The sequence below is a fragment of the Ursus americanus genome, chromosome 3 (assembly GCF_024610735.1).
Source record: "Ursus americanus isolate L20-20 chromosome 3, mUrsAme1.1.p, whole genome shotgun sequence".
In the NCBI taxonomy this organism is placed as follows: domain Eukaryota; kingdom Metazoa; phylum Chordata; class Mammalia; order Carnivora; family Ursidae; genus Ursus; species Ursus americanus.
In genome coordinates this window covers 32,661,718-32,733,806 of record NC_142129.1, presented here as the reverse complement: position 1 = coordinate 32,733,806, position 72,089 = coordinate 32,661,718, and the positions used below count along the sequence as shown (strand labels likewise).

Below are 72,089 nucleotides of genomic sequence, written 5' to 3'. Positions count from 1 at the left end.
ATTTGCAGCCATGCCCTCTTTGAAATCAGCAAATACGTGATCTACAAGTTCCTGACCTTGTTCCTGGCTATCCCCATGGCCTTCGCTGCAGGAATTCTCTTTGCCACCCTCAGCTGTCTGCACATCTGGTGAGAAGGGGCATACCGGGGTGGACCGACTTTCTGAAAAGTAGGAATGTTCTTTGCCACCTGCCCCCTGCACTCCCCTCTCCCAAGGCCTGTTTGCAAGAAAAACATGCATCAGCTCGCTGCAGTAGCAAGAACTGGGAGGCCTTGAAGGGCAGTGTGCTTTCTTTAGAATCATAGGTTGGGCTAAGAGTTTAAACAAGTAATGTTCCTCTGTCCTCCGGAGTGATTTTCCTTCTGATGTTAATAAGGCCCAGCTGACTGTGGAGGTGGAGACCTGGAGGCCGTGCTTCCTGCCACAGGCTGTTCTCTTATAGAGCTGAGTTACGACTTGTGCCAGTGGTTCTGGGCAAGCCTCTTCTTTCATCACCTTTTATTCAGTCACCACATGTGCTTGGACTAAAACAAAAGTGAACTCTGAGAAGAATGCCAGTGACACTATAATTGAACAAGGGTATCAGGCCTGGTTAAGCGGTGCTATGGAGGGGCTACTCTAATCCTGCCACTAGCAAATGGCAAGGATGAGGCCAGAGGAGATGCGGTGTGTGTGCAATTAAGGTGAGGGGCCCCCAACAGAGTGAATGAAAACTCAAGCTGCAGGATAATGCAATGAGAAGGCCTCCAAATTACTTTTTACCTATGAGACAACATGGGGAGTGGCATCAACTTAAAGGGAAAATAAATATAGAGACCTACTGGGCATTAATAGGATGTTTTGAGTAACTTTATTCACACTCAAAATGCATCATAAAACTTTGGAGAACATTTTAAGCATTAATAAATTTTTAAAGGAAAATGTTATTGTTTTAAAAGATATCCACTTTGTCCTGAGAGAAAGAACATTCTGATCATCCCCCAGTATTGCAACAGCTGTCAAGATTGTGCTTTAGGGCAGTCCTGGCAAAATGTATAATCCTAAATGCCTCCATGTCTTTCTTAGTCACTTTATATGGCATTGCCACACCCTAACACATGTTGTGTTCATTGTTAGAAGTTACAAAATTATTCTCAATTCCCCTTTACTTTGTAAATCAATTTCCTTTAGTTACTTAGCTAGCTAGTTACCTCAACCAGATAAATTTATTGAGTGCTTAGTTTGTGCTGGGCACTGGGCCAAGGATGAGTAAGATGTAGGATCTGCCTTCAGTTTACTCAGCATATCAGGGCAGCGGCTAGGATGTAGATGTAGATGCTGAGGGAGCAGGTGCTGAGGAAAACTCTGTTAAAACTGTTGAGGAAGAGGGAGGCACTGGGAAGGCTTCATAGGGAAAAAGGAGTCTAAAAAGTCTTTTAAAGGATAAATAAAAATTCTGGGTGCCTGGGTGGCTCAATTGGTTAAGCGGCCAACTCTTGATTTCAGCTCAGGTCATGATCTCAGGGTCAAGAGACTGAACCTTGCGCCAGGCTTGGCGCTCAACATGGAGTCTGCTGGAGGATTCTTTCTCTCCCTCTCCCTTTGTCCCTCCCCTTATTTGCAGGCTGTCTCTCTCTCTAAAATAAATAAATAAATCTTTTTAAAAAAGGAAAAAAAGCATAAATAAAAATTCACCAAATAAGTAAAGGACAAAGAACACCAACTTAATTTGATCACTAAAGATGGAAAACAACTAAAATATACTGAAAGTGCCAAAAGACTGCCAGAGGAATGAAAATCTTTGCCTTTATACATAAGCAAATGCACAAAGACCAGATGTATAGTTAGCTCATATTCTGACATTAGCACATGGATTTTTTAAAAGAGGCCTAAGCCAACACATAAAATTTTGGATTCCTAATTAACCCAAACCAGTCATCTAACCTCTTTCAAAACTGTGGAAAACTGAGTGACCACATAACATATTGTGAAATGTTGGCTATTAAGCTGTTTGGAAATAAAGAGTGTCATAGTTATAATCAACAAAGCTGGGCTTTCCTAAAGCGCTCGCTGAGGAATTGAAAACAAAATGGTTTTCATTTACTAAATGGTGGAAAGATATTACCAAATGATGCTTCTCTTCACCTGGCTGACCTGAAAACAGAAGGTGGTTTTTTTGTGTGTGCAGCACTTCTAATGGTGAATCATCAAACCATTTCTTTTTCAGACACATAAAATGTATTATTTAACCTCAGCTTGTTTTTCAAATTACATTCATGTGGGTCATTAATATTTAACAATCATCCATTCATCATCAGGCAACTGAGATTGCAAGTAGAGGAGTTACTTCAAACAACAAAATGCTTAAAAGTTAGTTTATATCTTGATAAAATAGATTTATCATTAATAGATTACATTCCCATGACATGATAAGACCAGATCAAGGAGAGACCTTATGGAAAAAAAAAAAAAAAACCCTATTTGAATAAGCCTTTCTTCTGCATTGTTTCACTTCCCCTTCTTCCTTTTTTTTCCTTTTCCAGGGGGGTAGGGGTTGTTATTACCAAGAGGCTGGGAACCAAAGCTATGAAAGTACGCAGTAATAGATACTCAAACCACATCACATCATCACAATGGATCTGATTTTAGATTCTTAAACAAACAAATAACAACAACAAAAAACCCCAGAACTCAAATCTGGTGATGTTGGATCCTAGGTCAGAAATACAGGTCATGAGGGACCAGTGGGTTGTTTTGATACAATACCGCATTCAGACTTAGATAACCACCTTTGGCAACAGCAGATTATTGGTCACAAGGCGATCATATCAAAGAAATGAGGCTGGAGCTCCCTTACCCTGTGTTTGCTGGGATGCAATTCAAATAGATAGCCCAACTTATAGAAATATAGTAGCAGCAATTTCGCTTCTAGAAGAGATTTTTAATACAGCAAATTGCGATGACAATGCAATCTACATGACACTATAGTAATACAAAGCTAAGTAAAAGTTTCTGTCCCAAGGGCTTTGTCCAATGAAGGAATGTATAATCAAAGAAATTATAAGATTTCTTTAAGAAGTGTTTGGATCGGGTGCCTGGGTGGCTAAGTAGGTTAAGCGTCTGCCTTTGGCTCAGGTCATGATCCAGGAGTCCCTGAATTGAGTCTCCCATCAGGCTCCCTGCTCAGCGGGGAATCTGCTTCTCCCTCTGCCCTTCACTCTCCTTGTGCGCTCTCTCTCTCTCTCCCCCGCCCCAGATAAATAAATAAAACCTTAAAAAAAAAAAAAGGAGTGTTTGGATCATGAGATCCTCTGACCCACAGTGAGAGAACAACTTAAAATAAAATTAAAATGAGTTTACCGCGTCCTATCACCTGAAGTCTCAAATGTAAGCAGCCATACTTTGCTGAACTGGAAAGTCCACTTTTGTCCTGTGCTTCATTCCTTTTAGGACATAGAGATCTAAGAAGTTATGGGATAGAAAATGTCTCAGCCTAAGGAAGAGTGGAAAGCATATTGTATTCTCACTGAAGTAGAATTGGTTAGGAAGCTTTCTGATTTTTTTATTTTATTTTATTTTTTTTAGGAGGCTTTCTGATTTAAACTGTAGTCTTACCATACATCAATTTGAGATGGTTTTGTTTTCACTATATATTCTGACTTCAAATTGTTCTACTTATCATCATCATATACACATTATAATGACAGCATCATATAGACATTTTAAGGGTGCGTAGTAAGTGTTAATCCTGATAGTCAATCTGTAAGAGCTCCTGTTCAACTGTCCTTTGTAGTTATATGCCCAAGGCCACACATCGATGAGAAACATAATGGGATAAGAAGTCAAAAGTTGTCATCATTCGGGTTTCTATTCAACTGTTTAGCTTTGAAACACCTAGTAATTCATTTTCTTTAAAAATGTAAGTCTTTAGTGCTTAGAACAAAATATGAGATAAAAATAAATGTGTATGCAATCCATATGAATAATTCAGTATTCTAAAAATATCTTAATCCATCAGACAGTTGCCTGATCTTCCTTCACTGTTGGCTAAACACAATAGACCTTTATTTAAGTCACATTTTAATAGCAAACCAAGAAAATCAACCTTACTTCCTTGTGCCCATCCAGATAATAATAAAAATTCCATTGAGGCTACCAGCAATTCCTGAGAATTCAAAGATACTTTTGTGCTCAAATAGCACTACTACAACAGAGAGCATTATTCAGAGGATTATAAAGAAAATCAGCTTGAGGAATGTGAACAATTACACTTATCTTAAGAAAAGACATATGGAAAAAATAATTTCAGGATAGTCTAGGTTTTTTTATTTTGTTTTGTTTTGTTTTGTATTGTTTTATCTAAGAGTTCTGACATAATTGCAGGGTTCTTTCAACTCTACCACACAGCTCTTTTCAGTGTATGTAATTATGAAAAAATCAGTAATATTAAGTATGACAATGCTAAAGTCACTTCAGCCCAACCTTTAATAAAGGTCAAGAATATCTTCACTTAAAGAGCTTCCACTCTGTAGGAAAGACAGAAGCATAGCCATCTACTTATGATACCTTTTGGTAAATTTGAGGATGAAGAAATCTTGTTTTAGTACTTAAGAAGGACAAAAAAGGAGTATCTAACCCAGCCCGGCCCAAGGGGTAGGGAAGTAGAATGAGGCAACAGGAAAGGCGACCAGCAAGTAGAACTTGAGGGAACTATGAAGAATTAAGCAGGTTAACGTTTAGGGGCAGAGATCAGGTAGGTACATTTACTGTTTTATTTATTTTTTGTTTTACTGTTTCAGATAGCATGCCACCTACAGAAAGAATTCTGGTGTTATCATCTACATGCCTGTTTATTTTTTTAAGCAACATATCTCTGTGCATCTTATCACTATGTGGGTCACTGTTTATTTATTTGTTTCAAATGTTCAAATTTAGGTGAATTAGGCCTTTATTATATCTTTTCACGCATGGGCAAGAGTCAGTGGCCTTATTCGGCAACACCAATAATCCTCACACAAATCTCTTCTTCCATTCCAGGATTATAATGCCTTTTGTAAAGACCTGCCTAATGGTCCTGCCTTCGGTGCAGACAATATGGAAGAGTGTAACAGATGTTGTCATTGCCCCATTGTGTACAAGTGTAGGACGCAGCTTCTCTTCTGTCAGCTTACAACTGAGTCATGACTGAAACTTGGACCCTAGGTCTGGAGATTTGGATACTGTAATACTTCTTTGTTGTTATAATGTAAAAGCACTACTGTTCTGTTCTAAGTGTTCCCAGCTGTTCTAATTAAGAAAATTTTTAAGATGGGCAACCACATTTAGAAATGTTTATTGGCAGATCTTTTCAAAAAATGCTTTTCTAATTAATAGCCAAGGGTTTCATTATCTAACTTTAGAGCCAGAATTATACAGTAGGTTGGCAACACTTAATTTTAAAGGCAGATAGTTTTTACTTTAGTACAAAAGTATACATTTTATAATAATGAATTTATAAAGATCAAGGGACATTTCTCAAACACTATAATAGGTTTGTGCACAACTGCTTGTAAAAATATGGAATTTCTTATTTTTTTTACTCTGAAAGTAATACTTTTAAAATTACCTTTGCAGATAAAGTCATGGGAATACTTACAGAAAAAATATACAAAGATTCTAGAAATTATAGTAACAAAAGCATACAGTGGTGATAGGAGCTACCAAATATAATAGGACAAATAAATGTGAAAATATATTCATGAACGTGTGTACCTTTAAATAAGATATTGTTAACCTATAGGTCTATTTAATAAGATGTTTCATTTTACTGTATATTTTGTACTTAATGTAAATGTTGCTCTAATCAGATTGCTTTTAAGTACATTTATTATATATATTATCTTGTTGAACTAATATATAGAATGAGTAAATATCTCTTTCATGGGGAACTTTATTGGTGAGATTGCACTGTCTTGATTATGTAAGCATATATATCTTTTTGGGGAATAGAATTTAAAAAGCTATATACTAGGCTTTTCTTTCTAACTTTTCCAAGCAAAATCCTGAAATGTTTTATGACTGAACTTTTCCTGGTTGTAACCTTAAAAATAATCCAAATCTAATTGGTATTTCATCTGGGAGATGCTTTCTCTCTTGTAGTTAGAAATTAAACAACCTGTATTCTGCGTTCCTGTTAATGTCTCACTTTACCTTCAAGTAATACTGGTGCTATTTGATTACATTTTACATAAAGGCTATTTCTGACACTTAAGTACTACTTCAACTACAGTGATTCATGGAGAGAGACTTATAGGAAAGTTGTCAAGCAACATACATATGTAAAAGACTAACAGATATAGACTTTCAAGATGTTGCCTGATATGGGATTTATTACACAGTATAAAATTATTCTTATCATTTTTTAATTGTAGAGTCCTATTTCAATGTTATGAATCACTGTTATTTTAAAAATCTCATTATTCCAAAATGATAGGCATGTACAAAAGATGTCTATGAAGTAACTGGCTACTATAATTTACATATCTTAAAGGAGTGTAAATGCTCAAATTATTATCAGAACCTGAATTAACATTCCTTTGAATATCTTCATAGATGACAAGTCTTCATTCAATGAAGATTAATTTTACTTTTCCACATTGCCATACTGAAATATAAAGGATGATTTAACTGGAATACTATTGGGGGCCAAAGTAAACAAATTATAAAAACTATCCTTTTGAGGATAGCTACAAAAGAGACTTCAAAACTGCCTCTAGGCTATTGTAGCATCCTTAGAAAAGATTCTCATGATCATTACCTTAATGATCTACATTATTTGACTACATCGATTTTATTATGTTAGTTAAAATGATGAGTCTCGTGACTTTATAGTTATATTATAAACTATACAACTATATAGTTGTATTTAAAGTGTTTTAAAAAATATTTGGATATGTTGATTGGCCAAAAGTATCTGATTCATAAAATATGAATTTAAATAAATCATAAGCTTAAATAAATATCTTTTCAAATAGCTATCAATAAGTTTTAAAGCCAAAATATATAACAAACTCATTAACTTTTAACAAGTGAGACATATGATTTTCTTATTTCTGAATAGCATTGATTATTCATCAAAATGAATTTTTATTGAGATTTGCCATTAACTATTTTATTTCAAAGACTGAAATTTTGTACCAAGTGGATCTGGTTTCATGTGCAAATATGTTGGCTCTTTTATTTGGGTGTGGGGCAAATAGATGATGAGTATCTGTAATAAACTTTCTAAAAACCCGTAAAATGTGTTCATTGTTTTTATTACATTAGATATGAAACTGATCAATAAAGAACCTTTTAAACCTTGTTAAAAACCCATAATAGAAAAAAATACATGAGTTACTGCTTATTCAGGAATGTATTTGTGAAAAATTATGGGATTGGTAATTTACTTATTTGTTTTCCCAGCACATAAACAGGTTCCCTATAAATTTTCTATCATTTTATGAATAGTATACACAATGAATTGTTCACAAACCCAACATACTTCATCTTCCTCATGAAATGAATGTCTCTCGCTAATCCTAAATAAACTGATATTTCTGTTTTCAATTTTTTAAATAAGAAAGTAAAACAATATAAATCACATGTACTTGGATACTGGTACCACGAAGCCAGACTAGAGTCCAAAATTATTTTTGGAAAGTGAGTATGTGAAGAGTAGTTGCTGATATTGGCATGGATTTTCTCATCCGTTAATCTGGAAAAATGACGAGCCTCTAATAATAAAGCAGGTGTTTGGCTTTCTAAAATGCTTTTTTTAGTTTTGAAGAAATTAAAAATCTCCTCTTTTCAATAGTCATCCACATCCCATTAATTTATTTAGATGCCTTTCTTGGGATGCTGTTGGAGTATAGTTAAAAGGGCCCTACCTTCCAGATTAGGCATCTGGATTCCAGTCTCAGCACTGCCATTACTGAGGTGTATCACCTGCAAGGGGTTTAATCTCAGGGTCTCAGTTTTCTTATCCCTAATGAAAGTATTGAACTAAAGAATCTCAGGAGTTTCCGATTTCATTGCTTTCTGTGACTTCAGTAGGATGAAGACTTGCCTATGTATATGCAAACCAAGCTAGCTGTTCAGACTAGGAATTTTTTTAAAATCACAAATTTTCTATCAATTAGAGGGCTGGGGGCACCTGAGTAGCACAGCGGTTAGGCGTCTGCCTTCGGCTCAGGGCGTGATCCCGGCGTTATGGGATGGAGCCCCACATCAGGCTCCTCCGCTGTGAGCCTGCTTCTTCCTCTCCTACTCCCCCTGCTTGTGTTCCCTCTCTCGCTGGCTGTCTCTATCTCTGTCTAATAAATAAATAAAATCTTAAAAAAAAAAAATTAGAGGGCTGATGTGCTATAAAAATAATAACAAATACATTTACTTTGCAATCCTCAGTTGATTGTAAAAATGAGTATGTGGCTTTGATTCTCCATGACACGGATTCCTAGACCTTTAAAAATTCTGATTCTTTATTGTTGTTATATTTTCTCTGAAAATAATGGACTATTCTATTTTTTAATTAATAAAAATATATTTTATTTGAAGATGTTTCTACCAAAATCACTGCCATAAAAGTGTAATCATTGCCACCTTCATCTTTTGCCTAACTAGTTGCCACAGCCTCTTAATGGACCTCACTTCCAGCCTTCAGTGATCTTCTCCAATCCATCTTTCTTTTCAAAAAATAAAGTGATCTTATCAAAACTCCCATGACATGCTCCTGCATAAAACGATCAATTGTATGTGATTGCCCTTAGACCAAAATCCAAACTCTTAAGCTACAGATACAAGGCCTTCACTCTCAACCCATTGCTGTTTTAAGCCACTGCCTACTGTAGCCCTTACCGAAGTGCCATGTAATCTTGTGTGCCCGACCCTCTCCTCTGTCCCCATGCCAACGTTACTCCTCTCCTCATGGCCTATCCCACCCCCGCTTCTAAAACTCCTCCACATCAAGTGCCTCTTCTGTGTCTTCAGATAAAATCTTGTGCAAACCCCTATTATCACTTCCCACATGGTAAAGCTAACCCTGTTAAACACCTCTAGACTGTTAGATAGGTCTTTGAGAACCAAAAACATGACTTCATCTTTGTTTCCTGAGATTCTGAAATGGTGCCCATCAGTCAGTGAGCTAAATCAATATTTTCTGAATGAATGACTATGTGAATAAATAATTAAAGAAAACTAGGAATGATTGCAGAGCTGGGATGGGAATCACATTTCAACTTCATAATTTTCTTTATTTTCAAGAGAGGTTTGAAATGTACTGATTCTAATAAGATTTCCTTTCTTGCCATTTTCTCACTCATGAATCATCAAGTTGGGAAAACAAAAATGTATGTAAAATATATTAGGTGTATTTCATCCTTTGGGGTAATGCTTGTCTTTACTCTCAATTCTCTTATCTGAAATGTATTTTCACATCTCAGGGGTAGGAAATACTAGCACTTAAAAGCTCATCTGGAAACATACTTTCTGGTATTTTTAAAATATTGCTATTTCTTTTACTATCCTATTTCCCATTTTGAAATGTATAATACTAAAAGATTATTTTATGGAGTGTTATATTTAACACAGTCCCCATACATTGTCTCATTTGAATCCCAGGACAAATTAAATAGCATAGTAGAGAAATCATATAAATAATGGCTCAGTTTCTTTAGCCTGCAACTTTGTCATTTTAGAATGTTTATTTAAGATAAGAAGAGCTTAAAGAATGTTAAAAAGGCTACAAGTTAAGAAACTTTCAAAAAAAAATGTAGGTAGTACTGCGGTGAAAAATTCCCACCACTAATGCAATTTATCATAAACCAGGATTTGGTATGTTTCTTTCCTTCAAGGTATTATCTATGTGTATGGAAGGACAAGGGAAAGAATTAAAGGAGGAAAAAGCAGAGGATAAAGATATACTAGATATTCGGGGAATGATTTTTAGGAATAAAAACAATTCAGGCTTCTGTAATTTAATCATCCCAGTTTCCTGTTCACCCCCAAACAGCAAAATGAGCAAAAGAAGGGACCCTTTTTTAAGGCATTTTTGTACCTGCTCCTCAGTCTTTTTCTTTGGACTATATCTGAACTACCACCAATGGAACCTTACACTTTGATGCTTGCTTAAGTAAAAGATGCCCTTGGGTGAGGTAACATTTCAATCTATGAGCAGTCATTCATTACTTTATGTGAATGAAGGAGATGAGAAGGGATACTGGAAACTACATAAGGGACCTGAGAGTGAAGGCTTTGACCTGAGCTCCACATGAGAGTACCAAAGAGGAAGTAGGGACAGAAAAACGGAAAAGAGGGGGCTCCAAAGACACAATCCTCACCATCACAACTTTGCTTTTGGACATTCCTGCCCCCAAACCTCTAGTGAAGGGGACAATGGAAAATGAACAGGGATAAATGGAGTTGAAGTCATCTAAAGACTTTTCTTTTTTCCATAAAGAAATGTTACTTATGTCTTATTGAAGGAAAAGAGCCCTGGATGGGGGCTTGAGGGCTCTGCTACCACCATGTGCCCTAAAGACAATGCTGAAAAGCAAAAGTTAAAGTAAAAATGAAATTACAACTTCTGACCATCTGTCTCTCTCCCACCTTGCCCTTCTGTGCTGTTGACTGTTGCCCTGTGTCTGTAGCAAAGAAGACCATGAAGCAGCCAGAGAAATCAGAGGACACCACTTCAACAATTATCCAAAAATAGGACAGAGACACCTATCCGCCTGCACTTGGACATGTTAGGTCACTCAGCTTGGCTGCACGGCTGGAGAAGTGGTTTTTGCCATTATAGGAAAAGGTAGGGGTGGAAAATGATGAGAGAAAGGAAGAGACATGACTCAGAGTGGGAAACAGCACGTAAGCAAGGGCAAATATTTCTCCCAGGCATAAATGCATCAGGAAGAGATTGGAGCCAAAGGTCATCTTTGGAGCATTCTTTTCTTTCCCTGCCTCCCAGCAGCTTGTCATCAAGCACCTGCCAGTAACAAAAGGGGAGGGAAGGGCGGTAAGCAGGACCTGCCTGCTTCTCTAGCTGAATGGCATATCAGTTCCAGACAACTGCTGGCTCAGCTAACCGGGACAGTGAAACAAGAAGTCGTTTCGAAAGTTGCAGGGGTAAATACACATTTCTCAGTGAGGCAAGTAGCAGGGATTAACGTGCTTCTTTTACTGAGGGGGAAACTGGTTGGAATCCTTCATGCTTGATATCCGTAGGAGAATTCTGACCTCTGGTACAAACACTAACATGGATATTTGGTGAGCATTTATTACCTGCGAGGCATTTATTTAATCTACACGATAGCCCTGTGATATGGGTTTTATCAACATACCCATTTTTCAGAAGAGTAAATTGATGCCCTGTAGTTGAGGGATTTTCCCAAGATCACAATGGGAGTCAGGATTTGAGCCAAGAGAATCTGACACTAGAGTCTAGGCTCTTAATCACTACAGAGATGATTTGCTATTTCTAGCATGTGAGCATAGCTGTTCTAATGATTTGTTCTCCCTTCCAGCCAAATTCTTCTTTTTCATTCATCATTCAGTCATGTCACCTTTCCTGCCCTGAGAAGCACTCCCCCTTTTTTTTCCTTTCTCTGATCAATGGAGTTAGTTCCAAGTCCTCAGTGGTAAGAGCTCCCCTCAAGCTGGTAACTGAGTACCCTCCTCCCTCTGTCCTCTTCTTATCCCTGAGCCCTTCCCCAGCCTTATAATCTACACTCCTGAGCACACCCTTTCCTTCCCTTTATGATCTGTGCTCTAGGCCCTACACTCTAGCTAAGATCAGAAAAATATTTTTCAAATACCATTATTCCTATCTGTTGTAAATTTCATTAAATTTCACTATCTTTAACAAAGACATTCTTAATATGTATCAAAAGCACAATGATGATACTTCTCAGTACTTGACAGCTTGACACATAAAATATTTATAACTATAGTAATAATTTCTATTTAGACTAAACATATATTTTTCTAAACAGAGGCCACATTTTATACCTTTTCTCACTTGGTTGGAAATTTCTTGTCAGTTTGTACATCTTTTAATATGCTATCCAGTCTTATTAGCAGTTATTTAATCTTGGAAATTCCAGGGAAAACCATATATAAATTTTTTTCCTCTTATAGGGTAATTTGCTCATGATAAATTTTTTTTTTAAGATTTTATTTATTTATTTGAGAGAGAGAGAGATAGCAAGAGGGAGAGCACAAGCAGGGGGGCAGAGGGAGAAGCAGGCTCCCCAATAAGCAGGGAGCCCATCTGGGGCTCAATCCCAGGACCCTGGGATCATGACCTGAGCTGAAGGCAGATGCTTAACCAACTGAGCCACCCAGATGCCCCGCTCATGATAAATTTTCAAAAGCAGAAAAACTGGATTGAAGTATACAATCAAATTAATGGTGTGGTTGTTTATTGTCATGCTGCTTTTCAATAGGTTTGTACAATTTAAAATTGCAATAGCAGTGTGTGATAGCATTTGTATGTATAAATGTATATTAGTAAAGAGTTATACATATATTTGTAATTTTTACTAAGGCATTAGGTGTTATTATAAAATAATATTACAGTATTCTATTGACACATACAAAAATGTAATAAACATTTTTCTGTGGTGATAACAAGTATGGTGATCCCCATACTCATTTCTCCTCCTGATTCTTCATTCACGTCTAAAATGGTAATGCTGTCTGTGCTTTGCAATAATAATAATAACGCTAGACCCTATCATAGGGCATGGACTTCATACTTCCTAGTGTTGGCAAAGGTTAGCACAGATCCATCCATTTTTCTCTTCCTTTCCTCTTTCTCCTCCTCCCCTTTCCCATACAGTCCAATGAATTGAACACTTTAGATGGCTTTGAAGGATGAAGGTTTACAAAGTTTTCCTGTGAGACAAAGAAGAACTAAATGGACCACAAAATACGATCTTGATGTCTTTAGAACTTTGTCTTAAATTATCTAACAAACTTTAATATTCTTTCTGATTAAAACTTTGTAAGCTACAATGCACCCAAGTAAAGAAATCACCATATGGACGTGTCTGCAATGGCAAATATTTTTTACATACATACTTTCTCACAAAGTGACAGCCATCAACTAATCAGTATTAAAATAGGGACCAATATTGAAAATGAGAAGTCATGGCACTGGAATATATAAAACGAAGCATAAGATAAACCAAACCTTCCTCTCCAGTTTAGATATGACCTACCTGAGGCTGTCACAGGAATAGCCCACATTATCTGGGGTTCAATAATATAAACAAAATGAAAATCTCCACAGAGTATTTAGCATACTCAATCAATTTCATGGGCTCCTTGTTCAAGGGCCATGCAGGGGGTGGAAGGGGGATGAAAGGGACATAATCAAAGCACTGGAAATAAAACACCAAAAAATCATTTGTTATCATGTGGAAGAAACAGGTGAGCAATCAACTGAATTATTTATATACATCTTATTTAGATGAGAGAAAGAATCCTATCATAATTAAAAATTTGAAATAGACCCCTGAAAAAGAGCCAGTTATTGGTATTATTTCTTCTAAAGGTGATTGAAGGGCCACATGAAACATGAAAGATTTTATACAAAGAAGCGATTTTATTAAAACTATTTTTTTTCTGAGAGAAAGAAAGCCTAAGTGGAATTCTCTTACATAAAAATTATATTAGAGTAGATACACACAATAAGATTGTGATTATAAATATATTCAAACAAAGGGAAATGACAAAAATGAGATTATAAAATATATTTCCTGGAAGAACTTTGGGAATGATGAGCATTAATCTATCTGGGGCAGATTAAATGCAGGCAGGTTCTATGCTGCATATTGAACTAGGGATTCATTTAAAGATTTTCATGGTTTAATTGATGCTTAGAGTTGAAGAAATATTCAGAATTATAAAGGAAAATTTCCCCAGCCTTAAAATCTGCAGTGAAGTCTGCCCTGCATGAAAAACTTCACGGTGCAAGATGGGTTTGGGCTACTTTAAGCAGTCCCTAAGAAACTGCTGTCTTCTTATAAAGTTAACAGGCCAGTGGTGCCTCAGATCTTGCTACAGGCCAATACTTTTTTGGGTGTGGCTAATGGGATAGTTTAATATAGCTCAGGACCTTTCATACCAGAAAAAAAAAAAATCATCTTGGCTGCTACCCAGTTTGTAATTCTTGATTTCACATTCCAAGAAGCCTTCAGTTTATAGAAATGAAAAGAACTGCCAGTTCCCTGCAAGCAACTTGGCCAACTTAGCCTGTAGGATTCCCCCTTAAATGATGGTTCCTTCACTTTGTTTACAAATATTTCTTTAATAGTATGTTTGTTACTTCCTTTTGTGGAGTTGGGATTCCCTGTTAAGTCATCCAGGCTTCAGTTCTACTGCTCTTCCCATCATGTAAAGACTCTTTTTGCATGTAATTGTGTGGGGGGCAGGGATGGGGGGGTGCTTCATTTATAGTTCTTACATTGGAAAATAGTATTTGCTGGCATAACTCCTGCCTTTTAAAATGCTTTCAGAGAAGGTGCATTTTCAAGTTTCCCCTAGATCACAGCTTCTCAAAGCGTAATGTGCATATGAATAACCTGGAGATCTTGTTAAAGTGCAGATCTGGATTCAGTAAATCAGGAACTGGGCCTGAAATTCTGAATTCTAACAAGCTCTCAGGTGATGCTGATGCTGTATCTCCCTGGACTGCACTTTGAGTAATAAGGCCCTAGGAAAGCTTGAGTAAGAAATGGAGAGAGATGACAATGAAGCAGCTACCGACAGAGAAAAGAAGAAACTGACAGAGATATTTGTTTGGTCCTATGAAAGGATTCTGCGATCTGTCTCATAACCATAACCCCCCACCTGCTTTTAAAACACATTCACATTTCCTCCGAAGTAAGCTGAATTGATTGAAGACAAAACCAGCAGTGCAGAATTAAGCCCATCCTCTAGTATGTACTAGAGCTGATGTTGCAATCATAGGTTTTCTCTGAAATTAGTGGAAAAACTCATCATATGATTGTAAGAAAGCAGAATTCTCTATAAAGACCAAACCACTTAATAAATGGTCAATATAAACTTATATATACTTTTTGAAGAGTGAAATGCTTTATGATTAAGCATCATTGCCTCAAAGGGAGTGGTTGTAGAGATAAATTTCCCCCAGGTGAAAGCAACTCCTGGTAAATAGTTTATTTATTAGGAAAAGGGCCAAAAGGAAAGAGAGTTTCCTTTGTTATATAATGGAGCTCTGACTTAAAGCCAGGCGGATTGGTTACAAAACAAAAGGCTTTTGTGGAGGGCTCCTCCCAAATATTTACATTAACTTAAGAAAAATATGGAAGTCTGTATCTCCTTATAATTTTTGCTGGTATTCAGGGGATAATATTATTTTATTCTTTATCATTTCATTATAATTAAAATGGAATTTTTAAATTAATTATTTGTTAAAATGAAAGATGTGATGTTTTAATATGCTGTTTATTTTTTTCTAATATGCTGTTAAAACACTCTACTAGTAAAAAAATCACTCTACTAGTTTATTATAAAATGGTAAATATTGCAGGTATGTTACATTACATTATATCATATATGATATTTTGTTGTCCTATTAGGTTTTCTAAGAGTTAGCCATACTTTGGATACGACTTACAGTTCTAAAGGGTAGTCATAATTTTGTTTTGCTTGAATAGGAGGAAATGTAGTCATTGTTCACATATCTAAATATTCTACTTCTCTCAATTAGGTAGATGTAATGTAGTAATCTGGTTTAACACTTGACCCCAATTTTTCTGAAAATTGCTATGCCCAAGACTTATATTAAATATTTTCAATCTTGGATTAGATAAGACTGTAATTATTACTTCTGTTACTGATATAAATCTATCTAGATGACAGAATGAGCCAAACATTTATTTACCTCTCATTTCATGCTTTCTGAATGCATTATCCCTAGGTTATATTACTATTCAGCTCTAAATTTGGAGAATGCTAGACCAGGGGCGCCTGGGTGGCTTAAGCATCTGACTCTTGACTTCATCTCAGGTCATGATCTCAGGGTCATGAGATCATGAGATCCAGCCCCCTCATTGGGCTGCCCACTCAGTGAGAAGTCTGCTTGGGATTCTCTCTCTGTCTGCCCCTCCCCCCACCTCTCTCTCTCTCTTTCTCTCTCTCTCTCTCAAATAAATAAATAAATAAATAAATCTAAGAAAGAAAGAAAGCCAGACCAAATCAATCAATCAATCAATCAATCAATAAACCTGGACCAGTTATTTTGTTAGGGCTGTTATAATCCAGTTATTAAAACAGTCAAGGTAAGTAGAAAACCCAATTTCATAGCATAGTTAGTTTGATTTCTTATGTCATCATAATGAGATGATAAATTGAACCTGGAATTTTGCATGGATCTAAGCACAAATTAAAAAGAACTCAATGTGATTTGTGTTTGCTTATCATTTAGCATTTTCTCAATATTTAAATTTACTTTTAAGATGACAAACCAGACTGTTTTTATGGTTTTGCTTTTAATATAATATGTAAAAGATAATATCTCAAAGAAAAAATTTTATAGGTAAAAGAAAATGTAAGGCTATAAGTTTTGAATACCTACTTATAGAGACAATATTTGCTACATATTCAGAGAAAACCAGTTTTATCAGAACAATAATCCAGAATAATAATAATGGTGATGACGATGATAACAAGATGATGGCCTAATGTTTTGAAAGTAGGAGAAATTGTCAGCTGTCCCGAAAATCACATTCTGCTTTAAGGCAAGAGAGTGCACCTTTTTTTTTTTTTAAGGATTTTATATATTTATTTATTTATCAGAGAGAGAGAGCACAAGCAGGGGGAAGTCAGGAAAAGGGAGAAGCAGGCTCCCCACTGAGCAAGGATCCTGATGCGGAACTCAATCCCAGGACCCTGGGATCATGACCTGAGCCAAAGACAGATGCTTAACTGCTTAACCAACTGAGCCACCAAGGCATCCCAAGAAAGTTCATTTTGTGACCCATCTAAGCCCCTCTTGCTGAAGTCCTCTGTCAAGCAACATATGTGAGAATCTTTATACAGAAGTTGGCATTTAAGATTGAGATTTTTTTTGTTGTTACCAACTATTTAATGGGAGGATTTTAAATATACTATATAAAGCTTTATGAGAATCAAATAAAAGATAGCAAAAGGGTATATCTAACCAACTAGATTAAAACATGGAAAACTGAAACCAAAAACCAGTCCCTAACAACTAATGCATTTGATGTAGATTTGGGAACTTCATACCTTCCTGTATTCACACCCTGCCATGGTCTCATCATTGATGAAATTCACTTCCCAACCCTTGACTTTGGCCTAAGTCACGTGACCTGCCTTGTCCCACAGAATGGGGCAGAAGTAACAGTGTGTCATTTCCAGGTCTAGGCTTCCAAGAGCCTGTGGCATATTTTTCCTCTTCCTTTTTTGTAGCTGCTACTTCTCGGATTATGAGAAGAATCTTCCCCAATAGCTTGCGGGTCCAAGGAGGACAGAGACATGGAACAGAGCCAGCACAGACTTGCAGTGAAATGCAGAGCTGCCCCAGCCACCCTGCCCTACATCAACCAAGCCCCAGCCTACCCAATCCATAGATCTGTGTGAACAAATAGTTGTTCTTAAGCTACTGAATTTTGTAGTAGTTTATTTATGCCAAATAATTGTAGCAATACTTGATTGATACACCCTAAAATTCAGTTTTAAAATATGTATTGGATGGATGATGACAAAAAAAGTGTTGGTTCACAACATCTTTCACTTTTAATTAGCTATTGTGGTATATTGTGGTATGTCATATTGTGGTATGACATAGCCATAAAGCCTCATCCACACTGATTTAGTGCGCACAATACATCTATACCTTTACCAGTTTTAGTTAGGACACCAAAAAGAATTGTACTTTTCTACACAGGATTTGCTATCCAAAAGTTTTTTCAAGAATTAATCTTATTTCAATCATATTAAATAATCAGTCAGATTGGTTTGGTCTTACTAACAATATTTGATAAGAAAATTGTAAAGTAAACTGACATGATAGCTAGCTAAAGGCCAGGTATATTATTCCACTATCAATATTTTGAGTTAATTAGAAGGATAAAAGCCTTAATGTAAGGCTATCAGTGAAATATAAATATTGGCAGAAGTTCTCCTATATTTAAAATTTAAGGGTTTGTTATAATTCAGAAATACCAGATAGAGCCAAGAAAGATGTTACTGGCAAAGTCTTGGCAGGATTTGGTTGAAGGGGAAAAAAAACTGAATGATGAACATTTCTGAAAAGTTAACTTAAACGTTCTTTGCTAGATGCCCCTGGAGCCCTCCCCCACCCCACCCACCCCCATGCCTAGGGAAAGATCATTACAGCAGAAAAGCAGAGATAAGGCTTTGCTTGATTCCAAAAGCCTTGTTGAATGCCCTGGGGGAATTCAGGGCAAAAAAAAAAAAAAAAAAGCGTTGAGAGATGTGCAGGCATGGCTTCCTGCACAAGGGAGAGGAAATTGGGAAAATTAGCAAAATCATTGCTATGTGTGTCTTTAGCCAAGACACAGATAAATTAAGAGAATCTAACAGCTGAGATACTTGTGCCTCCTGTTTCTGAGGAGGGCCTGTGGAGATAGCAACCTCCTAGAGTTTCTCTGTACCGTGGCAGGGCATTTCTTCTCTTCTCTACAGCACCCTCACCATGGATGGCTCCGTGCTGCCAAATCAGGCCTGCCCACCCAAATTCATTAGCTGTAACTAGAGCCCCAAGAAAAAAACAGAAGTAGCAAAAAAGGTCTCTAGCCCTAGGGGGTGTATTGAATGAACATGAAGGACAGAGTAGCAGTGCCCTGAATGGACCAATGATTGAGGACAGACAGGCTGATGATGTAGTACCTATCAGCAGATCCGAGATGCACAGCTAAGGAATAGACTCCTCCACAGACCCACCGTGAGATTCCTTGGCAATTCATAAGCCCCTGGAATTCAGTTGCAATCCCAACAAAATGGCAGAAACTAGAAATGGTCTAAGCTGAAGTTTCTGTTACCTGAAGGAATGGGGGTTTGTGAAAGAAATTAAACTCAGTTACCAAAAGAGAGAAAGTGACACCTCACAAGGGACTTCAGTAGTATACACGTTTTCCACTTTAAAAAATCTGAAGCAAATAAGGCAAAATGATATTATTTGATCAAGCTTGATGGTGGGAGTTCATTATACTATTCACTGTATCTTGGAGGGTTAAACTATTTTACAACAAAAATACTTTAAAGTAAATATATTTATTTCAATTATGAATCTGTAGGCTGAAATTTGTCCCTAATCCTAGCATCTGTTATGGTTTAGGCAGTATCCTCTGTGCTTTAAATGCATCACCTCATTAAATGTTCACAGCACCGCTATTGGGTAGATGTCAATTATGTTTTCCATTTTACAAGTAAGCAGAGTGACATTAATTTAAAGAAACAGTTTGAAAAGAATATTTTCTCATCCACTGTAATCAGAAAAATTTTTGAATGTAGAAATAGTTGTTTATTTTTTTAAGAAAATAAATAGAAAAAAAATTTTTAAATACTCAAAATGGAAAGGCCCACAACAAGGAAGAGTCCAGTGCGGGCCTTCAAGCCAGAAGAGGGATGGAAAGGGATCAGATGAGGAGGCAGATCTTCATCTAGAAAGCTGTTCCTTTCCATATATAAAATGGAAGGTATGGAAGAAGGTAAAGCAGGTATGGGAAGGCCTAAATGGAATTCAGTGGAAGGTGTGTGAGATGGTGATGTTGAAAAACAGGATAAATATTCAGTTGAACACATAGCTTGTAAAAATATTGATATTTATACATGTAAATAGTCACCCTCTGGAATGTTCCCCCTTTACCTTCTGACCTTCTCCTAAAGGCCCCTAACATCCCAATGAGCCAGCAACTGGCCAGCAGGACTCCAAGGCCCAGCTCCAGAGCTGTGACCCAAATTGGGAATGACTGCTGGGTAGCTCTGCCACACTGGTTATTATTCTTTTTATATCACACCTAGTGATAACCACTATTACAATCCAAACTATAATCTCTTTTCTGAACTCACTGACAAAGTCATATTTGGGCAATCTTAGGCTTCTGAGTTTTGATAAATGTTGGAACGCTGCCTGCTCCTTAAAACCACTGATATCGTTGTAAGCAGTCAAACCTTAGACTCCTAACCCTAGAGTGGAAATCAGATGAAGCCAGTTTAGCATAAGAGGATCCAGGGTGGTGGGGACCAGAGAGATTGGGGGTTGGGGGGGGGTGAGAAAATAGGAGAACACAAAAGGCAACTAACTTCACAATTTTACCATGAGTAGATCCTCACCAGATTACTTAAGAATCCTATATCCCAGAAATTGTTAATAGGTGCTCTACTTATTTATCAACTTTAAAATGTTTCTTTACCCCACAAAACTTATTAAGAACAAATCATTTTTTGTGTATTTAGACTTCAACTTCCACATCTCTAAGGCGACCGATTTGGAGGAATGGTGTCCCTTTTAGTTCTATATTTTTAGTGACATATAATGCCTGAGCTGACCTTTAAGGCTGCTTCTTTTAAAAAAAAAAAAATAGAAGGCAAATAAGTTGCCATTTACTCATTTTTTAGTAAATGATTTGGAGAAATTTATTAACTTGCCTCCAACCCTATAGTTATCTGTGGGGGTATCAAAGAAAAAATATTTTGTTTTTTACATCATCTGTTCATTTCAAATCTTACACCTATGCTAACAATGTTCTTCATTTTTATTTCTCGTGAAGTTGGAGCCAATTCTTCAATTCAGCTATTAAAACCAGAATACAATCTGTTTCTTTTTGGTTCTAGTTTCTTGTTGAGGCAGGTTAATGAAGAGTTTGTGGTTTTTCCTCTCATTAGGAATTCATTTTGGCATTGACAACGCTTCACTGATCATTGTGATTCCGTGTGCTGGGGTTGATTTGGCTTTGCCATGGACTTCCCTCGGTTGAGTGCTAGTTAAGCATTCACTCACAGGCCTCCCCAGAAAGTTCATTCCTTGCTGGAATGCAGGACACACACTCTCCCCGTTCCTGTTGACTTTTTTCACAGTCAAGATTACTCATCACAGCTGAAGACTGAATAACAATAGATGGGAAATGGTTTCCACATATTTCCATAGACCATAACCACAACTACTTTGCAACCAATTTATGAAGGAAGAGTTAGATAAACATCAATCATTAGAGGTAGACTGGGCACCATACAACACATGGTCAGGACAACACTCTTTCCTAGCATATCGTGTATGTTAACACACAATTTGTTCAAAAAATTTAGAAATGGGTTTTGGCAGAAATAAAAATTTAAAACCCAATTTTTAGAAGATCTTTAGTATTCTAATAATGACTAGCCGGCATAATTATTGCCAACATATGTGACATTTTCCCTGCCATAAAATTGAAACTGATCTTTTTAAAAAACTGTATTGTTTTTTTACTATAAACAACAGCCTGTCCTTTATAGCTCTCTTTTATATTTTCATATCTTCTCTCTAACTAGATAATCAGCTCCATGGGTTCCATCCTCTATTCCACCTTCTCCTCCTCCTTTTGTGCCCCAAACCCCATGTCAGACTGCCAGTATTTTTTAATGTAACCTATGCCCCTTCATGTATATTCTCAGTTTTTTTTTTTATTTCAAGTCATAATTTTACTTTTGATTGCATACAGAACCTTAGGTAAAATGTCCTTTCTGGACAGTGAATTTCTTGGCTTATTATAGCCCAAATGTAAAATTACTGCTTATTGTTTAATTCAACTTGTGTTGCTTTATAATAAAAAAAAGCATCCCCAAATTTAGGAATAGATAAAATATTTTAATTGTTAATAATTTTTTAGAAGGGTACCAGAATGGCCGAGTGGTTAAGGCGCTGGACTTAAGATCCAATGGATTTATATCCTCGTGGGTTCGAACCCTACTTCTGGTAAAGGTTTCCCTGCTTTTCCAAAAAAAGAATCGTTCTGTCTGGATCTCCCCCAAGGACTTAAAGATCGTGAACAGTTAGGGCCCTCCGCATGTTTTGGGGAGCCTGGGTGGCACAGCGGTTAAGCGTCTGCCTTCGGCTCAGGGCGTGATCCCGGCGTTGTGGGATCGAGCCCCACATCAGGCTCCTCTGCTATAAGCCTACTTCTTCCTCCCCCACTCCCCCTGCTTGTGTTCCCTCTCTCGCTGGCTGTCTCTATCTCTGTCAAATAAATAAATAAAATCTTTTTAAAAAATAATTTTTTAAACTTCTAATCAATTAGTAGAAAAACCAGGTCTCCTCAACTCACAGGCAAGTACATTAGGAAAAAAAAAAAAACTCCTCTATGATAAACTCGAAGCTCCAATTAAATATTTCTACAATTGTAAATATTTTACATATTTTGTAAATATGGCACGACGTTTTGGCATGAATTTCCTTTTTTTCCAAAAAGATCAGTAAAGTTTAACATTTTCATTTATTTCAAAGCATTGTGGAGAATTTTAGAACTAGTTGGGAAATGTTAAATTCTTCATGGCTGCTTCTCCCAGTTTCCATCCCCACCAACTAGATGTAAAGGAGTGTCACCAAAAGCACAGTGGACACATACGAACCCACACAAATTCCTTCCTGTGTTTAAATGTGAAATGCACCTAAAGGTTCTGGGCATTTTTCATCCCTTCCTCTGTGGAACTGGGAGATAGTTGTGTCTTGGGCAGCGATGGAACGTGGGCGATGAGAAGAAACGGCTTAGAACAGAGCTGAATTCTTTCTGAAGCTCGGGTGCCCATACTGGGCATCTCTGCTTGCGCGCCGGTTTCCTTCACTCCCCACCCCTTTGAGCATGATGCACTGCGAAAACATTCGCTCTCCGCAAGACGCCTCTGAGTGGTTCATAACTGGGAAAATCTTGCCCCAGGTTTAAAATATTTGCCCAAGCAACCCAGCGCCGGTGAAACGCTTTCCCGTTGCTCTTTGCTCCCTGCGGGCGCTCCCCGCCCTCTCCTGCCAGAACCTTGGGGATGTGCCTAGACCCGGCGCAGCGCAAGTCCTGGCCAACCGCTGCAGAACAAGCCCTTGGCGGGCGGCCAGGAGGCTCCCTCCCAGCCACCGCCCCCCGCCAGCGCCTTTTTCTCCCCCATACAATACAAGATCTTCCTTCCTCAGTTCCCTTAAATAACAGCCCAGGGAAATCTCAGAGCCTTCATCCAGCCACGGGCCAGCATGTCTGGGGGCAAATACGTAGACTCCGAGGTAGGCTTGGGTGGGTGCGCGCGGGCCCTGGGGAGCGCAAGGAGTGCCTCCTTCTGCTATCTCCCACTCCAAATATTCCGACTGCTTTCCCTGCCCCAGCCCTCTCTCGACTCGGAACACTCCTCTCGCGCTGGCACCTCTGTGGAATGGGCCTGGGCGGGGAGGTGAAGAGGAGGCAGGAATGTTTTCTATTTTCCTATGTAGAAAGGGGGCTGGGCGCCCCTAAACTAGAGGGAGGCAGAAAAGGGGGGCCGGGGTCCTGAAATTAGGACTGAGGACGCATTTCTAGGTGGGTCCGGGGTGCTGCTTGATGCTTCATTTTGGGACTCCCACGGTCCAGCCCCGGCCCGCTGGGAGGCGGCGGGCTGGAACGCAGGGTGGGAAGTCACTCACCCGCAATCCTGGGGACAGTCCCCGCGACTCCCCGCCAGGCGCCTGGACGGGTTGGCCGGGGCGGAGAGCGTTATGTTTGCACTTTCCAAAGCTCTTGGGCCACCTCAAAAACTCTTCCTGCATCTTGGCTCCTGGCGGGGGTGTTTGGAGAGGGATGGACCTCTCCTCCCCCCAACTACCACCACCCCTTCCAACCACCCTCCTGAGCTCGGGCTCCGCCCGGGTGGGGAAACCTCGTTTTTCCAAACGCGGCCGCCGCTCAGCCACCGGCCGGCAGCCTAGGAGTGACCTGAGGGTGGGTCGAGGGTGCTGTGCAGGTGAGATATCCTTATTCTAAGGAGTTTAGGGGGGTTGACACATGGTTTGGTCCAGAGATGGGGGCTTTCGGCACTGTGACCACCACGGGGGTTGGGAGAGCAATGGAGGGACAAAGAGGGCTGTGGGAGGGAGGGGGACGCGAACAGGTGCGAGGGAGATGCCAACAGAACACAACAACCATGGGGACACTCCATGGGTCAGGGGTTCCAACTGGATCTGCTTATTGAGATTATTGAGAGAGCTTATTGAGAGAAGGAACGGGGGTCAGGAGAACGGGAAAATGAAGCAGGTGAAACTTTCGGAGCGAGGGTAGCGTAGCAGAGAGAGTCGTTGGACAGAAGTTGGAAATCAGGTCCCCTCCCCTGCTGGGGTCTCCGCGGGGTACGGTGGGCTGGGCGTGCACCGGGCGGGGGCCTGGGCGGACCGCGCCGCGGGGTTTGCCCTGACCCCTGGCGGCGGGCCGGGGAGACCGGAGCTCCAAGCCTGGTACGGAGGGGTGTGGTGTCCTCTCCTCGATCCTCTTAAAAAGCTTGCGGCGCCAAGGAGTTTACTGTGCGCGGAGCCACCGCTGCTGAAGCGGTTAGTTCGATTTTGAGCCTCGAGGTTTGCCCCGCCGCCAGGCTGACTTCTGATCGCTTGTTTTTCTTTTTGAAATTTTCTTCCCATCTCTCCGGCCACCCTCCCCTTCCTGGCCGTCTGCCCTGCGCAGGGACATCTCTACACTGTTCCCATCCGGGAACAGGGCAACATCTACAAGCCCAACAACAAGGCCATGGCAGAAGAGATGAACGAGAAGCAAGTGTACGACGCGCACACCAAGGAAATCGACCTGGTTAACCGCGACCCCAAGCATCTCAACGACGATGTGGTCAAGGTAAGGTGAGGCGGCCAGCCTGTAAAGGACGCCCCCCCACCATGCCCCCTGCCCCAGGCATGCTGTCAGGGTTGGGACAGCTCTCCTCTGGCAAGCAGTCTGTGCATCCTTCTGTATCTTTGCCACACAAAGATTTTCTGGGCTTGATAATGTGGGAGCTCCCGCAGTCATCAAAAATGTCACATATCCCCTCCCCACCTCCTGCTGGTTAGTTCAGATGGAATTTAGCTATCTTGAGTTTCAAATACTTGCACTTCTCTCCTGGCAAATGAACCTCCGGATCTCTGCAACAGATTGACCCACACTGCTTGGGAGAGTGAGATGGTTGTCTTGCAGGTCACCCACTTGTCTATGCCCAGGCTTAAAGTCTAGTGAAGGGTGGTCCCCTGCTGCACATAGAATTAAAGCAGTAAGGTCATTGTGTAAGGTCTTGTACCAAGATAAGAACAGGAATACAGAGTGGGCAGGTTCTCCCAGCTCAAATCAAGATAACCTGAAGCTATTTTCTTAAAAATAATAAGGTAGGTAAAATGATTCAGACTAAGAACAAAGAATACATATAATATATATTATAAATGTATATACTATATCATATATAAATATATACACATATATGTATATATGTGTATATATATATATGGAGAGAAAGCGTATTTTAACTAGAAAAAAGTGGTACTCGTGCAAAACCAAGCTAATTTACACAACCAAAAATAATGTGCGCCTCTTGATTTCTCCCATAGACACCTCTAGTTAGGTATATAAAGTTGCTTCTTTAGTGACTGCCTGGGTCAGGCTTCCCTGAGTTAATGGGACGCTTAGGTTGGAGATCCTTTTTATACTTTCAGAATGTGTTTAGTGATTTAAAAAAAAATAAGTCAATTGAATGAGTTACTGGCCAAACTTAGATTTGAGTCAGTGATCAGTTTTTGATTAACATTATATTATTCAACTTTGACCCTTTTAGCAAATCAAGGCAGAAAAATTTATTGTCTGAACCCATCTGGATTGGGAAATCATGGGCCTGAGCCATTCTTGGCAGAGGGTTTTCTTTGAGGGGTAGGGAGGGCCAAGGAAAATCCTGGCCTGGAAGATTACAGTGTAAAGACCTAGCTCTGTACAACTCCAGAACAGCCAATGGGGCAGATGAGCAATTTCCACCTACCCAGTGTCCTATCTGTGGATGGGAGGAGCTACAGTTCAGAGACTGTTCACATTTATGAATAATATATTTCAAAAAGGGAAACAATTTAACCTGTAACTGGAAGGAAAATGTAACTGTCAGAATTGACTCTTTTGGCTTACTGGTGGAGGAAAAAGGAAAATTGGAGCATTAGTGGGTTTTTCTACTAGCCAGATTATGGAATATTTAAAAGCAGCAGCAATAACAAAAGTAGCTCATAAACTAGAAATTAGAGTTGCTAGAAACTCCTTACTAAAATCATTGCCTTAAAGGGGGGGTGGACATTTTTGCTTTTTCCCCTTCTCATGTAGCTTTAGACAAGAAGAAAAGATGCCAGGAAAAGAGGCAGATTTCAGAAAGGGCTGGCTTCATTGGAGCCTCCCTGTTGTTCCACCACAGTGCGAGTGGGGTTCCTGGAGCAAGTAAACCTCCCAGGATGAGTCAGAGAGGCCAGCAGTGTGGATGTGGGTCTCCACACATAGCATGACTAAGCTGAGAAAGAAAGGCTCCACTGGGAAAAGAGACTTCAACGCAGATGGAAAAAAGGCATAACAGGCTTAGGGGAAATAGCAGTTAACAGAATAGCATTTCAAAGAGCAAGTGTAGGGATCATCATATTAAAAAAAAATTAAAAGGAAGAGTTAGAGCAAGCTCCTGCTGGCCTAGAGAAAGCAAACACCTCCATTTGCTCCTATGAGTAAAATAAGACAGTCAGACAGAAAAACCCACCTTGAGAAGAATTTGGTAGGCCCACTTACTCAGATGCCCAGTTGAGAGAGGACTTAGGAGAATGCCCTACAGAGACACACCCAGGCTACAACTGCAAATTCTGCCCCAAGAGTGCCATCTTCCAGTAGCCCAGGAAGGGTGGCCTAGACCCTATGGAGACTCCTATTTTAGAAGAGCTTTTCTTTGAGTCCAAGAACAAACATAATGACAGAAACAGAGATGATCCTCTCCATGTTTACATTACATGGCAGTAAATAATAAATTTCCCTATATTTTACTTTTGACACAGACTTCTTAAAATAACAAAAACCTCCAAAGATTTACTGTTAATGCATGGTAGCCTAGAACTTCATGTGATAATAAAGGAAGAGTGGTCAAGGTACCAAATCAGGTATGGAAAATTCTGTTTAAAGGCAAGCAGCTCTGTAAAAGCTGCCTCTGCCAATTCTGTATCACGACCCACCTGTGGCTCTTTCAATTTAAATTTCAAGTAATTAACACTAAATGTAATTTAAAATTCAATTCCTCAGTCGACACTAGCCACATTCTGAGTTCTCAACACATGAAGTTACTGGCTCCCGAAGTGGACAGCACAGGTATAGAACATTTCCATCATCACGGAAATTGCTTTTGGACAGCGCCAGACTAGTTCCCTACATTTTAAAAAGGCTCTTATACCAAGTTTAGAAAAATAACTTTAGTTGGAGAAGAAATGAAACCCTGATGTACAGTGTGAGGAACAGCATGGTGTATCTGCACAGTATTCTTTCAGTCTCATAAAACAGCTACTTAGGGAGGGAAAGAAAAGTCAGCAAATTAGTCCATACAATTAGGTCCAATAAAATCGGTTTCTTATCTTAATAAAGGTTTGCTGTACTATATTACATCTGTATAGACATTTATCCCAAAATAGTAGGCTATGAATTCTTTTTAAAATATATCCTCTGATTAAAGTGATCACAACTTCAGACCCTTCATTCTCCCTCTGAGATTTCTATGTCTTCTTTTTATGTTCACATTTTCATTTGTATGTTTACTATGTACTTATTTGGAATTTCTATATAAATAAAACAGCTTCAAATTTATGGTTCTGATATATTAGCCACCAATCAATTAATTTACTAAACTCATCATATGCTAGATTACACACTGTGCCACATACTACAAAGGATAATTTCTAAAATAAGTCCTAGCAATCACAAGGATTAGAGTTAGAGAGACAAGTTGCATATAGATAAAAAGTTTTAAAAAATACACCACACCATATCACAATAGTAAGCCACTGCCAAATGGTAAATAATGGGTCATTTTTTGCTTTGACTACCAGAAAATATATAGCTAGATTTTAAGTTTCGTTAATACAGGTTACTCCTCCCTCCCACTTTTGGTTTTGTATTTTCACTTTCTTTTTTAACTGACATGCTGTTTTATGTGGTCTCTACTGTAAACCTTCTCATTATCATTTTGGAAATAGATCAAATATATATTATAATAAATCAAAAGTAAGCAGCACTGAATACTGAATAATAAGGGTTTTAGGGGCGCCTGGGTGGCGCAGTCATTAAGCGTCTGCCTTCGGCTCAGGGCGTGATCCCAGCGTTCTGGGATGGAGCCCCAAATCAGGCTTCTCCACTAGGAGCCTGCTTCTTCCTTTCCCACTCTCCCTGCTTGTGTTCCCTCTCTCACTGGCTGTCTCTCTCTGTCAAATAAATAAATAAAATCTTTAAAAAAAAAGTTTTTAAAAAAATTAATGGTATTAATTATGTTGATCTTGGTAATCAAACAATGTAGATGTATATCAGATCATCACATTGTACACTTTGAATACATACAATTATATTTGTCAATTATTCTTCAATAAGGTTTTTTAAAAAGTGAATGATATTGATATTTAAGTGTTAGGGACACCCTACTGGACAGGATAAAAGGGTAAGGGAAGGAAGATGGATTACAAATAGTTTAATAGAGAAGGGCATGAGGAGTGCAATCTGAGTTGGATCATGAAAGACAAACAGAATGCAAATAGCTGAGAAAAACACAGGAGCGCATTCTAAATAAGCCAGATAAGGAGATGGGAATGTCTCATACAAGGCGTGATGGAAGGTTTAGTAGCCCATTTTGATTGGAATTAGAGAGTTCATGTGGCAGAGTGGTAGGTCATAAAAATGAACAGACTGATCATGGCCAGATGGCAGAGTACTTTATCCAGCACTCATGATAAGTTTGGACTTGATCATGTCAACAAGACTTCATGTTTGAGTATGACATGATGAGGATGGGCTTTCTCGAAGATGACTGGTTAAGTTATAGGATGTAATGAAAGGTAGTCTGGTTGAGCAGAGAACAGTTAAGGTTTAATTGCATCATGGTCTAGACATGAAATGAGAAGGACAGTATGCAGAGGCACTGAGGATAAAATCAGGTAAGCATAAAATGACAGAATCTGAGAATTGGAAGAGAATGTAATGGTTACCGGCCTAACTTCCAATTCCTTAAGAGAAATTTAAGGGCTATAGAAGTTTAAAATTTTATCCATGTTTTCAAATGGTTACTGTCCAAACAGATATTTTGAAATAAGGGAAGAAGAGGCAAGATTATGTGATTATGATAGACTATTGCTGTGAGGGGAGAAATGAATTGAGATGATTCTGAGATTAGTGCTGAGAAAAATCAGAACATCTGAGAGAAGACTTTTGTTGGAAAATAAAAATACACATTTGTAACTTTCTATCTTAAAACTTGAATGTAATAATTCTTAAATATGCTCAGACACAAATTTTCTTTAGCAGTCAAAAAAAGTCATAACATGGTAACCAGATTTGTTTCAATTTCCAAAATAATGTCCCCGTGCCTCCCTAACCCTTTCAACTGGAAAGCATTCTAGAGTGATTGTTGATTAATCTCAATATAATGGTAATTTCAAATTCTATATTTATTTTATATACATATAATCAAAGCATAAAATTTAAAAGATCAGATTGTCTCAAAGCACTCAGCACCCTGTTAATACTCTCTTCTGTTGGAATTGGTATTGGTTTTGTTTATTTGTTTAGGAGATAGCTCCACACGATGGTGACTGATATTCTGCCACATATGAGATTGTGCATGGAATTCAGAATCTCCAGCTTGTAAAGGAGCATTATGGTCATTTTTGGTGGGAAATTATTCTCACCTAACTGAGCAATACTAAATGGGGGATCTTATTTATTCTTAAGCATTTGAAAACAATTTCAAATTCAGCCAACAATGATATACATTTTAAATGATTATTAAAAATAGTCTCTTTTTCTTCTCCATCTCCCGTTGTCAAAAAATAATTTGGTTTTAGTTGAATAAAATTTCATAATATTTATTAAAATTTAAGATGAGATACACCAAATATCTTTGAATTATGAAAAAGCTCATGATGTGGCTTATTCTTCCAATTAATAGCAGTGCTGGCTACATTTTAAAAGGGCTTAAAGTAAGAACAGCTGCAAGAGTAAGCAGCATCTGGAAAGTCCAGTAATTTGAAAAACCACCTGCTTATGTCTCCTGCCCACTCAAGTCCATAAAATAACAGACATTTTCATATTTTGAATGAAACTGCTTTTTAGTTTGCCCTACTTTTCAACATAAGTTCTCTATGATGAAATGCCCACAGAGAATTAGCCCCTATAAGAATGGGGCTGTGTGCACTGACCTGTGGGGTTCTGGGCCTTTTCATGATCCTCCTGGCTTGGTTTGTGTGGGGAAAGGGCAAGGCTGCTGTTTTCGTACAAAGATGGTTTATGCCAAGAAACACATATCCTTTCTTCTTCCACACTCTGGACCTTGTATATTATCTCCTTTACAGTACCCTAAGGCCATGGAGAAAAAGATTTGCATACTATACTTCTTTTAAAAGAAGTTGCTAAAAAGGAAACCCTCAGCAGCTAGACCAATGCCTGACATATACCCTGATAGAGTGGAAAGAGTATTGTGCCAAGATAAGAAAAAATATTTTTGCAACTTTTGTAATTTTCTTCTCTAAAACTTGAATGTAATCATTCTTAAATATACACAGACACAAAACTCTTCTTCTTTAACAGTCATGGAAAGGCATACACATAGTAATCAGATCACTTTTGGTTTCAACGTAATGGCCTATTGCTTTAATGATCTCTTTCAACTAGAAAGCATCTAGTCCCGTTAGTGTGGGACTGGACACCAAGGAAGGATAAAGAAAGTCAAGACTAACAGATTTCTTTCCCTCAGTAATCCCTGAGAATTAGGCTTATAAATAGGGATCGAACTTGTTTGGCTAATAAAAGCTAATAAACACTAGCCCTAAAAAAAATTTTGGGCAAGCAAGTTATTTTGTTTCTATGCTTCAATTTCTCTAACTATAAAGAAAGGAATGAGAGTCATTCTCATATAATAGCATTCCCTCCAAAAGCCATCCACATTTCAATAAATAATTATTATGCACTATGCCAGTGGCTACCATATAGAACTATATATACACTACTCACACCGAGTTTACAGCTATCTCCTTGCCTCTGTTTATATAGTTTCCTTTGCAAACTTTTGCTGGAATTCCTTTACCAAATTCTACTGTCTGTTAAAACTTTATAACCTTCAGGGCTTAGTTCAAAAAAATGACTCATCTATACTCTTCCTGTAAATTGTTCCTGAGCCAGTAAACAAGGCATAAGCAAAATAAGGAACATATGTATTTTTGAACAATTTGTCTCTCTTCTGGTCCCACACAAAATGTAATTAAATTACGGAAAATATTTCTGTTCTTCTTTCATGTTCTCTCTTCTTGTATTGGCTCTCAACTTCTAATATTCATATTGAAAATGTGAAATTTGCAGCTCTTTAAAAACCCTATTGCCTCTTTACAAACCCAAGAGGGCTTTCAAATGTGGCTAGGCATCAGAATCACCAGAGGTATTTTTGAAAAGACAGGTGGCTTGAGCTTACTACAGATCTATTAAATTAGAATATCTAGGGCTGGAGCCTAAGGATCTGTATTTTTCTAAGTTCCCTATATAATTATATTGTGAAGTCAGGTTTAGAAAGGTTGGCTTAAAGACATATACTCTGGATGGTTCTGTCCTAAGAAAATAGAGGACTATACAGTAACACTATATAATTCCAGATATTCTCCCTGCCAGAAGAATATCTAAAGGTCAGGCCAGTTCAAACCCTGCCAGAGAGTTTTGAAACACCATGCAGGGCTCCCAAATCAACTTTGCTCAATGGTTCTCCATCCCTTGAGACCACTTAGGCTTAACATTGCAGCGAGACCTAGGAGTGGGGCAGCCATATGGTCTAGGTTGTTGCATACAGACAAGTTAATATTGATCAGCCCTGAGTAACTATTAATAGTGCCCCTTCCATATTCAGAAGTGTCCTAGCTTGGAAGAAAAATTATATGGTCACAGATGGATTGGCCATGACTTATGGATGATTCCTATCACCTGGAATACATTCAAAATCCCCACACACACTAATTTTTAACAGAATGGGCAAAATTTCCACATGCCAATCATGGCATGCCTTTCTTTCCTCTGTGCTCTCCCGCATGACCCCCTCCTGCCCTTCATCACAGCCATCAAGCTGCACTATAACTTGAAGGAGGAGCTCTTAAGTGCCAATCTACTCCACCCTCAAACCTTAGTTTCTTTCCCTGCAACACAGGGTTAATGAAACTGACATCCTTCTATCACATATTTTGTCAGCTCCTCCATCAAAGATTAAATTGTTTAAAATAGTTTTAACTATTTTTCAGTTAGTCCAGGAAACATAAAATGGCATGCTTTCACATGAACTATTGTTTAGGGCGGGGGAAGTGTTTTTAATTTTGTCTTAAAGGAAATCTGCATGATCCATGTACTGTGCAACTACCAGGGGAATTAATTGGTAGAACAGATTTACACCTGCAAGGAATACATATTTCCTGCCTCTCATGGGAACATGTTGATGTTTCAGATATAAAATACATCTTGTTTCCTTTACTAAACCTTGAAAAGATGTCTCCTTGTTGGTCATTATATCATGGCAGGGGAAACACATATTCCTAAAGGCACAACCAAGCTTCCCCTTTAGTCATTGTCAGCTGTTTAGGTAATTAAGAGCCGGGCATTTTTAATTTGGAGGAGGCTTAAGTAAATTTTGATACTGTGCGTATGTGCTTAATATTCTATCTTATAACAATTTAAAAGTGAAGTTTTTAAAAATTGAATTCAATTTTCAATTCCTGAGCCCAGCAAAGACATTACCGTACCAATGGGCATTAATAGAATCTATGTAAAAAGGATAAATTGTGTCTAAAGACTGCACCGGATCACCTCCTATTTGTTGCAGGTATCAAACACAATCACATTTTCTCACTTACAATGAGTAACTGGAAAAGATGCTGGAAAAGACCCAAGTAGTGAGAAAGTAGATTGAGAGAAAAAAGAAACAGAGATAAAGAGAACCACAAGACCCCTTCTCCCTGTCCTGCCACCCACTCTGTGCTGGACTGAGCTTTGCACATGCCAACTCCAGGATCCCCACATCCATTTCTTTGCACAAGGCTGCCATGTCTGATGACACAGTGTGGCCAGAGCAATGGACACAAGTAGTACCCAGATCAGCAGGGCCTTCTGTGCCCAGCTAAGGCATGTGTCCCTTTATAGGCCACAGCATCGCACAGAGGCATTACTAGGCCAAGAAGTCAACTCATGAGATACGGCCTTCGCTAATAAAAAGGGCTAACTTCAAGCAATGGGGCCAACCAAAGCGTGCCGGATGTGCAGGCGAGAGTGGAACAGGTTATGGGATGCTTCCTCCAACATTCCTATAGGCTAGCTCGGTGGCACAGATTCCTCCCATTCACTTTGCAGATAAGGAAACTCAGGCTTAGCCATTTACTCAGAATTACAGAGGTAAGAAGTAGCTTAGTCAGAGTTTGAACCTAGACAGTGAGACCCTACAGCCCAGGTTCTTAACCACCGCACTCCAGTGCCTCTCTCTCTCCAGCAACAGGTCATAATCCAAGCAGACGGCACTATCACCATAGTGCAGGAAGAGATGGCTGTGTTCTTAGAGTAGGTGGGCAGCATGTGGCAAGGGGGATTCCAGAAGTCCTCTGAGTTGGGAGTGACAGGCTTGTAGCTCTAAGGTCAGACTCTAAATTTTGGCAGGTAGGCTGGGGAAGGAGGGGGAAGGACCAATGTGAAGACTAACGTAAAACCTCAGACCTCAAGAAATCTGGATGCTGGGTGAGTTCCCAACAAGCCAGGGAGGATCAAGTCTCAAAGACCAGAACCGGGGTACAAAGTTGGGGGTGTGGTCTCCATGATTAGAAGTACAACACATGCCCAGAACCAAACAAGCTGCAATGAGGGCTTGTGCTGAATCACGTGAGTCTTTAAAGCACCCTGATTACCCAGGGAAGAGCCTAGGGTGTGGCTGATCCTGCCTGGATATGTGGGGAGGAGTAAATGTGAAAGAATAAAGCAGGTCCTGACAGGCACTTTGAATTTAACAGTTTCATTTCAGGTTCTCAATTTGCCTGTTTGATTTCCAGACATTTGTGCCATTACAGTAATACACTGTGAAAACAGAAAACAATTGAGAAAAACCTGAGTTGTAGGCTAGTGGGAGAAATGCCTCTTTAATCCTGAAAGTAGTTTCTCTGAGACTTCCTCCCTGGTAATTATGCATTTGTTCTCAAAAACAAATGCCAGAAGTAAGGAACAGACTTAATAGGGCATTTTACAAGGCACCATTAATCTCTCAGAAGAACAATTGAAATGTTCCATCAATCATGGCTCACTGTTGGCCTTTCCCTATGATCAGCAGTAGTAATACATAGCTGGAAAGGGGTATACCAAAATATATCAAGGAAATGGAATCGCATTCATTGGATTTCACCACCAATGATTTTGGTTAGGTCAACAGATCTCTTCCTCACCTGATCCTGAGCACCACGCTTTTTTGTAGGGAGAAAAATTGTTTGTCTAAGATAGTTAATAACCACCAATTCACCAAACTATCTTGGGTAAACCCCTCCATCGTTCTAGTTATAGAATCATCCTCAGATATTGTGCTCCCTTAGAAAGGCCATTCAACAAATACTTAGGAAGTACGCGCTCCACACTAGGCACAAAGCATGTCGTAAGTCCTACTGCACCGGAGCTTGCCTGACAGAACTGCAGCCATCTCCCAGGGCTCACCTGAGACATGGGGGCTTCTGTGAGCCTTTGCCAGCCACCCTCATAGGAACTGGTCATCTCTTCGCTTCCACCACATTGTATTTTTATCTCTATTTTGGCATATATCAAAGCCCTCTGAGTAGTCTGCTTCTCTATCCCCATGCTTCTCCCCCCACTTTCCTTCCTATTGCATGTTTGAGTCCTTCAAAGTAGGACAGTGGCACCCTGGTGGCCCCAGGACTGCGGCTTCCCAGTACCCATCTCAGGGCTCCACACTGAGTCTGTCAGCAGAAAATGGATGTCAAATTGAATCTGTTGAAAAAAATCTGAAATTCTTTGTTAAGTAACTGAATGTCTCCTGTAAGTGAAAAGACAATAGGATTACACTATTGAGTGTCTTTCTTTGCCCCTTTCCCCTATGGCAGCTACATTTTAAACTTTCTAAGAAAAAGTATATCCAAATAATTAATAAAGAAATCCAAAAACATTCACTCTATTTACCAAAGTAAAGAGAAAATATGTTCTGTGTATATATTTATTATTAAGAGTTTTATTTTGATCTCCCGTTTGAGGAGGACACAGATGCACCTCTCCTGAGCCTTCAGTAATCAGGCTATGGCATCTGGATGGTCTCCTGGGGCCTGGAAGATAAGGCTAAACTCCTAAGTATCTGTCAGGCAGAGCAAGCAAATTCCTAGAACACCGAGAGATGCCATCACTGCTGCTTGGCATTGCCCACTGGGGCAGAAATGTGAAGACTGACAAGTGGATCTCAGGCCACATGAGAAATTCCTTGCAAAGAGAGGGGTGGAAGGGCTCCCTGTCTGACCACCCATATGCTTCTGGAAAAGGCAAACATCAGAGGAATGACTAGGTCAGGAGACAGCCCTGAAGAAAAATCCAAACCTTCCAAACCTGAAGGAGACAAAAGCTTTGAGAAACCCAAGCCTCTTTTTCCCTCTCTTTTCCCTTATTATTTCTAGATGTTAAGTACACAGAGCTCTGACTTTACTAGCTGGGAGGTGGTGACCATTAATATCCACTATTCCAACAGCACAGAAGATTCTTTGTACCTTAGAGGTGGTCTTTCATAGATCTCAGATCCCTCCTCAGAAGAAGAAGAAAAAAAAAAGACAAATCACATAGATGTCTCTAGAAAGGATCAGACATCATTCATTTCATTGTCAATGTCTGTGCCAAGTGAAACGAATGTTAGCTCCTTTTCCAGATGTGCTTCTTTCTTTCACCTCCTGTGAGAGGAGGTAGATTTACTGTAACAAGTATAAAAGTAAGACTTCTCAGTTTGACTCCAGATAGTTTCCCTATCAACGAGCTAGGAAATCAGGATCATTAATCAGGTAAGAATAGCTAGGACTATGAAGTAACCATCAAAAAAGGGTGATGATGTGTAATGAGAATTTTAGGTGTGACTGGTATCTAACATACAGCCAGGACCACAGTCCTAGCACATTTACTATTTTATCAATGACTGGAATGAACAAGTTAAGAGGACTCACAACTTACAAATGACACCAATTACAATGACCTTGTTAACATCTGTAATAAAAATAACATCAAAGTGATTTTGACAAATACCAATAACCGATAAAAATGAGATAAAGACCTATATACAGAGTGAGATAATGTTAAATGACTAGAAATAACAAACATAGATGTTAAGTAGGAAACAAATGGGTAAATTTATGAAAAATAAGAAAATACCAGGAAAGGGTTGTCATTGCTGTGGGAGCTTGTGATGCGGAAAATCAAGATGCTTGTGAGTATAATGGATATGCTCATAATTCCACAGTCCCCAAGGGACCAAGATCTCCAGGGTGATAATCACTATTGTAAATGTGCCCTTAAATGAATCCACCGTGCTCCACTCCCCCTGGGCAATAGGGGATGCAAACTAAATCTACTAGTTGTTCATAAACATTAAACATCTCAACAATTTAATGATAGTTTAAAGGAAGTATAATGAATGGAATCAAAAGGACAATGCAATTAGAAGAAATGTCACCTACAAGATTCTCTACTTCATTTGCTATTTGTCAGACTTATTAAGAATGGGTTCCTATTTTGATCTTATGAGAGAAGTAGAGACGCTAGAAAGATCCTAAGGAGGAGCAAAAGGAAGGAGATAAGAGATGAAGAGAAATGCTCAGGTATGGCTGAGGAGGTACTGCTTTGTCTGGACAATTTGTTAGAAGAGCGGGAAGGCACCATGGGATGACAACTGTCTTTAAGTATGCCAGGCTATTAAGAGACTTACAAGAAAAAGACTGCTCGGACACAATCACCATTTGGGACAAGGAAAAAGGAGGAAGGGTTGTATATGTAGTTTAAAAAAAAAAGTATTAGGTTACCTGGGAGAAGAAATTCCAGGTAGTAAGAGTGACTAATCCCAGGAACGTGTCGCAGTTGTTTTATAATGATTGTGTGTTAAATTTCTTGTCTATGTGACTTCTCAAATCCCTCTACCTCTACAATTACAATTAGGCCTATAACAATATTCACATACGGTCTCATAATTAAGCACTGTCGTATATACGAACACTTTCCTCTATTCCAGCAGGATACCTGGTTTGTTTTGGGGCAAAGAGGTGTTAGTACGGCATTGTTCTAAACAGTGGTCGAAAATGCAAGTGGTAAACATCTAAAAGTAGAACACTGCAAAATGCATGCATTGTGTGTACTAAAAGGTCAGTATGAAACATTATCTTTATGGCAAGCCTGTCCATCCACTCCCTCCTACGCATTGCATATTCATACAACTTCTCAGCTTATATAAACCCCTATTGTGATTTAAACTCATGAGAGAGTATGGCTTCTGCAAAGGGTGGCTGTTTTGTGACTTTTGACCAAAGGTTCTTTACCCAAGCTGTAGATCAGCTGGGGAACATTTCAAAATACTGTTGTGTCTATCCCATTTCTATACCCTAGAAATTCTAATTGAACTGATCTATGATGGGGCCCAGGCCTACATACCGTGTTTTGTTTTGTTTTGTTTTGTTTTGTTTTGTTTTGTTTTGTTTTTGAAAGCTCTCCAGGTGATGCTAATGTAAGAGCTGGAATTGAATCTGGTTTAGACTCTCAGTTAGAATTTCTTAATAATAAAAACATGTGCTATGAAAAAACTTTCAGGACCATAAGGGCCACAGTGGGGAAATTATTACTTCTTTAGATCCTCATTTTGGGGAATCCCTAACATTTTTATTGAAATATGATATTGTCTCTCAAATTCCTATTACAAAAAATACTTTCTGGAACTCTATCTACTATAGCAACTGCGAAAGACTGACTTTGTATGTGGGATAAATCTCATGTCACTTATGTGATCCAGCCCTACTGTTTCCCCTTTCTTTTGCTTGTTCTTTCTATTCTCCCCAAGAGGAAGATCATCTGGTTAGGGTATCATGCCTATCTCCCCTTTTTCTACCTGGGTTCATGGCTCAGGCATACTAAGAATGGAGCTAACGACATGCACTGGTTTTTCTCCTAATGGTGCAGAAGCCACAGGAAGCTTCAATGGACCTAGGGACAGGCAGGTCTTCTTCATTTCTCCAGTGCCTGGCACAGAGAACAGACCTCAAGTCCCTAAGAAGTACTTTACTGATGCCAGTCACTCTTCAGAGCAGATGGGGAAACTGAGCCTCAGAAGAAATCTGAATTCTAGCCCCTCTCTTGGACACTGACCTCGAGTGTTACCTCGGCCTTGGAAAAGTGACTCGGACCCTATGGACAGCAGTTTCTTCACCTATAGCAATCAAGAAGAGACTAGATGGTCCCTAAGTTGCGTTCATTTCTAAAAAGCCGTGATCCAGTTGACCAGTATTCACTAAAGATTGGAAGCCTGTAAAGGTGCATGAAGTCCATTCAAAGAGAATGGTGGAAAACCCCTCATCTATGCTACGTTTATTACCTTCTTCCTAGATTTTACCAATGGTCATTCTCATTCTTAATACTCAGGCTGTGGGATTTAGCTAAGTCATCTTTGAAATACTGAGCTATCAACAGATAGCATGCTGAATGCAAATATACCACAAATAAATATTTGGGACTAAAGAGATCAAGAGCTGGACTTCATTTTCCCTTCTCATCTGTGCTCAGCACTGTGTAATCCCTTTCATTGTCCTTGCCTCAAAATTGGGATGTTTGTGTTCCAAGATAGATGAGAAAATCAGTTCCAAAGTAGGTTACAAACTTTCAGGAATCTTTTTTGTAACCAGTTAATTCCTCTTAGTTCACATAACAGAGTGCATCATTACTTGCAACTTTAGTTAGAGCAATGGTCTTAAAAAGGTCTAGCTAAATAAAAAATGCTCAGACTTTCCGAGTGCTGACAGTTGTCAAATTCACCAAGTTCATGTGGCCACATTTCTGAAGTTCTTTAAACAGCCCATCTGTGAGCAATTGAATCAGATGACTAAGAACTACAGAGCGGAAGCGCTATTACTTTGAGTCAGATTTTCCCATTAGCCAGCTATAGCTTATTTCTCTCTGATCCATAAAAAGTTTCAAATTTAGGGCCTGTATGATTTTAATCCCATCACTTAGCACCCAAGCTGTATGATTCTGAAGGTAAAAATGAAGTTGTTTGAATTTCAGACCACCTGAACATTCTTCAGGAACTCATCAGCTCCCTAAAGCAAAGCTATGCCTACATCTGTAGGTTTGAACCCAAATTTCATGAGAAGCAAAAACTGAATTGATCTGTCTTCACTGTCATTAGTCACCTTTGATCACTTTTTTACCAAAATTACTGTGACTGGGTTAGAGTAAATTAATGCAATCAATAAATGCAATTACTAACCCTTGGACAGCATAATAAGACATTCAGAACTTCTTTCCTAAAGGAGATTTTATCAGGTTATTGCTCTTGTAAATAGAAGAAAGAGAGAAATATAATGTAGCAAATGGCAGCATTCACTAATTCATTCATTAATTCAGCAAATATTAACTTAGTACTTATTATATTCCAGGGAGCTTACAGGCTAGCAGCAGAAATAATCTCTCTCTCTCTTTCTCTCTCTCTCTCTCTCTCTCTCTCTGACACACACACACACACACACACACACACACACACACACACACGTACTCACTCACTCAAACCATTAAATAAATGTCAGATATGCTGGATGATAAAAACACCCAGGTGAGAAAAGGGGTGGAGACCAGAAAGAAGTCTTTGAAGAAAGAACATCTAAGTTAACATATGACCAATAACGCAGAGTTAGCCAGGTGAAGAGTGATGGAAGGAGCGTTCTAAGCAAAACCAACAGCGGGTGGGAAGGCCCTAAAGCAGGGTACGGTTTGGACCATTGTCCTGAAAGAAATTATTCAAAATTCCAGTGTACACTCACATGATTACTGATTTGGGGAAGAGCAAGAAAATGAATTCCTCTTCCTTAACAGTTATGGTAGTGCACCACAGAAGGACATCACCTCTCCTTGGTAAAGATTCCTGAGTGAGCTTGAGCAGCCAGAGGCCATCTCTATTTCATTTGCACTACTCCCTTTTCAATGACCCATAACCAGCTCACAACCCTATTCTGGCTCTGTTTCCTTGTTTGACTTATTCCAACCTCAAAAAGTAGGTGCTTCATAAATATTGAATGAATAAATGAATGAATGAACTCACAAGGCCACAGTATTATAAACCAAAAGTTCCTGCAATAAATATACAAGCATTCTAGGCTATAAATATTTCTAAAGTTCAAGTCCTATCTCATCACATCAAATTCTGATTTCCTAGAGCAGTGGTTTTCAACCAGGGATAATTCTGCACCCCCTCCTAGGGGATATTTGGCAATGTCTGCAGTTATTTTCCGTTGTCACAGTTTAAGGGTTACTACTGGCATCTAACGGGTAGAGGACAGGGATACTGATAACCACTCTACAGTGCACAGGATAGCACCTCTACCTTCACCCCAACAACAAGGATTATCCAGCCCAAAATGCTAACAGGGCTCAGAGAAACCCCAGGGTAGAGGTTGGGGGCTGTGTCTTGGGAGCTATGTAATGGGCTATGATTATCCTTGCTTAGACCTGACTAGAACTCTAGTTTAGATCCTTTTCCTCACTTGCCTAGCAATGTTCAAACCTGCAGAGATTTATTTCATCCATTTTCTGTTTGTTTAATAAACAGACTCCAAGCACTGGAGGGAAAAATGTTCCAGGAGTGAGGTAAAACGAAAGCTGTTAGTAACCCTAGTTTGACTTGACTGAATGGTAGGAAACAACCTCTGCCATCAGGAAGTAAATTGTAGAAACTGAAAAGAAGTTAAGACTATTTAAAAAGCTCTGGTTCAAACAAATGTCTATGCAAACCAACGGGTAGTTTGAAAACATTACCCGTTGTAATGAAGACATTACCCGTTGTAGTGAAGACATTACTGTTTCTTGAGTCTTTGTTAGAATGGAAAGAGCTTTTATTTATTTTTTTAGTGTGGTAATCATTCATATTTGTCCCATGACACACCCAGAAGTTTAAAAGAATAACAAACTCCCAAGTGTAAACACAGAATTTAGTAAACAAGTGAGGCTTGCTCACTAATGTGAGTGAATCCTTATAATTACCTGTTTGGATAGAATAAGATTTTAATGCATTAACCAAAACAGGACTTTTCTATTAAGAAAGAGAACTTCCAACACTTCCAAGGGCTGAGTTATTTCTCCTCAAGGATGGCACACATAAGTCTCCCCAAGGTATCACCCCTTCCTGTTCAAGTTCAGTGCTTCAGTGTCAAGGCTCCTATCACTAACCCTTGCCATGGCCTATGTTTACACTGTTCACTGTTCCATGTCATTCATTTGGTGACACTCAACATCAACAAGTGCCACCAAATCAATACCAGAAGCCTGATGATTTAAATAAGGAATCAAAAGAGCAGTGGTTTTCAACTAGGGATAATTTTGCACCCCCTCCTAGGTGACATTTGGCAATGTCTGCAGTTATTTTCCATTGTCACAGTTTAAGGAGTTCTGAGCCATCTGCCGCTAGGCACTTTTTGTGATCATAAAAATGTGAGGTCATGTAGACTGAAGAGATGGTTCCAAGTTCCTAAAGAAGGCTCAGAACCAGCTGGTTGCAGGTACACCAAATGTGATTTTAGGTTTCTACCTGGGATCCCAGAAAAAAAGGGTAGACAGCCTCCCCGAGGAAGTATGGTAACGCTCTGGAATCTGGAAATCATCTGATCATGGAGGATAGTTTTTAGCAATTTTTAAAAGGGATGTATAATCATTTCTTGGGGCTACCTTAAAAAGTATCACAAACTCTGTGGCTTAAAGTAGTAGAAGTTTATAGTCTCATGGTTCTGGAGGCTAGATGCCCAAAATCAAGATGTCACCAGGGCCATGCTCCCTCTGAAACATGTATGGAAATCCTTCTTTGTCTCTTAGTTCCTGGTGGTTTGCTGGCAATCTTTGGCATTCCTTGGCTTGCAGCTGCCTAACGCCAGTCAATTACATAACCTTCTCCCTGTGTGTCTTCTCATTACCGTCTTCTTATAAGGATGCCAGCCATATTGGATGAAGGGCCCACCCTACTCCAGTATGACCTATCCTAATTACATCTGCAAGACCCTATCTCCAAATATGGTCACATTCTGAATTACTGGGGGTTAGGATTTCAACGTATCTTTTTGAGGGAGACACAATTCAATGCATAACAGGATATAAACTAGGAATGTATATCTTTGTTATCAAAACAGGGAAATTTAACTTAAATTTTCAAAGTGTAATACAAACCGTAGGGTAATTCACACTTTCTCGTAAGAAGAGCAAAAGATGGAAAAACCTGTTGGTTACTTTCAAATGAATGAAAAAGAAAAAGAAGGCAAAAAGGAATTAATCTAAAGCAAAGAGAGTCCCATTACTTCATGTTGGTGCCACTTTCTGACAAATCCAGGAGCTCGGTCAGCTGGGGCATCTTCTTCCCCAGGGCATATTTGGTTGCCGTGTGCCTTATGTTTATAATAAACTCCAGAAGGTTGATGCACTTGATAGAGATGACCTAATCCTTCTTGTTTGCATAATGGCAGAATGCAAAATAAGCATTCACCTGCCTGAAATAATTCCAGGAATGCCAAGAGGTTCTCTTTTTCCAAAATATCTCCTCCATTCTTCCAACAGTTACTCAAATCCCTAACACTTCCCCTTTTCTCCTGGTGGGGGTGCCTGGGCCAGAAGCTCCTGATGTAGCATTGACCATTGCCCAGACACTATCCCAAACATTTCGCATAAGTTAAGTCATTTAGTACACAGAACAATCCTATGAAGTAAGTACTATTTTACCACCAATTTACAGGTGAGAAACTAAGACAGGCTTAGCTTATGTGAGGTAACATGGCAGAGTTGAGATTCAAACCCAGCCCTGGTGCTATCAACCAGGGGACAATACTGCCTCTCAAAAGTAGGGAGCAACACAGTAACTAACCTACTATCATGCCCACACAGAAATGAGTGTCAGATTTTTCAGGGCCTTTCACCTAGCAGAAAATGAAGCCTAAGTCAGGCTTTGTTCCTCAAAGTGTTCTCCCCAGACTATTTGCATCAAAATGGGGGCGGGGAATATACCTGGACCCTACCTTTGAACCACTGATTCAGAATCCCAAGAATCTGCATTTTAACAAACATCCCCAGAAACTTCTTGAGTGTACTAATGCTGGATAACCACTGGCCCTACAGGAATGGAATAAGATATAATGTTATAGTAAATTTGGAACAACCAGGGAGAGATGACAAGGCAATGGGGACCTTGGCAACCAATGGTCAGTCAACGACCCAGGGATCCTGGCTATAGAGGAGCTTGGTTGCTGGGGAGTGAGGGTAATGCTGAGCATGGAGGCTTGACAGCAGGAGGACAGCCACATCCTCTGGCTTGGATCACTTGCTCTGTCCTGGTGAACATCATTATTTGCTGAGTCAGGGAGGCATTTTCTATCAGTTTGGATGGGAAGCATGGGTGCAGGCAAGGGAGAGCAACCAGAGCATGTGGATTCAGAAATTCCTATGTGACTCCATTTGAATGAGCAGGGTTGCATAAACAGAACAAGAATTTTGGTGTGGGGTTAAAGAAAATGGTATGATAGAGGAAGAATTGAATGAGGATCTGAGAGACAGAAGTCCTGTATTTGGCCCAGTCACTGATTACAACCTCCCTGAGGCTCAGTCTCCTAGTCTGTAAAATAGGGAAGATAACCCCTGCCTTGCAGCTCCTCACATACATACAGGATGTAATGTGAATCCAGCGAGGTACATAGTGCTCCATAACGTAAATCACTGCACTCCAAGGCCTCTGTAAAAGTCCGCTGCCTCAGAATATACAGTTGACCCTTGAACTAATGGCACCAGCCCTCTGTGTAGTTAAAAATCCATGTACAACTTTTGACTCCCCCAAAACTTAACTACTAAGAGCCTACTGTTGACTGTATTTATCAAAAAAAAAAATCTGTGTTTAACTGGACCCACACAGTTCAAACCCATGTTGCTCAAGGGTCAACTGTATCTACCACCCTAATGCTTTGCCTTTCTCTGTACCTCTTCTTTTTTTTTTTTAAAGATTTTATTTATTTATTTGACAGAGATAGAGACAGCCAGCGAGAGAGGGAACACAAGCAGGGGGAGTGGGAGAGGAAGAAGCAGGCTCATAGCAGAGGAGCCTGATGTGGGGCTCGATCCCACAACGCCAGGATCACGCCCTGAGCCGAAGGCAGACACCCAACCGCTGTGCCACCCAGGCGCCCCCCTCTGTACCTCTTCTTATACTCCCGCCAGGAAAGTAAACACAGTCACCTATATTCATTCTAAGTACAAATTACTTGTAGGCCTCCTTTCCTGCACTGGGAACACACACACACACACACACACACACGACAGGGAAGCATGGGGGAAAAAAAACCAAGTTCACTTCCTCACCCTATCCATTCCCTGCTTGGGTGTTCTGCTGATCCTCTGCTTCCTTTCTGAGACCCCACCTCACCATACTCCAGTGAATGCCCCCTGCTTTTAGGCCAGGTTTACACAATTGTAGTTATTCAGATCATTGGCGCAAAACCCAATCAAGCAAAAACATCCTTTAATCAATATTTTCTTTCTAAATATTTCTAAATAAATATTTTCTTAATATCTTTCCTTAAAGGTGAAGACTTCAGAGCTTGAATTGCCCCTTTCCGTGATGCCCAAGTCACCTAAATGATAACTAACCCTCCACTTCATGTTGATCAGAATGGTCATGGCATTATAGGGCTATGGTAAATAAGAACATCATTTTGAATAAAATGGGATACCAAAAAAATAGATAAATAAAAGTCCACTTGTGACAGCAGGCAACGAATTCATAGGAGATAATATGATGGTTAGTGAAAAGCGCTATATATATGCCTGTATCCTTCTGAGAGACATACATAGCTCCTTTAAAAGAGTATAGTTATTGAAGAAATATTTATTTGCTAATTAATGTGTGCATAGTACTACTAGGTATCATGGAAGATACCAAGATGTGTGCAACAGACCCAGACTTCCCTTAAGTCTTGGTTTGGTCCAGCCATTTCTTAGTAAAGTGACCTCTTCTTAGTGGGAAAATAAAAGACAATTTTCCATTCTTATTATGAAGATAACCTAGAACTTCACAAGTTTGTGAAGCAGGGCACTATAAATGTGAAGTATCATTATTCTGAGGCTTCTATAATGTCTGGAAAGCAACACGAGGAAGGGCAGTCCAAAGGAACAGACTCAAGGATCCCAGCTAGAGGCCCAAGTCAGGGATTGCAGATCTCCTCTGAATGCCTCCCCTTGCACCTCAACCCTCTCCTCTCACTCTGAGAGGTAGATAAATACCCCCATTTTAACCTCTTCCAGCTTGAAACGCTGATTAGTAATGCAGACATCTCCCTTCCTCCCCAGGAGGCAACCCTGTGTTCTTATGCAAGGTGTAGTTGCCTAGTACCTGCCACCCAAGGCAGCCCAAATCACGTCAGTGTTCCCACCCCAGGTTTACATTTTTCTTAGGGCTACATAGGGATGCTCTGGGAATCCAAGGAAGTACAGGCATTGACACAACCCAGACCTCCTGTTTTTAGTTGGTGCTGCAAGAACACTGCAGCCTTTTCCCTCAGTGGTGCCAGTCTGGCCCAGTAAACACATGGGTACTTGCCCTTGCCCCTGAGAAAACACATGGGCATTAGGGCAAAGTTCCTGTGTTCTGGTAACATTTAATTGTGCTAGTTCTCAAGCCTCTCTGCGCCCACACATTCATGCACATTTATTCTGTTGACTTCAAAGGCTGCTCAACATGTTGGAAATATGTGTGAGAACAGTGAAGGGAGCTTGCAATTAGTCTAAACCTTCTTTCTAGATGACTGGGTTTGGTACATACGTTAGGATTTTAGAAGTACATATTTGATATTTTTAAATATACTTTTGTTTATACTGGGTTTAGAATCATGAAAATAAATCAGGATTTCTATTGCCAGTTAGTGTGTTTTTCATAATAAATAAGTCATTCATCCTTGTCCAATAATACATATTTATAGGTTTAAATTAGGGAAAGCTTTTCAAAGGGAATTTCCATTCATTATCCACCAACTTCCAGATGCCATCCAGCATATGAGGAGCTTCCAAAGAGAAGCAGGAAGCCAACTAGGGCTTCAAGGCATGGAAGGAAAAGAGTAGCATGGACAAAAAGGAGCTGTTACTAGATCCAAAGGGGCAGGCATAACTCTGGTTTAGTCTTTTGCATGAGAAAAGAGAAATCTTGTTAAAAATACAGATTCCCCAGGTCCCGCCCCAGAGAATCTGACCTGAGAATGAAATGGGGCCTGAGTATTTGCATTTTTTTAAAAGATTTTATTTATTTATTTGACAGAGAGAGAGACAGCCAGTGAGAGAGGGAACATGAGCAGGGGAGTGGGAGAGGAAGAAGCAGGCTCCCAGCAGAGCAGGGAGCCTGATGCAGGGCTCCATCCCAGGACCCTGGGATCAGGCGGCCCTGAGCCGAAGGCAGATGCTTAAGGACTGAGCCACCCAGGTGCCCTTGAGTATTTGCATTTTTTAGAAGCACCCTCCCCCAGTTGATTCCTTTGCCACATGGTCCTGCTGAGAACCCCTAGGAATTGGGGACTCCTGTACTAGTTCACTCACAAGTATTAAGTGTAAGAGTCCAGATTTGGTGATGGGCCTTCTATATGGAGCTGACTCAGTCTTTTGTACATATCTGGTTATAAATCCAAGCCACTTTAGGTAAATGAATGATCACACCATAAATAGCCTAAAACTTTTCTAACATTCTGTATGATGTGAATTGAAGAAAGTTGAAAATGCTCTTTCCTTTTCATATATTTCAGTATTTTGCCCCAAGACTGAATTTCAGGATATTTATTTTGTTCTTGTTGTTATTATCTAAATTCAATTAATTAACATCTAATGTATTATTGGTTTCAGAGGTAGAGGTCAGTGATTCATCAGTCTTATATAATACCCAGTGCTCATTATATCACGTGCCTTCCTTAATGTCCATCACCCAGTTACCCCATCTCCTCACTCTCCTACCTCCCAGCATCCCTGTTTGTTTCCTATGATTAAGAGTCTTTTATAGTTTGTCTCCCTCTCTGATTTCATCTTGTTTTCTCTTTCCTTCCCTTCCTATATGATCCTCTGTTTTGTTTCTTAAATTCCACATATGAGTGAGATCATATGATAATTGTCTTTCTTTGATTGACTTATTTTACTTAGCATAATACCCTCAAGTTCCATCCAGGTCATTGGAAATGGCAAGATTTCACCAATAGTATAAGAGGGTTTCCCTTTCTCCACATCCTCACCAACATCTGTCATTTCCTGACTTGTTAATTTTAGCTATCTGACTGGTATGAGGTGGTATCTCATTGTGGTTTTGATTTGTATTTCCCTGATGCCAAGTGATGTTGAGCATTTTTTCATGTGTCTGTTGGCCATTTGTATGCCTTCTCTGGAGAAATGTCTGTTCATGTTTTCTACCCATTTCTTGACTAGATTATTTGTTCTTTGGGTGTTGAGTTTGATAAGTTCTTTATAGATCCTGGATACCAGCCCTTTATCTGATTAGACATTTGCAAATATCTTCTTTCATTCTCTTGGTTGTCTTTTGGTTTTGTCAATTGTTTCCTTTGCTGTACAAAAGCTTTTTATCTTGATGAAGTCCCAATAGTTCATTTTTGCCTTTGTTTCCCTTGCCTTTGGAGATGTGTCTAGCAAGAAGTTGTTGTGGCTGAGGTCACTGAGGTTGCTAACTGTGTTTTCTTCTAGGATTCTGATGAATTCCTGTCTCACATCTAGGTATTTCATCCATTTTGAGTCTATTTTTGTGTATGGTGTAAGGAAATGGTCCAGTTTCATTCTTCTGTATATGGCTGTCCAATTTTCCCAACACCATTTGTTAAAGAAACTGTCTTTTTTCCTTTGGATATTCTTTCCTGCTTTGTCGAAGATTTGTTGACCATAAAGTTGAGGGTCCATTTCTGGGTTCTCTATTCTGTTCCATTGATCTATGTGTCTGTTTTTGTGCCATACTGTCTTGATGATTACAGCTTTGTAATAGAGCTTGACCAGGATATTTATATATATTCGCTGCATATAATTTCCTATAAGCACAAGAATTGAATTATCTAATAGAAAGAGAAATGAAGCGGAAAATAAATTTAAAAAAAGAAAAGGAGAAATGATACTCAAAATAAAGGTGGTTTACTTTGGAATTGTTTTAATTATCCATGGTGGCATAACAAATTACCCCAAAATTCAGTGGCCTAAAACAACAAACATTTATTATCTTGCAGCGTGTCAGGAATCCAAGTGTGGCTTAGCTTAGTGGTTCTGGCTAAGGGCCTCTCAAGGCTGCAACCCAGGTATCAGGCCTGGAGTCACTTCAAGGCTCGACTGGGAAAGGACCTACTTCCAAGCTCGCTCACACAGTTGATAGCAGGATTCAGTTCCTCCCAGGCTGTTGGACTATGGGCCTCAGTTTCTCAATGATTGTTGGCCAGTGTCTTCCCTCAGTTCCTTACACACAGACCTCTCCATAGGGCAACTCATAGCATAGTGCTGGCTTCAACTGGGCAGGCAAGCAAGACAGTAAGAAAGGAAGCAAGAGAGATGCCACACTCTTTTGTAACCTAATCTTGGAAGGGACACCCCATCACTCTTGCTATGTTTTATTATTTAGAACCACATCTCTAACTCCAGCCCACACTCAAGGGGAGGGTATTACATGGGGCATGAATACCAGGAAGTAGGGGAGAAGGAATCATTGGGAGCCATCTTAGATGCTATTTATCACAAAATACATTAATTTGTCTCTTTCATAGTTAATTTATCATCCTATTTATGCTTTACTAAAACTAATTGTTAATGTGAAGCAAACATTTTCTGTTTAGGAGCATATTCGGATTACGAGCATATTCTGGAAATGGAGTCTAGTAGTGCTAAAAAGATATGCTGAGGTTAGAAATTGAACTCAGATCTCTAAATGTGGAGACATACAACTACTGTCAACCAACAGAGAAGACTGTTAGTTACTATATCACTTAGGAATGTTTTCTGCCATAGGTAACTGAAAATCTGAACAGTTGTGGCTTAAAAATAAGTGTATATATGTGTTACCTAAGAAGTCTAGAGATGGACAGCTACTGGCATTGTTTTCATAGGTTGACAATGGCAAAAGCAGCATCTTTTATACTCTTGGCCTTTAAAACATACATGGCACCTCATTGTCACAAGATGACTTCCCTACATCAAAACAACCCATCATATTCTCTTTTTTTTTAATTTTTTTAAAGGATTTTATTTATTTATTTGACACAGAGATAGAGACAGCCAGCGAGAGAGGGAACACAAGCAGGGGGAGTGGGAGAGGAAGAAGCAGGCTCATAGCAGAGGAGCCCGATGTGGGGCTCGATCCCATAACGCCGGGATCACGCCCTGAGCCGAAGGCAGACGCTTAACCGCTGTGCCACCCAGGCGCCCCAACACATCATATTCTAAGCAGGATAAAAGGACAAAGGGCCATATCAGGCACCTCTGTCTCTTTTCATAAGGAAGATAAAGCTTTCCTGGAAATCCCACCCAGCAGGTTTCCACTTAGCCAGAACTGGGCCACATGGCTTCCTTAAACCAGTCTCTCACCAAGGAGACTAACACTACCTTGGCAAGTCTAAACCAACCTAACTTATCTGTGAGATCAAAGGATTATTGCTATTACCTGAATAATCAGGATTCTGTGGATGCTGGGCAGACAACACGTAAGTCTTCAGTAAACATCTTGTGCATTGTTAATTATGCGTTCTGTATATCCAATACATTCACAATTTCCACTAACAGTCTAAAAAGATATTATCACATAGAAACAGAATATTCAAGCTTCATTGCTTATGAGATCCTAAATGTAAAGTTTCCTTCTTGAAAATTCCTTACTCAGAAATAAAATGTCCAGATTTTCAGACAAAAAGTGACCCTGTATTTTATTAATCCTATGTACATATAAAAAATGTTTTAAATATGTCCATGACATACTTTTAATGAGATGAAACCTTCTTAAATTTATTACATTAATAAAGTATTATCAAAACACAAGACAGATTGCTTTTCTTGACATCTGCTGCTAGATTTTTGTTGACATATGTTTCCAAAATTATAGCATCATAAGTCAATGCTGCACAAAGGAATTTAATGTCATTTATAAAAATCTAGTAATATAAACTGTTGGTTCCTTATAAAGCATCTATTAAGACATAGAAATATCACTGAAACACATTTATGCCTTTGATCTTGAGGTCTGCATAATGATTCTTGACTGAAGGGCAAGTTGTTCCAGAGATTACAAAACAGAAAATCAGTTCTTGGAGGTGTAGGTCAACCTCATTTGAGGCATTTCATTTTAAGAAAAAACTGGCACCTGCATCTCTTGGTTTTGGTTTTTGTTTTAAAGCAAATCTCTAATTCCTTTCCTGCTCCAAATCTAAGTGAGCAGATAAAGTTCCAGTCTAGGTAAGACCTACCCTCATTAAGGAGTAAGAGGAATAGGTCCCTGAAGAAATGGGACTCCAGAGTGATAGTTTTAATGAAGATAAATCAGCCAATGATGGATGTGAACAATGAGCACATTAGGGATTGCCAGAGAGAAGCACCATCATTCATTCAACAATAGACCTATGGGACCTCTTGAGAGCAAGGTGATGTTCAAGTTCCAACGCAAGCCTCTCTTTTGCACTGGCTACAGAATGTGGCAGCTAAACTGACAGGGGATGTGTAGCAGACAATAGCAGAAGAGCCCAGTAGAGTTCCTAAGCCTGAATTCCAATCCTGTGTCTGCCAGAGGTGGGAAGGTATCCTTGATCCAGTCATTTGACAGCTTTGGCCATCAATTTCTTAAATGAGACTCCATTTCTTTAAGGATTCCTTTAGCTTTAAACATCTATGAAAATGCTGAAGCAACTGTGCTTTGGGTGATAGGGAATTTTGAACTAACTATATGTAATGACTGATTATCTAGCAGAATTTTATTGGGTTCAGTGCATTATCAATACATATCAAAATGTGCAACAAAAATATTTTTCAGAATATTCCCTCCTGTTTTCTTCACCCTAGGTAGATGTACAGAAATGTTCATGTTCATGCTGTAAAAAGGACATTTCTTCTAACTTCACACAGAAATAGCTTTCAAGCCAAAGCCTTAGAAGGTAATGAGAAACTTACAGGACACCCGGAGATATGAATGGGATAGGTGGAGAAGGGATATGGTGAGAAAGATGTAAGTTCCTAGGGATATAGTGTTGAGCACAGGGCTAGACCTAGGCCTGGGAATCAGGAAGTTAGAGTTCTAATTTCAGCTTTTCCACTGATTCACTTGGGACCTTGAGAATGTCTGGCCCATTTTAATCCTTCTGTGCCTCAGTTTCCTTATCTGCCAATTAGAGTGAGAGTTCTTGGCTGGGTGCCCAGGATTGTGAGAACACACTGTGCAGGGCCAAGAAAATACAAGCAGTACCAAAAATGCAAAACATCCTAGTTACTAGATGTCCTAACTTAAAATGGAAACACTATCAAAAGTAATTCCTTTAATAATCAAAATGCAAATGTTTTAGGAAGCATATCTATGTGGGTCAAAATTAAGCAAGTAAGACTATTATAGGGGCTTGTAACCCCAGGTATACAAAAGCAAAAAGAGCTCACACTTGAAGCTGAACAAGTTTCAGCTTTGCCACTTAACATTTGTGTGACCCTGAGCGATTTTTTAACTTCCTACACTACCCTCATCTATAAAATGGAAATAATGGTACGCATCTCAGAGAATTGTGGTGAAGATCATTATAGTTGGAAATTAGTTCTTTTGAGCCACTGGTGGTTTGTGGTTGATAGTTTCTGCTATAATTGTCAATTAAAAAGCTAATCACCCACAGCAAGGAATTTTTTAATGCTACTATTTATCGAGCATTTACTATACTGTAATGCTGTATACCCATGTTAAGCAGTTTTCATAAATTATCTCATGTGCTCACAAAAACCTATTACTATTACTGTTGCAGAAATGGAAGTAGAAAGAAAGTAAGTTTTATTTCTGGTTCCAACGTGTTTCCTTAACCTGCCTTACTTTCTTTTTCTCAGCTACATCCAATTGGCTATACTTCAGGCATCTTCAGGCATCTTAAATTTTCAGGACTAAAACAGCAACTAACAAACTGAATATAATTATTAACATGTTATTTTTGTCATGTTGCTATCCACCCCTGGAGACCTGCCCTAAATTCACTTGAAGATAAATTATGCTCACTGGCAGTTAAGAATTTCCAATATGTGGGGCGCCTGGGTAGCGCAGTCGTTAAAGCGTCTGCCTTCGGCTCAGGGCGTGATCCCGGCGTACCGGGATCGAGTCCCACATCGGGCTCCTCCGCTGTGAGCCTGCTTCTTCCTCTCCCACTCCCCCTGCTGTGTTCCCTCTCTCGCTGGCTGTCTCCATCTCTGTCAAATAAATAAATAAAATCTTTAAAAAAAAAAAAAAAAAAGAATTTCCAATATGTTTGTCAAAAAATGCATTTATAGTTATGCTTAGAAAAATTAAGTTGTTATCAAGAAATCTTACCCACATTCATATGTTCAGAGATCTTCACTGAGGACCAACTGTATATATGATGTACATAACCTCATCGCAACATTGTCCTCAGAGACCATGTTTTGAGAATTATTACAGTTACCAGAAAAGTAAAATTCAGCAAACTCTTTTTTGTTAATGTGCCTTTTAACTCTGAAATATAGTAAAACTGCCTTGGAGAAAATTTGAAAAATATTTTTCTAAAGTGAGGTGGTATTGAAGAAAGAGGCAGTATCTTTCAGACCAGATTCAAAACTCAAATCCACCTCTTATCTATCTGGACAATTTATTAACATTTCTGAACCTTGCATTTTTCCTATAAAGTGGGAATAATCTATTAAGACTTGATGTGAGTTGAATGAGAACAGTGTCTGATTATAATAGCGAGTCAACAAATGTTAGTAACTATCCCTTCCCTAGGAAAAGAATCTCGAGGCAGGCATGCTTCAAGTTCTGCTCTGTAAAGAGATAGGAATACCCCACTCCAGCAAAGTGCTCCCTGCCCTCCTTTGATAGAACACTTTCTTTACTTTTTAATAAAAGTGAGGTACCCTCTCCCATTATACACTCAAAATGTATGTTCCCATTTCAGGGCATTCATGGACCATGATTGCTCATCTTTTGACCCCATATTAAGAATGTCTGCTCTAGTGTATTATTTTTTACTTCACCAAATCTGTTTACAAAATAAGGTCTCTTTTTAAAAATAAAACTATTGGGTACCTTGCAATTGCATGAAGAAAAACTTCATAAATAAAAAGGCTTTTATTCTTAATAGCTTTGGGAAAATACAGTGTCAGAACAAAATCCCATAGTAGACAATTATGTAAAGTGCACAGAAATGTCATTAAAGGACTGATCTGAATTGCCACATATTTCATGCAACCTTTTGAAACACACAAGTAGATGTTTACCTCTGAGTCTAGATCTAAATAGGCAAAGAAGAAATTGGAATGACAATAAATCTGTTTAACTTCATTTACATAATTGTAGACATACCATTTTTACATATTACATTATTAAGGCACTGGACAATAGATAAGAAACAGAATGTTCTCGAAAATAAACTTTAACTATTGGTAAGCATCATGTACTTTTTCCAAAAGAAGTTTTATTGTGTTGAATCAAAGGTGGCATCTTGGCACTGAGAAGCTCCATGGAGTCACCCAAGTCCTCATTCCCTAATCCTGAGCTTGCCTGGATTCCTGATGATGATGGCAGTCATCAACTTGTTTGGATTTCAAACTACATTAGGTCCCTCCATATAACTGCCTTTGCCAAGCAGTTGAGCTGGCTCTGTCCTACTGTTCTATTGGTAATTTTTTTAATCCTATGCTTCAGTTGAGTTTATATAAATCCTTCCAGAGAGATAAAAGCTCCTGGGAATTCATTGTTTAGGTAACTGTGGGAGAGAATGGTATTGGGAAAGGTGTCAAGTTTGCATTCTGGTCCCACCATTGCTGTTTGCTTCATGTTAGCAAGTCACCTTCACCTCTCTGAACTTCTGTATCTTCTTTTGTAAAGGGATAACAACCCACCTTCTCAGATTGGTTTGAAACCCCAGATCACATGGAGACAATGCAAGTAGAAGCACTTGGTTACCGTTAAGTGCTATGTACTGCAAACTCATTTGATTACTTCCTTGTGGCCACCAAAAGGGACTGCTACAGGATTCACTGGTGTGGGCCACGGATATTTGCATCTATCTTTATTCAAAGCTTTACTCTGTTTGTTTAATTCAAAAGTGAAGCTTTCCCTTAACATGTATTTAACTGCCTTCCTTTCTGACTTTCTTCTTGCTGTTAATGTCACCTCGGCTTTCCTTAGCTGGCAAATCAGAATCTCAAAGCTCATCTTAAGCTTTTCTCTCTCCCTAACCTTGAAGTAACCAAATCCTGTGGGGTCTTCCTTTAACATCCCTGAAATTCATTCTTTTATTTTCTTTTTCCTGGCCACAATTCCAGTTTGGGCCCTACCATCTCAAACTTGGGATACAACAACAGTCTCTTTGCCTTGAGTCTCTTTTCTCCGGCTTTGTACACTGTTGTCAAATTCATCTTGATAAATGACCACATTGATTGTGGCTGCATTCCCACACTCCAATATCTTCAATAGATCCTCCACTGTGTATAAAATAAAATTGAGACTGGCTTTTCAACCTGTCTTTCTAGCTGTGCCCACATGGGTCTATCTGCCTGTGACACTCCCTGTATCACTCTTCCTTGTTCCTGGGATCTTGCTCACACCATTTCCAAGGTCCCTTCTTCTTTCTTCTCCAAATCATTTTCCAAGCCCTGCCCAAGTCCCACCATCCTACGAAGACTTCTTGAGTCCTCACAGCTCACAGTGATCTAATTTGCTGAAAAAAAGTCTACCAATGGAGTGTTCAAAGAGTCAGCAATCAACTATGCACTAACTACCCCTCAACACTGTGTGTGTAGTTGTGTTGGAGTACAATTAGCTTAGGTCATGTCATTTACATTTTACTGAGCACCTTGTATACTTGTCCATGTTGCCAAGTTTCACTTAAAGGCAGGAAGTTTAAAGAAACATCTAGAGAACATGTTAGCAATTCTCCTGGATTCCACCCCCAGAGATGCAGTAAGGTCCAGGTGGGGCCAAAATACCTGTTTCCAGCAAGTTCAGAGTGATGCTGATGCTGCTGGGTACCTTCAAACATCTCGCACAGAACCTGTACATAAAAGCTAATATGTATTTATGGATACTCAGCAGTGTTTTTCCTCTTTTCTTCTATTATAAGCTCACATTCTGTCACTTCTTCCTTTTAGATTGATTTTGAAGATGTGATTGCAGAGCCAGAAGGAACACACAGTTTCGATGGCATCTGGAAGGCCAGCTTCACCACCTTCACTGTGACAAAATACTGGTTTTACCGCTTGCTGTCTGCCCTCTTTGGCATCCCAATGGCGCTCATCTGGGGCATTTACTTTGCGATTCTTTCTTTCCTGCACATTTGGGCAGTTGTACCGTGCATTAAGAGTTTCCTGATTGAGATTCAGTGCATCAGCCGCGTCTATTCCATCTACGTCCACACCTTCTGTGACCCGTTCTTTGAGGCTGTTGGCAAAATATTCAGCAATATTCGCATCAACATGCAGAAAGAAATATAAATGACATTTTAAGGATAGAAGTATACCTGATTCTTTTTTTTTCCTTTTAATTTTCCTGGTGCCAATTTCAAGTTTCAAGTTGCTGGTACAGCAACAGTACATGAATGAATTTTCTTGGTTCAGAACAAAGAAATCACTCAGTTTTCATAACTATTATTTGTCTCTTCTGAGCTATTTTATCTATTTTTTTTTTGGTGGTCTCAATTTTTTAAACCCATTTAAAAGTTTTTTCCTTACATTCTTATTTGCATGTGGACCATTGTTTTTATTGGCTGAGATATGGACCTATTGTTGAAAGGTAATTTGAGAGAAATATGAAGAACTGAGGAGGAAAAAAAAAGAACAAACAACCACAAGTGCCTGTTCTAAAATGTTGATCTTTTTATGGTAAGGGAAGAAATCCTGGCTATGGCCATTAAGTGTACAGGTATGCGGGCAGGTTTTAAGCAGACTCGTCCCCCACCATCTGAAGCGTTAGTAGATTGTTGCCATTCACTTTAATGATCCAATTGGATCTAGTGATCTTTATCAAGTTAGAAAACATAATCTGCATTCACATGTTCCAACTAAGGCCTTACACTTCTTGAAATTTTAACCTGTGATTCTTTCTGTGCCTGAATATTTGTTATATAGATAATGAAACCTAAGTGCCTTCCTGTTCTTCACATTTTCCTTTTCAAATAGGGTCCAACTCATCAACTTTCATTAGGTCAGCAGCCTCCCTGAAGACCAAAATTAGAAAATCCATTCTCCACACTTACTTCTGACTCTCAGAAACAGAGTTGGATGAAGTTCATGTCTGCACTTGATCACGCAGCATCTTTATCCATATCGAGTATGGTCTACATCAACCCCATGAAACGAATTAAGGTGGACGAATGGGACTGAGCCCTCTGTGGGCTGGCAGGAGTGGAAGCCAACTTTCCCTGCCTCTCATCAGCTGAATGAGGTCAGCATGTCTATTCAGCTTCGTTTATTTTCAAGAATAATCACGCTTTCCTGACTCCAAACTAATCCATCACTGGGGTGCTTTAGTGGCTGAACATTGTGTTCCCTTTTCAGCTGATCAGTGGGCCTCCGGGGAAGGGCTCATAAAATGGAGGCCATTGTGTGAGACTGTCAGAGTTGTTGCAAATGTGACCCCCTTCAAAGTAAAGCACTTGTAACCGTCCGTTATGCTGTGACACAAAGCCCCTCCCCCGGCCAGGAGCTTTGGACCTAATCCAAGCATCACTTTGCTCAGAAAGAAGATGGGGGAGGAGGCAGTAATAAAAGATTGAGGTAATTTTGCTGGAATAAATTCAAATTCTTCTGAACTCAAACTGAGGAATTTCACCTGTAAACCTGAGTCATACAGAAAGCTGCCTGGTACATCTAAAAGCTTTTTATTCCTCCTGCTCATATTAAGAGTCTGACCTTGGGGACGTTATTTTTAACCTTCAGTTATATGCTTTTATTTTTTATTTTCATACACCTATTGGAACTCTGCTTGATTTTATTTTTCATCTCTTCTAGTTTTCCTGACACTTTAATTATCAACCTGTTACCTACTTTTAAGTTTTGCATTTAAAACAGACACTGGCATGGACATAGTTTTACTTTTAAACCGTGTACATAACTGAAAATGTAGTATATTGCATACTTTTTAAGTGTAAAGATATTTTTATCTTTATATGAGGAAAATCACTTGGGAAATTGCTTTGTGATTCAATCTATAAACTGTGTATCCCAAGACATGTCTGTTCTAGTCCCTCATGCAAATCAATTGCTGGTCCAAAAGATTGCTGAAATTTTATATGCTTACTGATATATTTTACACTTTTTTATCTTGCATGTCCTGTAAAGATTAAAGCCTGCACAATAAAAAATGTTTAACAGTTCAACAGTCAGCTTCATTATTTTTCCCCAAAACAGGTATGTATGTCAGTGTCTGTGTCCGTGTCTGTGTGTGGTGAGCATGTATACAGTGTGTGTACATATTTATAGTATGTTTATGGGAGATAATGGTCTTTCACTTGTCAACTATTGCAAAGTGGGATTAGGTGGGATCTTTGTTCTAAGGCCATCACCATGCATGAGTTACCTCAGATAAAAGTTACAATTAATAAGAACAATTTATTTAGCAGTTTACCCAATGTTTCCTTTAAGTTTTTATTTAAATTACAGTTAATATACAGTGTAATATTAGTTCCAGGTGTGTGATACAGTGATTCAACACTTCCATACAACACCCGCTGCTCATCACAACAAGTGCCTCCTTAATCCCCATCACCTGTGTAACCCATCTCCCCAACCACCCTATGTGTCATCTAATTTGAGCCCCCAACAACTTCGTGTGATGGATATTAATATTCTCATTTGGTAAAGGACAGATCCAAGGGCTAATGCCTTGAAATTTGCCATGTCTTAACCGGGATTTTTTTTTAAGAGGCATATTTCAGTCACAATTTATTTTTGGCCTTGGCTAAGTTTACATTCAGAGCTTCTGTATTAGGGTTCTCCAGAGAAGCAGAACCAATAAGTAATATATTGATTCTTCCTATATTGGTATATTAAAGAATGATATACAAAGCTATATACAGACATATACATATAGATAAAGAGATTTATTTTAAGAAATTGGGTCACATGATTTATGGAGTCTAACAAGTCTCAAGATATGCAGGGTGAATTGACAAGCTGGAAACCCAAGAGAGTCAATGGTATAATTCCTGTTTGAAAACTGGCAAGCTCAAGACCCAGGAAAAACTGATGTTTTAGTTCAAGTCCAAAGGCAGTAAAGAAACTAATGTCTCAGTTTGTAGGCAGTCAAACAGGAGGAATTATCTCTTATGCAGAGAAGGATCAGACTTTTAGTTTATTCAGTCCCTTCAACTGATTGGATAAGGCCCACCTACATTGAAGAGTGCTGTCTACTTTACTTGGTCTACCAATTCAAGTGAGATGCATCAAAAAACACCCTCACAAAACCACCCATAATAATAATCTGGGCACCTTGTGGCCCAGTCAAATGGACACATTAAATTAACTATCAGCTTCCAAACAAAATTTTGCAAAGGGGATCCTCTTCTAATCTCTCTATCTGAAATTCCTTTCACAAAGTTTACAGAGTCCCTCTCTTAGTTGGGCTCTCAAGAAAGCTCTGAGGCTATGTATTTAGTAACCCAGTCTGGCATTTGTATTTGCCCAATAAATCCATTTCTAGCATACAAAGTAAAAACATGTCTTTAAGCATGGTAGCATGTGAAATCCTGGCCAAAGTTATGCACCCAATTCAAGCAAAATTCATGAAGTGACTTTAAAGAGGGATTATCTTTCTTTTAGTTTTATTATTTGAATTTCTAAAAGAATGCATATTAACAAAATCAAGACTCTACCTATATAGTTTGGTTCAGCCATACACATGGAACAGTTCCATTTCTGGACATACAAATAACTACATGGCTTCAGACAACTTTTATTCCATACTGGGAACAAGCATCTTCATACTTCACACTTTCAGTAAGTGTTAGTTAAATAATAACACACACTAACTTAATAGAGTAGAGCTCTGTCTGAATAATTGACTCATATCTTCTCTGATGTAGGCACTGATATGTAAATGTTCCAATTATAAATTAAAATCCATATTTATAAAACTGGGAGGAAAGGGGAGAGGTAGAGAAAGATAACTGTAACATAACACAAAGGGTAAAATCATAGAAGAAAACATCATGGCTGTGAATACATAAAAATGTTAAACTTCTATATATCAAGAACAGTAGAAACAAATCTGAAACAATGATCAAGAGTGCTAAAAGAAAGTATGTGTATCTATATATGTGCATATATATATATATATATATATTGCAAAGCATAGTACACTGAAAATATAGAGAACTCTTATAAATCAAGAAAAAGATGAACACAGCAGTAGAAAAGTAGACAAAGATATGAAAAGATAATTCACAAAAAAGTACACTACAATCATATGAAAACATTATACTCATTAGTAATGATATAATAAAAATCAAAGCAATGAGATACTATTTTTGCCTGAGTTTGCAGTGATAAAAAAATAATGATAATATCCAAGCACATTCATCTGTGGCTTCGGCAAATGTAATTGATACAAACCTTCTGGAGGACAATTAAATGTATGGTATATGACTGATCCAACAATTTCACTTATTTAATAAAAATAACCGGGGGTGGGGGTGCCTGGGTGGCTCAGTTGGTTAAACATCTGCCTTTGGCTCCGGTCATGGTCCCAGGGTACTGAGATCAAGCCCTGCCCTGCTGCCCTGCTGTTCAGGGGTTTGTTCCTTGCCCAGCAGGGAGTCTGCTTCTCCCTCTCCCTCTGCTCCCTCCTCCCCTCCCCCCTTTTAAAAAAAAGTAACAGAGATATACCAAGGTTCATCACCATTATTTGGTGTTCATTATTTGATTGTCAATAGTAGAGAATAGAAGAAACAACATAAATATTCAGAAATAGGGAACTGGTTGAATAAATTATGGAATATACATTTAATAAGCTATTAGCTTTCAAATATTCGTATGTAATCAAATATTTAATGGCATGGAAATATGCTCATGATATAATGTTAATTTAAAAAGTAAAGTTAAAAATTATATGTTAGATACACTACTTTTTTCTCGCTTTAAAAAATGGAGAGGAGGATTCAAATAATTGCATTATTTCCGAGTTCTTTACAGGAATTATGTCATTTATACAAGATTTCAAAATGTATTGATGCCCTCATTTTGTAAAAGATTTCATTTTAGTGAATCACCAAGTCACATAACTAATAAGCATCTTGTTTAATCCAGGTGTGTCTGCCAACCAAAGCCCTGCTCCTTCCACTCCTCTATCTGCACTATATGGTTTCTGAGCCCTAACCCTTCCTCCTCTTCATGAAGTTTCCTGTTCTTACTGGCTTGCGGAATAATTTCATACACCCTTAAATACATAATAAGCAAGTAATATGAGCAGAGTCAGAATAAACTTTAGCAATAGTTAAGTAATAGTAGTTAAACCTTATAATAATCTCTGCATGTCAAACATTGCTCCATACACTTAAATATACTAGTTCACTTAATCCCTCCAACAACCTTATGTGGTATGTACTATCATTATTATCTCAATTTTACAGATTAGGACATTTAAGCACAGAGGAGTTAAGTAACTTGCCCGAGGTAACAAACCAGTAAGTGACACAGAGTCTGGCTCCAGAGTCTGGAACCTGAACCGTGGCACCAAACCATAGAATTAATGATAATGCAAAAACCCACAAAAGCAAGTTGTGCCTCTACCAAGAATGAATAATGGTCAACAATATGAATGGCAATTAAAATGCAAACAAAAACATTTTACATCTAAAGTATAAAATTAAAATTACTCTCACAAATTTCCCGAAATCTTTGATTTCAAACTTAAATATAACTTTTTACAACATAAAAAATGTTGCAATAGTGTATATTTGAAGATATTATAGTTTAGTGACTTTCAAGACCATAAAATGACTAGTGACAAGTTAATGTACAGACTCCAGGACAGAGATTTCAACAATGGAAAGAAACAAATAAACTTTTTGAAATGAACCATAATATTTATATTTATTCAGAAAATTCAAAAACATATTAAAATCTAATTGAATATAGATAACTGATAGAACCATTTTACCATTAAGATTTAAAACACTTCTATCTTTTTGTCTCTAGGAATCCTTCCATTTACTTCACTTTCATATGCATCCTCAGATCTGCCAGTTGCTTGAGCAATAATGAATTTCTCTAGGTGTTACTCATCACCCAACTTACTAGAACTATCAATGCAAACTCTCTCCTCTTCCCACAATGAACAACAAATCTACTTACATTTGCTCCCATTTTCTTTTATTTTCCTTCTGCTGAAATGGAGAAATGACAAAAAGCCATTCCCTCCACATGTGTCCTGAATTTCGTTCCTTCTTATTTTCCCCAAGACCTTTGCTCCTTGATTATCAGCTCCATTCCTTAACCATCAATCTCTCCCTCTCTGCATTCTGAATTGTTTCTGTCAGCCTACAAATATGACCTATATCTTTCTCAAGAAAACCAAACAAACAAAACTTCTCCCTTGAAATTAGATCCTCCTCCAATCATCAACAATTTCCTCTTTCTTTTACAGCCAAACTTATCAAAAGAGTATCTTTAGACATCAAACATTATCAAATTATCCTAACTATAACTGTATTTTTAAGCCAAGTAGGTTTTTAAAATAATTTGTTACTTCAGGTACCAGATGTAAGCATAGGCATAACCATAGGCCAATGTCATCACTGGTGTTGTGTGATTTTTTTATTTTATTTATTTTGTTATTTAGTCATAATTAATTAGCATCTGTGAATTCATCACCTAGTCAAAGGACAAGGATATGGGGTGCCTGGGTGGCTCAGTCAGTTAAGCATCTGCCTTCCACTAAAGTCATGATCTCAGGGTGCTGGGATCGAGTCCCAGGGTGGGCTGCCACTCAGCGGGGAGTCTGCTTCTTCCTCTGCGCCTCCCCCTGCTCCCCCTGTTCATGCTCTCTCTGCTCTCTTGATCTCTCTTTCTCTCTCTCAAAAAAATAAATAAATAAAATCTTTAAAAAAAAGAAAAAGGACAGTAAAAAAAACGGAAAAACCTCACAACCACACATTTGTTTATTCTCTTTCCCACTCACCTGTCCCTTCCCACCCATATGAAGTAATCATTCTAAATTTTGTATTTATCATTTTGTTGCCTTAAATAAAAAGTTTTATTTATAAACAATCTTCTAAGCAGAAAATTACTTAGTTTTAGCTATTTTAATGTTTTTTTTAAAGAGTATCATGTGGAATGGAATATTCTGACACTTGATTTTTTTCACTTAAATTTAAGAATATCCATATTATTGAATAGAATTCTAATTCATTCATTTTCACTGCTATATATTAGCTCAGTGTGTGAACATTTCACTATTTATCCAGTTGCTTCTTGATGGGCCCTTGGGATGCCAATGGTGCTGCTTATAAACATACTCATACATTTCTCTTGAGGGGGCTCATGGACATAAGTTCCAATCATTAAGACTGAATTTTTAAATCCTGACATATGACATATCACCAATATTTCTAGATAATGACAAATGGCGTTTTAATCATTATTATCAGAGAGCAATTCACACTCAAACCAGCATTTGGAACTGGCAACCTTCTTAAATTTTGCTAATTAAATGGGTATAAAATTGTACCTTATTTTAGTCTTGATTTATAACTCTCTGATTACCAATGAGGTTGAGCATCTCTTCATACATTTATGGGTCATGTGGCTTTCCACCTCTGTGAAATGACCTCCCATGTCATGTAGCAATTTTTTCTTAGGATGATTTCTCTTGCATCATCAGTTCATAGAATTTTGTCAGTTCCATCTTGACTACTTATCTTTCTCTTGAACTCTTGCCTCATCTCCACTGTCACTACCTCAGTATGAGTAATCATCATTTAAATCCTGGTCTATCCTAGCTAGTCTTTCTGTTTCCACTCTTGTTTCCCATCTAATTCGTTTGGCCATTTTGCTATACAGCAACACAGACAAACACATACATATACATGAATATATAGCTAAAACCCTCCAGTGACTTCTCACTGTATTCAGTATAAAATCTAGTCCCTTTATCAAGGCCTACAAAGTCTTACATGATCCAACCCCTACCCTTCTCTCTCATTTTATCTCATACCACCACCTCCTCACTATCTGTGCTCTAGACACACTGATTGTTTAGTTCCAAGAACATGTTAAGCCCTATCAGGTCACAGGACTTTGCAGAGCTGCTCCTCTGACCAAATGCTCTTATACCCTCCTCTCTACTTTGCTATCTCCTTCTTATCCTTTGGATCTCAGTCTCAATGGTTCCTAAGAGAGAGGTCTTCCATGTCTTCCCTACCTGAGGCAAGTTCTCTCTATTAATCTCCATCTTAACCTCTTGCCTATTTCCCTTACAGCCCACATCACATTGAGTAATCATTTTATTTTTGTTTTCAATTTTTTGTTCTTTATCCCCCTTAGGATGTAAACTCCATGAAGCAGAGATTTCACCATAATAGACACTCAAGTGTTTGTTAGATGTGTAAATGGACGGATGGACAGTCAGACCTCCTGGAGACTATAGAGGGCATGCGGTGCCATGTTCCTGCTTTACCATTAATAGTGGCATGAAGGGGGTGCCTGGGTGGCTCAGTTGGTTAAGTGTCTGCCTTCAGCTCAGGTCATGATCCCAGGGTCCTGGGATTGAGTCCCGCATCAGGGTCCTGCTCCGCAGGGAGTCTGCTTCTCCCTTGCTCATTTCTCTCTCTCTCTCTCTCTCTCTCTCTCTCTCTCTCTCTCTCACACACACACACACACAAATAAATAAAATCTTTTTTTAAAAAAATAGTGTCATGAAGGAAGTCACTGAATGCATTCTGATATAAATTACATCATTACCAACAACATACATGTCATTTGTTCTTCTCTTCTACTTACTTTATTTCTCCATGATTTTGTTCCCCCATCAAAGCTTTCTCTACTGTACCCATTTATACATTTTGATACGTCAAAATATGAGTTACATCAATGAAAATTCTAGCAAAAACTACCATGGATATTTGATATATGTATTTTTCTTAATTGAATAATACCAAACACATGTTGATACAGTTACTAAGGAAAAAGCTGACTTTCCAGCAGCTGTTGACTTCATCAATTCCACTATGTGATGAGTCACACAAAATTCCACAGAGCTAGAAAGCTACAAGTGAGGAAGAGGGATTTTTTTTTTTTTTATTGTGATGAGAGAGGAATGGGGAGAGTGAGACATGGGGAAGCAAATAAAATTAAGTGGAATGAGGGATTTGACACTACAGAATGTTGAATCATTTACTGTACGCTTAACTAGTACTTTAACAGAACAACTGAAAAACATACGAAAACTAGCATAAAGTATGGGATGCTTGCCACAAGAAGAAGGCAATCAAAAAAAAAAAAAAAGACAACAGCTGCCCACGTGAGCCACTCTATGAATGGTCAAACCTGTTTTGGAGTGAAACCTACTGCTCTTCATTTTTATTAATATGATGAGATATATTAATGAGATAATAACTGTTCCAGGCATTAGTCAAAGTCCTTTTTGAGAGGATATTTCTTAAATCCTTCATCACATTGCATAACCTCTTGGAAAAGGTGAGATTTAGTTACCTGCCAACTCTAAACAGAAAGTTCTGTCAACTCTGTAACACAAGTAAGCACTGTGAAATGTACAGCACAACACTCACATTGATGGATATAATTTGGCTTGACATTGACTTTACATTTTCACAGTGATTTTGTTCTTTGCTTCATTGTTTTCTTATATTGCCCTCAAAATAAAAATAGCTTCTATATATTGAACATATAACATATGCCAAGCAATATGCTAAGCATTTCACAAATAGTACTCCTACAATAGCCATATGGCTTATGTGCTACTATCTAGGTCAAGAGGATACCATTGCTCTGTCTCTGAGATAAAAAAATTGAAGCTCATGGGAGTTAAATAACTTACTCAAGGCTACCCAGCAAGTTTAACAGCCATGATATTAGTTCCAAAGCTCTTCTTTACGGAGAAATTCACTCCATTCTTGGGAGAAATTCCAAAAGTGGAGTATCATTTGGCAGCATTAAAATAGCATTATGTGTTATTAAGGGGAAAGAAAAAAAAAAAAGAACACTAAATGGTTAAAAGTCATACAGATAATGTGTTCCCAAGTCCAAGGTTCTGTTCACAGAAAAGTTCACTTTGTTCTTTCAATAGGCATTTATGGAGTGATTATTTGGTGAAGCAGGGTATAGAAAGATAAGACAAAGATGGGTGAGATGAAGGCCTTTGTCTTCAAGGAAGTTTAGTAAAAGCATCAGTGAAGGCAACTCTAAGATGGAATTAACATTTTGCCATTTTTCTGCTAAGAAAACAGCTTTTTATAAAATAAAAATTATTGACAAGAAATTTAATGGTTTAATATGATGGCTTTGAAACTGTGGTCTATAGAATCTAGAAGTGTTGACTAGGTTCCCTAAGATGACAGAGGTTAGGGGTAGAGATGAGAGGAATAACATCCACCAGTGCCTTCAGACAGACAAGCTCCATTGCAATTTCTTTTCATATTAGTTTTCAGCATGATATTTTGTTTGATTAAATAATCCCATCACAAAGAAAATTTGAAAACTATTGAATGACTTGTTGATGAAATAATACATTTTTATACAAACTTAGATCTTAAATGAAATGTTGATGCTTGTTTTTGTGATTATCACTAAATATGTTCTAATAATATTTTTTGAAGGTGCAGGCTCAACTGAGGAGATGACCAAAGTCAGAAAATATCTATCAAAACCATGAGTACATACCAATTAAAATATATGATTGCCTAGCAAACTCTCACACTCTAGTTCTAACAGAAATGAGTAATGATTTAAGTGGGATGACTAGGAAAAAAGTAGTTGTGTCATCTATATTCTGAAGGAGGAAATAAATTTAACAGTGAGGTTTTTGGCATTACGACACATATCCAGGATGATGTCAAATATTGTCCAGACAATTTACAAATAAAATACCAGTCTTCAATATCTACACTGGAATAGAACAATTTCTTTAGATCTCCTTATTTCAACCTTGAACAATAATGAATGCAAATAATAAGCCATTCCTGAAACAGAAAAAACATTGAACTTAGAAGCGGGAACCTGTAATCAAATCCTCAACCAACCTCAGAACCAGCTGCGAGCATGGATAAGTCTTATAACTGACTAAGCTCTCATGAGCTGGCAGCCATATTGCTTCCTACTTTATTAGACTGTGGTACAAATAAAAATGTGAAAATGCCTAAAACAGAGCCAGATCTCATGGAAATTAGAAAGTTTCAGACAGCCCCTCATTCCATCACCCTATTTCATTCTTTCTAGTGCCTCAGGGGCACTAACCTGCTTTCCTTAACGCATTCAAGCCATTCTCTTGCCTGCCTTCATAGACCATATCTCTTCCTGTGCTCATCAATATGGACTGAGTCAAAATGCCCAAAATCTACCTGACCATTTACTACAAGGATCCATCATCATCTGCCTTCCATTTCTGTGTCTCTATATTAACAGACTCAAGAGGGGCATTTCATTAGCTCAGACCAGATAATACACTGGCTCCTCCTACACTTGATGTCCACTCTGGTCCAGTCAGTCGTAGCTTGGTTTCAAAGGTTGCCCATTCAAGGAATTGTGGAAGGAAGGAAGAAGTTAATTAGCAATAAGGCTGTGACTGGCAAACTGGCAAACATGTCCATTAAATCTCAATCTCCATAAAACTCTCACCTTCCAAACTCTTTCATATCTTTGTCTTCCTGTATTCCCATGAAACAGGAAGAGAAGTGTACTCATAACCCCCTTTTATATGTGGAAAGAATAAAACACCAAGGCCAAATGACTTACCTAGGGTCACTTAGTGAGTTACTGGTGGAGCAAGAAATAAATCCAGATTTTCTGAAAGTTCAGGCTGCCAGGTCTCCCTTTAGCAATTAAGTTTGCAAAGATTTCAAAACAAACAGCAAGTACAACAAAAGCTCTATCAGTATCAATTGTAGAGGCAGAAACACAGGCACAGATAAAAAGAAGTAACTACCCAAGGTCACTAAAATAAGGGAATAAAACAGCTTGAAGTAGACTTCTGTCTTCACAGAAACATGCTTCCACTCCCTTGGCAACTTCCTTTTTATAAAGTAACATTAATGCCAGTGAGAAAAGAACCTGAGGGTTAAATCCTTGGCGCCAGTCCTAGATGGCAATGAAGAACTCCCCTTCACCCCCCCTCCAGAATTCAGCCAATGAATAGATGCCTCTTTCATATGAGTCTTGGAAAATAAAGTTAATATTCATCCACTGCCCACAAATTAAATGAGGAGTTATCTTACTGTAAATGACATAACTATTTCATTATTTATGCAATTTAAATGAGACATAATAAAGGGAGAAGAGACACAAAACTGCTGCAGCCAAAAGTTTCAATAAAAAATCACTGCGGACCACTTAGAACTGTGAGACTATTATTAAATACAAATATCTATTGCACCTGACCCATGGTGGTGGGGAGAGGACAGGAGGGAAGCTCTCTCTGCTTTAAGCAGGAGAGGGCAAGGAGAAGTACCATTGGCGTGAGGTCTAACTGCCTGCATTATGAATAATGTTGCCAAGCAAATTTGGGAGTTGTCATGGTTCCCACCGTATGGTCCAGGCTCATTTGTAAAAGAGAGCAAAGGGAGCTCAGTGCTTTGAGAATGTCAATGCAAAATTATAATAATTGCTTATTACATAATACAGTTATTAAAGTATTTTTTGTGTTATTCATGTACATGGGTAAGAGAAGACAGAAGAAATGGGCATAATTGTGTTTTCCTCTCATAACTTTCCCAAGCAGAGAAAGCTGCTCTAGTCTTCAAGGACTTGAGGCATTTTATTCATATCTTCATTGAACTGTAAAATACTATGGGGCAGAGAACAATTTTTAGCCACCACTGTGTCCACAGAGTTTAGCATAGTGACTGGCACAATAAATATCTTCTAAACTGAACTGATAACTCTGTTGTAGAATTTACTGTGATATATTCCAAGTTCTCCTATAGGCATATAATAATTATAAGTTCCTAAAATAGAGGGGCCAAGTCTGATCCCTTTACATCTTTGTAACTATGAAGCAGTGTTGTCCAATAGAACTTTCTGTGATTATAGAAATGCTCTATTTCCATTATAATAAATGGAAAGTTCTCAAAGGAATGTTATTCCTTTAAGAATCTGCATCTGCACTGTCCAATAGTAGCCACCAGCCATTTATAGCTATTATGAAATATGGCTAGACCAGGATCAAACATTTTTAATTACATTTAATTTCAATTTAAACCACCACTTGTGGTTCATGGCTACTGTATTAGATAGAGCAGCACTGTGGTCTAGGATGATGCTTGGCACATAGTAGCTACTATTTAAATATTTCTGAATGAAACATACCTAACTAAACCTTACATAAACCTACATTCCTCCAAAAGTTCTCATCATTAGAATTCCAGGAGCATTCAACACCTACTCATTTTCTTGGCTCCGCTGGAGCTAAATATGTGGTGTAAAGGAAGACAGAATTTAGCCATTCACTGCATATTGTGAGGAAAGCCTTTTGTGGTTAATTTTTAAAAATGTACTTCAAAGTCACTGATTCGCTCAATATTCCCCAAAGCAATCTACAGATTTAATGCAATCCCTATCAAAATACCAACAGCATTTTTCACAGAACTAGACCAAATAATCCTAAAATTTGTTTGGAACCACAAAAGACCTCAAATAGCCAAATCAATCTTGAAAAAGAACAAAACTGGAGGTATCACAATCCCTGATTTCAAGATATACTACAAAGTTGTAGTAATCAAAACTGTATGGTACACACACACACACACACACACACACACACAAACACATAGATCAATACAGTAGAATAGAGAGCCCAGAAATAAACCCACAATTATATGGTCAGTTAATCTTTGACAAAGGAGGCAAGAATATGCAATAGGAAAAAAACAGTCTCTTCAACAAATGATGTTGGGAAAACTGGATAGCTACATGCAAAAAAATGAAACTGGACCACTTTCTCACACCATACATAAAAATAAACTCAAAATGGATTAAAGACCTAAATTTGAGACCTGAAACCATAAAAAAATCCTAGAAGAGAGTACAGGCAATAATTTCTCTAACACCAGTCATAACAACATTTTTCTAGATATGTCTCCTGAGGGCAGGGGAAACAAAAGCAAAAATAAACTATTGGTATTACATCAAAATAAAAAGCTTCTGAACAGCAAAGGAAACAACAAAACAAAAAGGCAACCTACCGAATGGGAGAAGATATTTGCAAATGATACATCTGATAAAAGGTTAATATCCAAAATATATAAAGAACTTATACAACTCAACCCCCAGGAAACAAATAATCCAATTTAAAAATGGGGTGAATACATGAACAGACATTTCTCCAAAGAAGACATACAGATGGTCAACAGACACATGAAGAGATGCTTGACATCACTCATCATCAGGGAAATGCAAATCAAAACCACGAAATATCACTTCATACCTGTCAGAATAGCAAAAATCAAAAACACAAGAAACAGTAAGTACTGGCAAGGATGTAGAGAAAAGGAATTCTCATGCACTGCTGGTAGGAATGCAAACTGGTGCAGCCACTTTGGAAAACAGTATGGAGGCTCCACAGAAAAATAAAAATAGAATTACCAGATGAGCCAATAATTCCACTACTGAATATTTAGTCAAAGAATACAAAAACACTAATTCAAAAAGATATATGCACCTCTCTGTTTATTGTAGCTTTATTTACAATAGCCAAAGTATGGAAGCAACCCAAGTGTCCATCTTTAGATGAATGGATAAAGAAGATGTAGTATATACATATACAATGAAATATTACTCAGCCATGAATAAGTCATCTATAAACCATATTTTTACTCTCAGTCTTATAGCTTAGGGCAGAGTGCTTACATAGAAAAGCAATCTACCTATGTTCTAGTCCCACTCAACTGTCTACCAGCTGACTGACTTTGGAGCTCAAGTACCATGGAAACCATGTGACTTTTCTTAGCTGCAAAAGGGGGAATTCCTATCTGTTTGTGTCTTCTTCCCAGCATGTGGTCAACAGCAAATGAGATCACATGCGTGAAAACATATAATGCTAAGCAAATGTAGATTGTTATTAAAATATGTTATTCATCTTGAATTAAGTAATGCTTTCAAATAATGATTGTCATAGTTATGATGCTTGTGTTATTAGCAAATAATTAAATATACATCTCCTTGCACAGTAAAGATATACATGTGCCCCCCCCAAAAGTAAAAAATTGCTTTCTTCCACTTTTATTTCCACTTTTTCTCTGCTGTTTCATATCTCATAAGGTTACATCCTGCTTGCTTGTTTGCTTCAAGTGACAATTCTGCAGTTATTCCTCTCACTCATCTCTCAACATTATTGGATGTGGCTGTCAGCACAACAGGGTTACATTGTAGGATCTGTGTAGGAAAAACCCTATACTGGCATATTATTTCCCAGCCACTCTTCCAAGAAGGAGATTTCACACTGTGTTTCTAAAGGCCCCTTGAAGAGTGACTATATGGGATCCTCTCAGAAATAAAAGGAATGGAAGGAGTTAGACCAGAAGGCAATTTGAGGAGTGTCCTTCAAGACTGGGAAGACAGTACAGAGGTGTGTGGGCTCCACAAGCACTGGAAGCCTCTACCCTGACCCCATGCAGTGGCCCAAAATTGGACAAGACTTCAGAAGGGAATGGCTACCTAGGGTTCCTAAGGAGGCTGGATCCTGGGTACTGGTCTCCTAGGCTTGGCAATGACCCCAGTGCCCTAGGAGAATCCCCACCCTTGAGGAATAGTATTTCTCTGAACACTGACTACATCAACTATGATCTTTGGGGACCAAATACAAGAGACCCTTTGGGCATTCACGTGATACCAAGAAGCATCCCATCATGGCAGAGCTTGGCCTTTCTCCTAGTCAAGCCAAATGGGGGACTGGAGCATATTAAATTAATTTAGAGAAAGGAAAGAAATGTAGTATTACTCACATCCTGTGTTTTAAAGAAAAATCATACTGCTACTCACACTATGACTGTGCCTCAAAGCAGGGCTGCCTTCCATTTCACATTTTTTATTGGGACCATAGTGAGGTGGCTTTTGGATTCACCCTTTGTCACAGCCCCATATCCACAGAACTATGAAGACTGAGCCGGAGACAAATCCAGTGACACTTACCAGGCTGTGTTCAAAAACCAGTGTTTTTCTCTAACCCTCAAACAAGCTTCTTAGATG

At 38.6% G+C, this 72,089-nt stretch overlaps 2 protein-coding genes, 1 long non-coding RNA gene and 1 other non-coding gene across 5 annotated transcripts in view; all 4 read left to right on the top strand.

Moving 5' to 3' along the window:
* The window catches only part of CAV2 (caveolin 2), an 8,017-nt gene extending 759 nt beyond the window's left edge, over positions 1-7,258 (top strand). The window contains exons 2-3 of the mRNA XM_045792797.2: positions 1-128; positions 5,017-7,258. The exon at positions 1-128 is cut by the window's left edge and continues 60 nt beyond it. Of these exons, the coding sequence (XP_045648753.1) occupies positions 1-128; positions 5,017-5,167 (279 nt within the window). The 3' untranslated portion in view covers positions 5,168-7,258. The remainder of the gene's footprint in view (positions 129-5,016) is intronic.
* Positions 7,259-21,878: 14,620 nt separating this feature from the next.
* Positions 21,879-21,961, top strand: TRNAL-UAA (transfer RNA leucine (anticodon UAA)). The gene has a single exon. It is a non-coding gene; the product is annotated as a tRNA-Leu (tRNA).
* Positions 21,962-23,093: 1,132 nt separating this feature from the next.
* CAV1 (caveolin 1) lies at positions 23,094-58,054 on the top strand. 2 transcript variants are annotated; one of them, XM_045792795.1, is made up of 3 exons: positions 23,094-23,251; positions 24,672-24,836; positions 55,830-58,054. In XM_045792795.1, exons 1-3 carry the CDS (start codon positions 23,222-23,224, stop codon positions 56,169-56,171), a joined length of 537 nt encoding a protein of 178 aa, XP_045648751.1. In that variant the 5' UTR covers positions 23,094-23,221; the 3' UTR covers positions 56,172-58,054. The 2 variants fall into 2 exon arrangements, with proteins under 2 accessions (XP_045648751.1, XP_045648752.1); XM_045792796.2 differs by lacking the exon at positions 23,094-23,251 and adding an exon at positions 23,698-23,961.
* Positions 24,850-52,954, top strand: LOC148110361 (uncharacterized). Its single transcript, XR_015723892.1, has 2 exons — positions 24,850-37,621; positions 38,430-52,954. It is a non-coding gene; the product is annotated as an uncharacterized LOC148110361 (long non-coding RNA).
* Positions 58,055-72,089: the final 14,035 nt, after the last annotated feature.

Excerpts from the sequence above, each read along its gene's own strand:
- CAV1 (XM_045792795.1), top strand. The coding sequence starts at position 23,222 with ATGTCTGGGGGCAAATACGTAGACTCCGAG. Across the intron at positions 23,252-24,671 it reads GCAAATACGTAGACTCCGAG|GGACATCTCTACACTGTTCC; the intron begins GTAGGCTTGGGT and ends TGCCCTGCGCAG. Across the intron at positions 24,837-55,829 it reads TCAACGACGATGTGGTCAAG|ATTGATTTTGAAGATGTGAT; the intron begins GTAAGGTGAGGC and ends TCTTCCTTTTAG.